General features: G+C 41.0%; 2 protein-coding genes and 1 pseudogene across 7 annotated transcripts; 1 reads left to right on the top strand and 2 right to left on the bottom strand.

Annotated features, from left to right (window-relative positions):
- Window positions 1–37,359: 37,359 nt before the first annotated feature.
- Window positions 37,360–42,224, bottom strand: LOC144705015 (N-acetylglucosaminyl transferase component family protein / Gpi1 family protein). Of its 5 annotated transcripts, none has more exons than XM_078577623.1 (10): window positions 41,979–42,224; window positions 40,139–40,362; window positions 39,613–40,050; window positions 39,387–39,527; window positions 39,205–39,308; window positions 38,897–39,118; window positions 38,332–38,826; window positions 37,808–38,163; window positions 37,633–37,715; window positions 37,360–37,572 (listed from the first exon to the last, which is right to left on the bottom strand). In XM_078577623.1, exons 2-10 carry the CDS (start codon window positions 40,304–40,306, stop codon window positions 37,516–37,518), a joined length of 2,064 nt encoding a protein of 687 aa, XP_078433749.1. In that variant the 5' UTR covers window positions 40,307–40,362; window positions 41,979–42,224; the 3' UTR covers window positions 37,360–37,515. The 5 variants fall into 5 exon arrangements, with proteins under 5 accessions (XP_078433749.1, XP_078433744.1, XP_078433748.1 ...); XM_078577618.1 differs by having other exon boundaries at window positions 37,633–37,720; window positions 40,139–40,343; window positions 41,979–42,221; XM_078577622.1 differs by having other exon boundaries at window positions 37,633–37,720; window positions 40,139–40,324; window positions 41,979–42,221.
- Window positions 42,225–43,507: 1,283 nt separating this feature from the next.
- Window positions 43,508–48,903, top strand: LOC144705002 (plasma membrane ATPase-like). Of its 2 annotated transcripts, XM_078577596.1 has the most exons (16): window positions 43,509–43,672; window positions 44,317–44,436; window positions 44,557–44,793; window positions 44,874–45,635; window positions 45,735–45,857; window positions 45,940–46,044; window positions 46,118–46,262; window positions 46,339–46,503; window positions 46,591–46,829; window positions 46,926–46,958; window positions 47,053–47,134; window positions 47,233–47,393; window positions 47,477–47,683; window positions 47,903–48,085; window positions 48,155–48,336; window positions 48,421–48,903. In XM_078577596.1, exons 1-16 carry the CDS (start codon window positions 43,619–43,621, stop codon window positions 48,515–48,517), a joined length of 2,895 nt encoding a protein of 964 aa, XP_078433722.1. In that variant the 5' UTR covers window positions 43,509–43,618; the 3' UTR covers window positions 48,518–48,903. The 2 variants fall into 2 exon arrangements, with proteins under 2 accessions (XP_078433714.1, XP_078433722.1); XM_078577588.1 differs by having other exon boundaries at window positions 43,508–43,672; window positions 46,339–46,829.
- A 12,515-nt stretch (window positions 48,904–61,418) lies between these two features.
- Window positions 61,419–67,038, bottom strand: LOC144715170 (photosystem II CP43 reaction center protein pseudogene; annotated as a pseudogene).
- Between the last annotated feature and the right edge of the window lie 5,051 nt (window positions 67,039–72,089).

Genomic DNA, 72,089 nt, shown 5'->3' with positions numbered 1-72,089 from the left:
CTTTGTATGTGTTGTCCGGAAAGAGGACTCAATGATTATTAGTTCGCCGGAACCAGAAGTTAAAATTTTGGTGTATAGGAATCCAGTAAAAACATCTTTTGAGCAATGACTGACGATGATCTGCTCCTTGACACCTCCGACAAATGACCGGCTCCCGGCACTCCCAAGTGAAATGCCCCTGCGACAGACATCGAAAGCATCTTAGTTCCCCTTCAATTTGTAGCCTGCCCTTGTCCGTCCTCGCACGTCCAGCTGTTGGATTAACGACCCTCCTTCCACCTCTCCTTGTGTCTGAATGTTGGTTTTGGGGTTCTCATGTAAATTGAGTGGTTCTGGAGCTAGGACCCTAGCCCATTTGGTTTGTTTCCCTGTTAAAGATCCTTTCATTGAGACCACTTGGCGTCTTGCCGTGCCCTCCCTGTGTGGATGCTTTGGTGTCGCGGCTGGAAAAAAACCTGCCTTTGGCCTGGAGTGCTCCAGTTTTCTCCTCTATCCTAGGTGGGGTACTGCACTATTCTCCGTTGTGGAGACACATATCGACGCTCTAGCTTGCTCGCACGTCCCCTCATGACTATCTGTGTGGGTCTTAGCCTAAGAGTAGGTCGGTCAAAACTCCAGGGGTTCGAAAAAGAACCGGAGTCTACAATCGTTTCCACGCACCCGCTTCAAATTGGGTGTTTAGCTTCTGCGAACACCCGCTTCAGATCCAGAACTGCCCTTTGACGTGACATGATAACACGTCGTTTACTTTATTTTATTTCTCGTATTTTCTCTTTCCTCCAAGGCCTATGTAGGCCAAATTGTAAGATACACTTAGTGAATTTTCTTTTGAATTGAAGTCTTCTTCTCCAAAAGAAAGTTTCCCCTAGTGGTCCCCTCCCGAGCCACTACTGCTGTCGCCTCTTGTAGTCACCACCACCACTGTCGAGGAAGGACCACTCCTGCCGCCCACCCATCGACTGACCACGATGCTTGTCCTGCGCCCCGGTCACCCGCGCCCTTTCCCCCCGGCCGCCTGCGCCCGCCACGCACTCGGCCGCCCACGCCCGCCGCGGCCCACGCCCGCCGCGCGCTCGGTCGCTCTTGCCCCTCAGCCGCCCATGCAAGCCGTGCCCCGGCCGCTCGTGCGTGTGTGCCCGGGCCGCCTGTGCCCGCCGAGACCCTGGCCGCCCGTACACGCCCGTCCTGCCCCAGACGCCCTTGCAGCCACTTGTCACCGCGCATACCGTTTAGGTTTTGTGGTGCTGCCCCGAACCCTGCAAGGGGGTGACTCCCTTAACCCCGCCAACCGCGCAGTTGGATCTGTGACACCCTGTCGAAGCGCACGTCAATCGTCCTGCCAACGATTGACGTCTGTGGGGTACTTCTACACTCTTTGGTGTCTGTGGTCTTCTTCTAGTGTTCTTTGAGTGTTCATCCACCACCGTCGGATTTGATTGGATTTTGAATCTTCTAGCGAACGCCATTTGGATTTATTGAACGTGTTGCTTTGTTTTCACCGCGGTGGTTGTAAGACAGTACTCCCGCCCTCGACAAGGAAAGGGGCTGCACCATCATTATTTTCACCGGATTTAAATCTTCGAATTCGATTGTGTGATTTGTGGTCTATTTTATCCCATCCTCCCCTAGTCATCCTAGTATCCGGTTCCCATTGTCACCCTATCCCCGTCTCCTCTAGCCACCCTACATCACCCCGTCATCCCCTAGTCATCCTGCATCACTTGTGCCCATGTAATGCATTTCCACCACACCTAGAAATTGGAGACTAGACCTGATTGTTCAAATGTTCCCCTTGATCAATCATTTGAATGATCAAATCTAAACTCGATCAGACCTTGATTATATTTGATTCATTCTCGATCTTTGCATTGGGTTCTGATCATGTTTTTTGATATGGCCCAAGAACGAGAAAGCGAGATAGAGACACAGAGAGACACACACAAAGAAAGAGAGAGAGAGAGAGAGAGGAGAGAGAGAGAGAGAGAGAGAGAGAGAGAGAGAGAGAGAGAGAGAGAGAGAGAGAGAGAGAGAGAGAGAGAGAGAGAGAGAGAGAGAAAGAGGGAAGAAGAGAGGGAGGAGAGAGAGAGAGAGAGGAGAGAGAGAGAGAGAGAGAGAAAGAGAGAGAGAGAGAGAGAGAGAGAGAGAGAGAGAGAGAGAGAGAGAGAGAGAGAGAGAGAGAGAGAGAGAGAGAGAGAGAGAGAGAGAGAGAGAGAGAGAGAGAGAGAGATAAATAAAGAGAGAGAGCGGGAGGGAGAGATAGGGAGCGAAAGGGAAATAAAATGAGGGATAGAGGAAGTCATTTGGGAGTCAATTTCAGAAGGGTCAAATTTTAAGATAGATCATGGCCCCAACTACCCTGATAACCTCGTGGATTTTCTCGTAACTTTCGCGTCCAATCTTGGAACGAGATGAAATTAGTCTCATTGGATTCGGAAGGCGGAAATCTATTGGAATCAACTCAAAAATCGCCTCAAACGGATCAGTATAGCTTGTTCTAGAGGGAATTCAAGATTGGAGGTAAGTTTTCATTTCCGAATTTTATTTCTCAAAGTTCGTGCGATATACAAAAGGAAATATTACGGAATTTCGACTTAAACTGTTCGTCTTGGCGAGGAGAATTCACAGGTACCATTTATTTTTAATTTTTACGTCTTTAGATCATGTAAATTTTGATTTTTAACTCGCCCTCGCCGAAAAACCACAAAAATACAAATCGCGGCCCGCAATCCAATGCGGGACGCTGACTCAGCCGTGGTCCCAAGCTGGCCACCTGACGTGTCCGACACGTCAGGCAGCCAGCGAGACCAGCGCAGCTGCCCATCCGATTTGCAGGACACGTCATCGATGGGCGAGCTGGAGGCGCCCCCGCATGGATCCATCCAGGCCGTCGGAATCAACAGCTTGGATGGATCTAAAGTTCCTAAAAAAATGAAATAAAAAAAACAAAAAAATAAAAAAAAACCAAAAAGAACTAGGTTTAGCGCAAATGCCCGCCATCATTACTGCTGGTGTCATTTGCCCACTCATCCGGACCATCGGTGACAACAGGTGTCACGCTTTAGACGGTCCGGATGGTGGACTCCCGATGGACCCCCCAAAAATTCAAAAAATCAAGCCGTTGGCGGTGAACTTACCGCCAGCGCCCGACTCTTTTGACCGTTCAACGCCGCCTGTGTCAGCAGCCACATTTATTGCACCTTCCACACCAGCGGCGCCCGTCATTTTTGACCAGTCCGACTCATCACTGCCGTTAGATCTTCCGGAGGACCACGGGATCGACGGCCACGACGTATCCACGTCATTCCGTCCGCACCGAACCGCCACAGATGCAGACACGTTGGCTGAGTCAATCTGAGTCGACATTGTCGACTCGGATGACTCAGCACATGGTGACTCAGCGGATACCGGCCGAGTCATTCTGATCGACTCGGCGCCTCCTGCCCGAGTCCATCGGGTCGCGAACGACCCAATCGACCCGGTCGACTCGGCGAATCACACACGAGTCGACCAGGTCTATAAGGCCCTAGTCGACCTGGTTGACTCGGTCAAGGCAGACCGAGTCGACCCGATCGACTCGGTCAATACTGACCGAGTTGACTCGATCAATATTGACCAATCTTATCAAGTTGACTCAGTCAATATTGGCCGAGTCAACCTGGTGGACCTGGTTGACCCGAACCATATTGACCCATTGGTCAACGTAGACCACGTTGACCAATTTGCCTTGGTCAACTCCATGGGTACTGCACACTTGGCGAGCGTTGACCGAGTCGACTCGATCAACTTGGCTCAAGTCAACCATGCCGACTCGGACATCTTGGGTCGTGAGGAGTTGGTACCCCTTGATACCTGGGTCAACGCTGACCGTATTGACTCTACGGTCAACGTTGACCGTGTTGAATCCACGGTCAACGTTGACCAAATAGACCACTTGGTCAACTCGATTGCAGAATTGACCTCTACGCCTCCCCTTGATGGCGCGGTCAAACCCGCACCGATTGATCATTTGGTCACTCCGACGCACCCCGACTTGATCGAGTCTACTCGAGTCACCCCTTGTGACTTGGTCAACCTTGACCAAGTCAACAAGAATGACTCCACTAACTCGCTCTAAGCCGAATTGGTTGCCTCGGTCACCACTGATTTAGATGCATAGACGGACGTTGTCATGACTGATTTGCATCACCCGGACACGGGAGCCCATGCCCACCCCACCCCGGCCACCGAGGACCCCCTCAAGCCGGCCACAGTAGCGTCTAACGGCACGGGATCACTCCCGAAGATGACTTGGGCAGCGAGAGTGGCGGGCGTCACCCATGCACCATCCACTACTTCACTCCCCAAACCTACCCTTCCCCCTATCTACGATGACACGATCCCGACTAGGGGCTTCATTGACTCTGAGGGTGTACGCTTAGTTACCTTCTCCAAGGAGGAGGTAACACGAATGGCAGCGCCATTCGCCCATACACTGATCGGGCGGTTCGCTATGAAGTGGCTGCTCATAGATGACATCACGAGAGTCTATGCAGCACCAGGGAATTTCCTTGGACCGGTGGTCATTGGAGCAAGGAATCACAGGAGTGTATTTATTCGATTCTAGCTTGAGGATGACTTTCGACGGGCATGGAGCCACACCACATGGACGATCAATGACTCCATGATGCATACATACCGCTGGACAGCCGAGCAGACAGGGAGCTCACGCGACCATTTTCCCCACTCCGTCCTAGTGTGGATAGGATTTCCTGGCCTACGACCGCATTTATTCACACCTACGGCTTTGGAATCTCTTTCTAGCACGGTCGGCACTTTCATACGAGCGGACAAAGATGTCTAACTTTTTAGCCGTCCCAGATATGCTCGAGTATGTGTTGAGGTGGACCTACTCGTCCCCCTACATCGCATGATACTCATTCGAAATGGCGATGAGATGATCCGTCAGACCGTGGTGTATGAAAACCTCCTGAGGTTTTGTACACACTGCACCGTACTAGGTCATACCATTCACACATGTCGCCAAAAGGCGACGCAGACTCCTACCACTGAGGAGGAATACCTCCCACCCTTGGCTTATGATGACTACATCGCCGCTACTATCTCCGTCACCCAAGGGCGACGACCTGTCGAGAAACCGTCACTCAGTTCGCGCCCTGTGGTTACATCGGTGCAACCCACCGTTGTATCATCTTCTCTCCCACGAGCCAATAGGGCAGCTAAGCCTCCAACGGCTAAGCCTGCCCCCTCTACTTCCCAGTGGGTGAGGAAGGGTGCTGAGAAGCGCCCCAAAACCCTACCACGGATTAGAGATGCCTCCTTCCGTAAGGGCAAGGAGGTCAGTGTCGCCCCACTGATTTCGAATACTTTTTCCCTACTAGCGGTACCTGAGGTTCCCGAGGATAGCATCCTCATTACGGACACACGTCCCATTCGGTCCATATCTCCCCCCACCCAATCTACCGCCTCTCCTAGACCACTCACCCGATCTACCGCCTCTCCTTGACCACCTACTCCGCTTCCCACGTCCTCTCCTATTGTACCGTCCCATGCTTCTCCTATCGCCCCATCCCACCATTCACCTTCCCCGCCCCTCTCCCCCTCCTCGCGTCACTCACCCGCTGCCCTTCCTCGACCCTCTCCACCCGCCCCATCGCCCCATTCATGCGATCCACCTACCCTCATCCCCTCGCACCCCCACCCAGCTTCCACACCCGGCCCCATCCCCTCATATCCTTCCCCCGCCTCTACACCCGCCCTCCACCCATCACATAGTTCGGAGGACATGGGCGACGGTACTAGTGGTCGGGATTCCACAGAAGAGGAGGACGATGTCTCATTCTCGGAGGACTCTGATATGGATACCTCTCCTTTTTTGAGACACCGTTCGGAGGCACCACCTCCACCTTCACGCCGTAAATACAACACCCGATCTCGGGTGCGTCACGCGAGCCAATAGATCTATGATTCCAACTCTCATTTGGAATTGTAGAGGGATCGGTAACCCTCTCACCCAAACACATCTCCTATCCCTTATCACTAGGCACAGATTAGGCATGGTGGGGCTCCTCGAACCGATGATCACATCGAACCAGTCCCACTCCATTGCGAGGAAACTCAGGATGGACCATGTTTACTGCCATCCCTCGAATAAGCTCTGGCTTCTTTGGAAGAGAGAATATTCGATCGCACTATTGGCCGAAGGGACACGGTACGCCACCTTTGATGTACCACACTTCCCAAAGCCCTATATACTTACTATCGTGTATGCCTTGCATAGACCCACCGAGCAGGAGGCCCTCTGGGCAGAACTCGCCCAACACATTCACTCCCACTCACAGCTAGTTGATCGACCTTGGCTTATAGCCGGAGATTTCAACTGCATACGGGACAGCAGCGAGCGCCAAGGGGGCCGCCCACCTCGGCTACGCTCTATGCACACCTTCAATGACTTTATCCACGCGACTTCATTAGTGGAACCGCCGACCATAGGGGAGAAGTGGACTTGGTGCAATGAACGTCAAGCGGACGCGCGTATATACGAACAACTTGATCGCTGTTTTACTAATAGTACCGCATTGATGCATTGCACCCTCACAGTAGAGAACCTTCCGAGACTTTACTCGGATCATACACCGATCCTTCTTCTCCTGGAATCGAGTCATCAGGTCCGACGTCCCCCCTTTCGCTTCCAAAACATGTGGTTAGAACATGGTGATTTTCATAGCTATGTACGTAGCCATTGGCATGGATTGATTTCTACATCCCCTATGGAGAACTTCAGTTATCGCCTGAGGAACCTCAAGGTCCACCTCAAATGGTGGAACCGTCACGTCTTTGGCGACGTCCATTCACCAGTCGAAGAACTTAAAAAGAAATTAGCTGATGTCAACCGCCACCTACAGGAGTGCTGGACAGATGACATGGGAGAGTGCCAGCTACGTCTCAGAGAGCAGCTTGAGGATACCATGCGACGACAGGAGATATTTTATCTCCAGAAATCGCGTATCCAATGGCTGCGAGAGGGTGATAGAAACACACGTTTCTTTCACGCCTCGATCCGTCACAGAGCGCGCCCGAACTATATGACCCTATTGGAGACGTATAGTCATGATCCTGACCAGTTGGCAGCCGCAGGAGTGGAGTACTATCACTCAGTCCTCTCTTCACAGCCTATTGTTATGAGCGAGGACCTTCTTTCCTCCATTCCTTCCTTGGTGACCAACCAAGACAATGCACTTTTACTAGCCCTTCCGACCCGAGCGGAGATCAAAGAGGTAGTTTTTTCCTTGGGCTGTAACAAAGCCCCAGGACCGGATGGATTCACCGCAGAATTTTATACAGCGTGCTGGGACATTGTAGGGACCGACTTGGTGCTAGCTATCAAGGAGGTGTTCAGGAGTAAAGTCGTCGCACGAAGTTGGAAATCCACTTTTTTAGCGCTCATTCCAAAAGTGGCAACTCCAACTTCCTTTCGAGACTTTCGCCCCATCAGTCTTTGTAATGCATGCTATAAAGTCGCATCTAAGATCATTACAAATCGACTAGGATGCTTCCTTGATAGACTTATCTCGCTAGAGTAGTGTGGTTTTGTCAAGGGTCGAATGATCCATGACAGTATCACACTAGTGCACGAGCTAGCCCATTCCATAGACACTCGTATCCGGGGCTCTAATGTCATCATCAAGCTTGATATGGAGAAGGCCTTTGATCGAGTTGAGTGGAATTTCCTCCTCGAAGTTTTACGACGCTTCGGATTCACGGAGGCATTCATTACACTTGTCGATGCTTGCATTAGGGAGAATCACTTCTCCCTCTTGATGGATGGAAATTCCACTGGCTTTTTCACGGCTACGAGGGGGCTCAGGCAGGGTGATCCTATTTCACCTACCCTCTTTATATTGATGGAGGAGGTCTTCAGCCGATCGGTCACGTGGGCGATCAACCAAGGCCTCATCCAGTCGTACTTTACGAAGAGGGGTTGCCCGATTCTCTCGCACTCACTATTTGCTGATGATGCCATCTTGTTCCTCAATGGATCTAAAGAATCCATTAAGGAATTTATGAGCGTCCTTACCGCGTACGAGCACATTTAGGGCCAGCTCGTTAACGCCTCGAAGAGTAGCTTTATGGTGGGACTCTCCACACTATAAGGCGCACTGAGATACTCCAGCACTATACACGATTCTCACGAGGATGCCTTCCGTTCGATTATCTTGGATGCCCTATCTTTCTTGGCCCCGCTCGTCATCACAATTTCAATGCCGTGCTGGGTAAGCTTAGAAAGGAGCTAGAGGGATGGAAACTTCATTTCCTCTCCCCAGGAGGCCGTATCCAACTTATTCGGCATGTCCTCATGAGTATCCCGTTACATACCCTTGCGGTCCATTCACTATCTCTTACCGTTCTCCGCTTTGTAGAATGCATATGTGCGCATTTTCTATGGTCTGGTCACCTCGAGGGAGAGATGCGCCATCACTGGGTTTCTTGGGAGAAAGCATGTCGGCCGACGGAAGGAGGTCTAGGGATCAGACGACTTTCGAACGTCCAGGACACGCTTCAAAAGAAGCTTGTATGGCGTATGCGTACCACATCCTCCCCATTGGGGAATTTTATCCACGCCAAATATGGCGAATGGGCACGTCGCGAGATAGATATTTGGGGATCTAGGAGGTGGCGAGCGTGGCAGTGCCATTGGCTCGAGATGGCTCAAGTCACACGCTGGCATATAGGCCGAGGTGACATCAATGCGTGGTATGATACCTGGCATGCTGATGAGCCCATCGCTTGCCACCCCCAGTTCGTTCCACACCGAGTGAGACTCACGGTGACTCAATAGCTCAGAGGCAATACGTCACACCTCTAGGAGCACCACGATCTACACCTGGACACACTTCCTGAGGTCCAGACTACACCACTGGACTTGAGTTCTGACTCTGCTATCTGGACACTCACATCTGATGGAGCCTACACGTGTCGCTCTTCTTGGGAACACTTTCGTCCAAAATCCCCTATACAGCATTGGGGTCGCCGTATCTGGCATCCGGCCATCCTTACGCGAGTCTCCTTTTTCCTTTGGCGATTATTACATCGAGGGCTCCTGACTGACGATCGAGTGATCCGTATAGGGCACTCGCTACCTTCCTGCTGCCATTGCTGTCCTTCACTTCCCCACACAGAGACCATGGATCACCTTTTCTTTTATACTGAGGTAGCATTGGCATGCTGGCGCCCAATCACAGATCATTGGCATCTACTGACCCCGTTTGAGTGTTTTGGCAAGCTCTTTCTCTCGCCAATACACTCTAAACGGTGCCCCATCCTATACATCACCATAGGTTATCTACTATGGGAGATATGGAAAGGGCGAAACTCTTGTCGTTTTTCAAGTACACCCATGCGCGCTGTGGATATCCTACGTCGGGTCAAGTTATGGCTACGCCGTATTCACCGCCTCATCCCCCCCCCCCAGACGGCAGCTCAGCATTCGCCTGCGAGTTCCTTGGATCCTTAGGGATGCCCGTGACCCATGCCCCTATCCGCATTCAGTACGGGATTGTTTATTGGCTCCCACCGCCAGTTGACATCCTCAAATTGAATGTGGATGGCGCGGCCAAAGGAAACCCGGGACCAGCTGGGGGAGGCGGTATCCTTCGGACTCATACAGGGAGTATACTCTTCGCTTTCTCTTCTTTTTATGGAGTACAGACTAATACAGTAGCCGAGGCTACGGCGATACGTGATGGTCTACTCCTCTGTGAGGAGCGGAACCTTAACAATATCGTCGTAGAGTCGGACTCACGGGTAGTAGTTGATATGCTTCGTACAGGTACATGTTCCCAATGGCGCCTCCACCACATATGGCAGGATATTATGCGGTGTCGTCATCGAATCAAGTGCTTTCGCCACCAGCTACGAGAGGGCAACCAGACCGCTGACGCCCTCGCCAATCACGCGGTACACGCACGGATCCCCTCCTCCGTCTTTATCTCTTGGCAGGCGCTTCCTTCTACAGCTAGGGGATGTTACCGAGTCGATTGTCTCGGCCTACCGACCCTCTGTACCCGGCAAACCCACGCGACGACAGGCCCGCGGGATTGGAGAATTGCGCGGAATGGTGGAGTTTGAGGAACAGATGTATCCGCCCCGACTAGCGCCCCCACGCACTTCAGCCCCTGCTTGATGACATGAAGGCAAGGATTTCTCCCGACCTACACCGATATCGCCGGGTGGCTCTGGAGGGACGATGACGACCACACTTCCCCAAGCGCTTGCAAGGTATCAGTTATGTATTTTTTCTTTTTCTAAACTATGGGCGTGGACGAGTGGGATCCGAGTGTAATTGGGATATATATACTCGCTCCACGCCTAAAAACATTGAAAAACACTTCACTTAATAAATAAAACCCTCCTGGGTGGCGTCCAGGACACGGATGGATCGGTCTACGGGCACAACCCTAGGGTTGGCCGTACCCGGCACCGTGTTTTTGCCAATTAAAAAAAAAAAGTTACTACAAGGTACATCTGATGTATGTCTTCAAAGAGCGATTTGGAATCGATTAACACACTTCCGCATCCATGGAATCGTGTTTTCATGGATGAACCAAGGCATATAACCCAAAATAGCCCCACATTGGGATCGTGTCAACATATATAGGGGGAAGTGTGCTCCTCGACAATCGATGGTTGGAGACTGTTTGTGGTTTGCAAGCTACACAAGCTACCCGTGATGTAGTCAAGGTTAAGGTGGAAGTTCCAGCCATGCCCCCTTTGCGATGGGGGTAAGGTCAAAAAAATGCTTGTGGTACAATCTAGAGGGCACTTAGACAAGTGTGTTACTATGTAGCCTAGATCCAACTCAGGTGAATGACAGTGAGATACCTCAATCATGACGATATCAATATAAGCAATGGGGGATGGTCATAGGATCGGAGATGTCCATCGATAACTATCCGGTCAAATGGATCATATCTTATCAAGCCGATCAAATGAATTTACATTTTCTGGATGGTAGGTGGAATGTCTGGACCAATTAAGTCAAGAACGGCCAGACTAATACAGTCAAGAATAATCAAACCAATCAGATCAAGAGTGTCTAGAGTGACCGAGAAAAAAGGTATCAATCATGTCTTGCATGACTGAGACAAGGGTATTGATCACGTCTGGCATGACTGGGATGGGGGTAACGATTGGATCGTGTATGAGTGGAGCTGTTCAATCTTGTCCATCTAGGTTTATCGGGTTGATCAGCTCTTGATTGACCCAACTAATCGGGTCCATTTTGGCCTCGTCAATTGAATTCATTAAAACTGCTTTGTCACTTCCCACAATATGATATTTTCAGATTATGATTAATGATCGCCATGAGCCACTCATTGGCTATGGAGAATAATTGGCTGAAGTCATGAATTAAAACATTTTCTCCAAGATGAATTTTGATTATGATTTTAACCTTACAAAACATCGAGACAATTGAAAACACCACAAACTTTTTCAGAATAAATGAATACCAATGCACAACACTTGGTGAGAGGAAAAAGTTCAAGAATTTTTTACATTAGCTGCACCTATATTTCTTAAAGGTGGAAGCATATGTGGCATCACAAGATTTAACCAAACAAAAATTTGCATTTAATGTGTTGAATTCCTTAATTTTTTTTACTTTTCTCAGGTACATGTGGCAGAATTTAATTGACACAATGATTTATACACATATTTTGATGAAAATAATTGACAACTTATCCAAGAATATTGGACATTTGGCAGCACATTATTTAAGAATAGTTTCAAGTGCAGATTTTGGTTTGGAATCTTAGCGAAATCCAATGATTTCATGTCACAATGGGAATCTTGATAAAGGCGAGAGTAGAAAATAAATGAGTCAAGTTGCCTCAACCTCAATTCATGATATCTAACGTTATAGAAGTTTGGCCTGAAATTCGAAGAATACTTTTTATATATTAGTAGACACCCATCCTAAAAGGAACCCTTGGATTTTGTTCCAAAATAAAATTAATGAAGTAATTTTCTCATTCAAAATATTCTTTGGTCTTTTCTTGAGTCTTGAGAGTTTTTATCAAGACTCATGAAGGGAAAGCACTTCTTGGCCCATTTGGCCCATGATGATGATGTTCATATGATCTTCATCTTTTTCTAACTCATGTCTTTTGTCTATTTTCTAGGTTATCATCATTGATAGTCTAGTTTTTCATAATTACTCATGCCACTACAATATCCACCACTCTTCGCATGTATCCAGCTCCATCTCCATCACCACTATGGATGTTAAAGTTGGCATCACTCGCCTTGCTCCTTCACTCATCAGTAAAGCCAACTCTGATATAATCCACATTGATAAAACTCATATGCTCACTCTATTCACACCACCGGTTTCAATCACTCTATTCACACCAACGGGCACTACGGAAGCTCTAGTGATGGAGCACACCCAAACGACATCGATGAAATGTCATTGGAGTCATCCTCGCCGTCATAAGCATCACCGCCAGTCCGTGTCCAGCCCGACCGGCATGCCAAAGCATCCGTGAAGACACTCGGGTTTAGATACCTCGGGTATAGCATGTTCGTGCACATGTTCGCATTTTAATTATCTGTTTTCATTCCTCCAATTCCATGTTTTGTGTTCGTCACGACGAGTTCACCGTACTCGTCATGATGCATTCGTATTGTCTTATTTTACCCGTCGTTTTATTTTGAATCATTTTAAGTTTTTCCCCTATGTTTTTTCATTTTAAGTGTTGTAAAAGGGATCCCTTATTGGGCCCCCTATGTGAACTCTGTAATGGATCCATCATGGCCCTATGTAAGGCCATGATGGACATGTTTTCTTTCAAATCTGGATTTTGCATTTTGGCAGTTACAAGCGTCGTTCAGATCTCACCCTAAGAGAGGAGAGGAGAAAGGAACAAGGGTGATAAGCCACAAATAGGGGTGAATTATATGCAATTTTTAAACCCTTGTCGTTGTCAATTTTAGCTTATAAAATAAAATTTATAAAACCTCACTTAAGATGCACAATGATGAGTAGAGGTATCGTCCAATGGAGGCTAGTAAGGAGTTCAATTCGATGATCTTTTTGATAATTAGGATTAATTGGATCTTCAATGAAGATCAAATCAACCTAATTAGACAAAGAATTTAGAGAGGGAGGTGGGAGAGATGAGAAGTGTAGAAGAAACAAGGAAGCTCTAAGTTGAATTAATTGATCCCAATGAAAGGATCAAGGAATTCAATTAGAGAGATTAAGAAGAACCTTTTGATTTGGTTGGTTGGTTTTTGTAAGTTCAATAATTCAGAATTTACTACACTTTTAGATAACAAATAAAAAAAGAAATTTTAATACCCTAGAAATTAAAGTTTTTAGAGTTTTCTTCTGAAATGCACTTGAATTCCAAGTTAAATCTCTCAATTTCTCCTCTCAATCCTAATCAGGGCTTGTACATGCCGCTCAAACCAAACAATTTAGAGGTTCTGACCAGAATCGATAAGAACAATCAAGAAATTGAACTAATTTCATTCAAAATGCACCAAAAATTCAAATACAATGAAGGGAAAGGTACCAAACAGGTTGATCCAGGCTGTGGCTCCTCTCTGTCTTACAGCTGTGATAGAGAACCATCAAGAATGAACCCCTCCTCTCGAAATTCGGTTTTTATACTTGGGTGAAATGGTAAAAATTACCATTTTACCCCTAATTAGCGATTAATTTTTATCTATCAATGTAGACTTGGTGTTGATGATCCAAGCATACAGATAGAAAGAGGGGATCAAGACGAGCAAATCCATAAAAAAACCGTCTCGATCGGACTTCTGGATCAAAAGTTATTAATAAATGAATTGAAACCAATTTTAAATATTGGATTTAAATCATTTATTTAAATATTTTCTTTTGAGACACGCAATGATGTGTCGAGCATCCATTGGCCGGCGACAGTTCAACTTCTAAGGGTGGCTTCAATCTTGTTGCGCCACGTACCCCCTTGGCAAAAATAAAACAAAAAAAACAATTCAAAAGTCGGGAATTTCATACATTTGATACGCACGTACGTGTCCGTTTGTATTCGACTTAATCGAATTAAGATGTGCCACGTCACCGCCCGTGCGTGCGCTTTGCATGTGCCACACGGGCGATAATCTTACTGCACAGTGGCCTCCATCACTGCCCGCCGTTGGATTCTCATCCGACGGCTGTGATGAGGCCACGTCGTCAACCCCAGATGTCGCCCTTACATTTACATATAAATCCTTTGTGAAACAAACATTTGCCACCCGACGCCGCCTAAAAATAATTATGTATATACCCCTTGCACATTTTCTCTCCTCAGGTTTTTTTCCTAAAACATTAAAACAAAATATAAAAGAATTGCAATAAAACCCTAGAACATTTTAAATCGTATCTTTATGCCGGCAACCACGACCGAGAGCTGTTTCGAGGGTATCATTACAACGAAACTTTACAAAAAGGCCCTTCAAAGTTCGAAAATAGTGTTAATACACATTTTTTTCTTATAAATATATCTTTTTTCTTTTTTTTTTCTTAAATAAAAATGCATTTCTTCTTCAAATAAATCTCAAAAAATCCTAGAAAATCCTAAAAAATTCTAGAAAATTTCCTGATTCATCCCCGTACTGATAAATCTCAAAATTAAATATTAAACTTGCCACTTTCATTCAAAAATAATTGTTTCAAGCTTAAATAAATCCCTTAAAATTCATAGAATTAACAGAAAATTAGGGCAAAAATCAGAAATCACTTGAAAACCACATTTTCCTATAAATAGATGATAACAACCCCATTTTAAGCTCTTGAAATGCATAAAAGTGTGCTAATAGCATGAGATAAAGACCAAATTAAGGGTGTTATCAAAGGGACATCGTCGGTTCCTCTTCTACTTACACTGACATCCTGGCCACGAAGTGCCGTAGGACGGATGCCAGATACACCGTCGATTGTACGTCCTTCACCGGTTGTCAACAGCCCGCTGGGTGTTCAAGTTGTACGGTTGGTTGCCCGTCGCATGCCACAAAATTACCCAGTCAGACCGGTCTTCATTGGACCGAGCCTGTTGATGGTTTGTCACCCTAGCAAGTTGCTTGTCAAGTGTCGTCGAACTGCACCATCTGTGGATGGTTTGTCACCCTTGCGGCGACCTCTCGCCCCTCAGGGCCAATACGTGACCTTTACAGTGTGGAATTGATGCTGGACGCAAGCTACCACAAACCTGACGCTTTGGTGTTGTTGCCATGCAACACCGAGCTCAAGACGCAGAACGATTGCCCAAGCGGAGGTGGTGGCCTCCCACCGCAAGTGACTCACATCTCTGTTTGGATGAATACGTGTGCCTCTGTTATAACAGCTCCGATGATAGGTACCTCGTCCAGCTGGTGCAACCCCCAGGCGATCCCGCAAAAATCATCCGTCACAGACACACCGCGAGCCGAGTCAACAAGGGCCTTTGACCATCCACAGTGGGCTCGTCAGATGTTCATCGCAGTTCATACCCACGCAAGACCGTGGATTATTTTGGTGCCGCATGCAACCTGGCATCTTGTCGCCGTATAGACATGTTGAAGGCCCACCTAACCGACGACCACTAGATCTCAACTCGAGAGACCCCGCACCTTGGACGAAGCCCTGTGTTGTGTCATCGTATGCGCTCTCCTGGTGAATCGAAGATGCCCACACGCCATTGCCACTTCTCCTCCTCACCTCCGGTCTGACTAGCGTTCTAGTGTCACGTCATTGCCGCCTATCGAGCCCAATCGTGGCCGACAACGGTGCACCGGCTCATGTACCGACGAAGACCCTGACGACAAATGCCACCACCAACAAGGTACATCATTCCCTCTTGGCCGCCAGTTTAATTACGTCTTACAGTATATTTTGCGCTGCACTTCACTGCGCTCAGGTTAGTTTAGGTGAGAGAATTATCAAGAAAACCACACCACGAGTAATTTCCTAGGTACAGACCGAGTCCGTCCATTATGTGCAAGCCCCTACGGAATTATTCCATTCGGTGTTGTAGTCACCGTCGTCACTCCGACGAGGGTCAAAAGGTCATCATCATCATCATCGGTTGCCCGCCCCAGAGCTCGGAGCTCGGCAGATTCCCACAAGTTGGTCCTGCACGTACCCTTGACTTAGGCCATTTGCACTCTCATTGTTACATCTCCGTTAGGAAATTACTCAGTGGATGATGTCTTTGATGTCATCCGATATCATCTAGGTATTGGAGCATTGTCTCGATACTCGTCCGGATGACGACACTGCCAACGTCCAACATCATCTAGTTAAGATTAAATTGCTACGAGTCCCTAGAAAATTTAAGAAAGTTCCCTACTTTCTTATATATGATAAATATTTTTTGCATTATCTTAGAATTATTTTTAATTTATCCGCACTCGTTTAATCTTAATGAGATTATATTTAATTCATAGCCATACATAGATATCCTAAAGAATTAAGTAAATTAAAATTTCACTTATTCAATATTTTCTCCATGTAGCTTTGACCCTTACTCACTCTATGATCTTAGAAAAATATGTCTATAACATTGTACAAATCAGATGCCTCTAACAACATAACCACAATTTCTGGTTTATCACTTTCTCGAGACTCTTACTTCATAGAGCTACCTACACATCACTATATATTTTTCAAAACCAATAAATCTCTTCTCATCCATCCTTCTACTATCTCATTCATCTTGATGATGTAATATATTTTTATGATTATATATTTTTATATCTCATTCATGACTATATATTTTTATTAATGATGTAACTTTTTACCTATCCAGCACATTGTTCTTACTTCTAGGCCCTCTAATTCTACCATATCTTCAAAATTCATACTTTCTCTCATCTCCTATTCATATACTATATAATATTTTTTTTTCATCCTTGTCAATCACTGGTTATTATATATTGTATGTTTTCATTATTCCTCGTGGATTATACCTCAATTGGCTAATATATTCAATTACATGACTTTGATAGCCATTTTGTGTTTAAACATTTAAATCAATTTATTAATCGGTTATTATGATACCCAATATTTTACTGATCTTCACCAGTATAGCTATCCTTAATGATCTGAAATACATACCATATATCTCACATTTAATATACACATTATTAATATAATCTTCATCCAGTTCCTTGATAGTCGACTATAATACTAGTGATATTTTGAGCTCCCATCCACATCTTTTTACATATGATAACAAATATTCTTATTTTAAATTTAATTATGATTCATATTTTTTATATTCTGGTCAAATAATGTATGCAATAATTTTTTCCATATAAACAGTATCTTTAAATAAACATAGTGTTAATTATGGTTATATAATTTAAAGAATTAAATACATTATATTCTTCCAGGAATGGTAAAAAATACAATTTGGATTTTCCCTAGTTATGATTACTCTAATTTGATAAAATTTTCATAAATTTGAACATTAATAAATGCAATTGTCAGAATATGTACTCTTTAGGGCATTTTGTAATTTTAAGCTTATTATTATATCAAATTTGTAGAGAAGGCCATGGCGGTCTGTGTAGTGGATCATATATCAGGAGCGTGGAACAAAGGACCATGAAATCAGGTTGATGAGTTATTTTTTGGAGTGAGCCCTAGTTTGAGGCTAGGAAAACAAATCCAATGATTTTAATTTAAGAATACAGGTATGTGGCACACAATGATGACCATTTAGGATTGCTTCCTTAATAACGTAAAGGACCATTCTGATCAGGGACCTAGATTAATTCCTATACCTTCAAAATGCTCCCTTCCACTCTTATTCTCCCACTCATAGATTACAACTAGCATAACTTAATGAAATATATGCATACTACTGAAGTGCGTTATTGATCTCATTGAAAAGCTAAGACTCAAAAAAATATAATGGATCCAAGAATGCATGAATTGATCAAATAATCCAGAATATATCACTTATGGAACCAAGGGTACTAGTAGTGGTCAAGCTGATGTTAATATCGTGTGAAACTCATTGAATTTATGAACCTTATTTATTTTAATGCATATGTAATCATAGATATTTTTAAATCTTAATTTCATGTTCAGATGAATTGCCTGACTTTCCTTAAGTTTTCATGTTTTCTCATTATATTTGATAATAAAAAATAATATGCTATTAATTTAACATATTTTATATGTTTATTACCATTACTATAATAATATATTCATGCTATTTTCTCTTAAAAAGTTAATTATATTTTTGATGACAGTCTAATTTTCTGTACTTTGATATTTTTGCACAATTCTCTGACATCAAGCACCGAAGCCCTTACTTTTATAAAGAAGTATATGTTTTATGGATTCATTTGAATATTTTTATGCTTTTAAATTTATTTTATTATGATTTAAACCCCTCCTTCACTTAAATGGTTGGCTGTGCCAAATGATTATTTTTCTATGAGAAAGTGCTAATAGTTGAAAATTTTCATCTTGTAAAATGCACATACAATGAAAAGGGAACTGATTTAAATTACATTAAATTTGGACATGCGTAATACATATGTCTAACACATACAAAGTCAGGTCTTATTTTTTAATAAATGAACCAAAGTCCTTTTATGTGCCCTTGACACTACATCAGATTCACACAAAAAAACTTAAAATTTATTATATGTCACTAAAATTTTCCATTTTCTAGTCCATTCGGTGAAGTGTGGTGTGAGGAAACATTTAAATATGATTTCTTGTGACAATGATTGACACTTTCAGGACACTTACGAGTAGTGTATTAAAACATAGTTAGAGTTAGGAATTTGGCCAATGGTTGACTCATTGAGGTAATTTCAAAGACTCATGGTCAATTGTGGATTAAAGAACATTTCAAATGTGGACTTTTATGCAAATATGTTTAAACACTTTGAGTATTCTGGCCCCACACTAAAATTCCATGATGTGGATACATGAGGAAAGAGAAATAATTAATGGAACAGAATTGTCCAACTTCAGAATGTGGTATCTGAACATAAAGAAAAAATTTTGATCTTAAATTTTGAGCGTAGCTTTCTTTATCTCCTTTATCGATCCATGGTCTTGGATTAATCCCCAGTCCATGTAAAAGTAAACTCGTAGATGTTGTTCCTAATTATGTTTGATGGAGTGATTAATATATTTTTTATTGGCAAAAAACACGGTACTGCCCACCCCAAGGTTTTGCTCGTAGACCGACCCAACCGTGCACAGGACACCACCAAGGGGGGTTTTTATTTATTAAGTGGATTGTTCATCAGTGTTTATTGGCATGGAGTGAGCGTAAATGCCCCACTTACACATGGACCCTCTCGCCCACGCCCAGGGAGCAGTAAAAGAAAAAAAATACATGAGTGATACCTAGGAAGTGCCCGGAGATGTTCGCTCATGCCACCAGCGTGCTGGCCCCTGGCCGCAGTAGTGATTTACTTATTCAAAGTGTTTGTTTGCTCTATGATGAGAACATCATGTGGTCATTTTAACACATGATTCTTAAATAAAAATAAATTCTAACTAACTAAATGTGTAAGCACAAGTATGGTGATGAGTGCTGGTCCAATCCACATAGAGCAAGGGTTGACTTTTTGAAAGTAATTGACTCAATCAAATTAGGTCGAGTAGGATGAAAAGTGAGGCAAGAATTAGTAAAATGTTTATCTAATTGAATTTATGAACCATTCAAATCTAATTAAGTCAAAACATATTAGAATAGGATTAAAAATCTGATGGAAATTAATGTTCAAGTCAATTCATGCCAACGCGTTGACCAAGTCAACTCATTAATTTTAAGGGATTTTTTATGATTTCTATATTTTCATTAAGAGGATAATTTATGGATCATTTGAAGCATTTTTTCATTTTATAATTGTAAATAATGACAAAATCAATGGACAATTCAACACATTGACTTTGACCCACCCATTGACTCTAGGTGAACTGGAGGTCAAAATGGTAATATAATTTAACAAAAAATATATTTTCAGGGACTAGATAAATAAAAGATAACTATCATATAAATTTGGAAATTGTTGCAAAGAAATAATAATAATATCGATTTGAACAATTGATATTACTAAATATGAATTGTTCAAATTATCCAAGATCATTCAATTTCATTAGAAATCTCCCATATTTTCTATGACATGTAGATGATGTTGTGGAACCATGTAGCTGTTCTAGCTGGTTGGAAGGCCTCCTTGTTAATGCATCATTGTTAGCTGCTGCCGTGGCCCCATGCATATATATTTTTTCCTTTTGTAGGCCCTAAAAAATCTCTAAAATTTTGAGATGGATTACTTATAAACTAGAAATTCATATCTTTTAATGTATAATGTATTTTTATTGAAATTTTATCCATTGGTTTCTGATTTTCTTATTTTGAAAACCCATGCCACCTGAAATAAATAATTAGAGAAAAATGTTTTGTTTACAGAATCTCTAGTTTGTTTTGGAAAGTCAAATAAGGAGAATTTTGATTCTTCTAATCTTCACCTTCACCTCTTTAATTTTTTTTTTGTGTAATTAAATACTGAAAGAAGTAAGCTCAGTAATTGTGGTTAATTAAAATGGTTTGACCTAGATGAACTTAATCTTAAAAACATAAACATTATGACTTAGTGGAATCGTATGACAGTGCTGAAAATATCATTAAATAACAATAATATGCATCATAATTATGAGAAATAAGCATTACATATAGAGAAGGATGATATAAATGAATTAACAAGATGCATGTTATCAGTCTATTATCAATTTCAGGAGAGAAGGGTTAGAGGAACAACATTTCTGATCAAGAGTCATGAGGTAAAAAGACAACTCAGCTTCATGGGCATGTGACAATGAATTTATAATGATATTTTTTATTTTTCACTCTGATTTATTAGGTTAAATATGATCAATGTTTTCTCACCTTATTATAAATATTTTAATTTTATCATAAATTTTCTTGCTTTAATTCCTAGAAAAGTAGAAAGTCCGAAACTAAAAATTCTTTATTTGGTACATGCTCTCTATGGATTCAATCCTTAATCTGTTCTGGTATCAAAATGCAGAAATAAGTTTTAATAAAACAGAAACCACAAATGATATTAAACAAAAACATCTGGTAAATTAATATCATACAAAAAACTCACAATGCAATGTATGTTTCAAACATGCAACAGTCATTCTTCTCCAGTCCAATGATTTGTGTCTTGGTGATTTAATATTTTTTTCTGATTGTACAAAGGTATAGGGAATGAAAATTAAGTAAATCTGTTGTCAGATGACGAGGAGAAGGAAATTGTTTCACCAATGGAGCTTGGCAATCACATTCACTAGACATGTAGAGCTTAAGGTAGATAAAATAATGATACGAAAGAGAAGATACATCATTTTATCCTAAATAAATCTGAAGGAGGTTAGATATTAATTTACCTAAATCTGTACATTTGGAGAGATGATGAAGTGTAAAATATACATCTATGAGTTTTTGTTCCAACAGGGGTTGGACACCAGGACAGAAGGTGGCTAGAGATAAATTATTTTTACTCTGATTAAACTAAGTTTTGTTCTCTTTATTTTAATTCACACTTGCCTGTTGGAAAATGCTTGGCTTGAACAAAATGCACAAGCCCTCAGCTGTGCCATTTATTCCAGAGGCCTTCTTGGTTGGATTTTATAATAGCAAACTCATTAAAATTAGCTAGTAGTTTTTATTAGAGAATTGGTCTTACAGAGGTTACCATCTCATCTACACATTTAAAATTTCCATTCATGATGTGATTGATTTGATCATCACAAGAATAATACAACCTTGATCATTCTGACATCCTCTATTCCTCATCTACTTTGCTCCTATTTCTACCATCTTCATCCCTCTTTTACTGAACATAGAATTCATATCAATTAAAAAAATTTGTTTTGGGTCAACTCCTTACTCGTCACAATACTCTGTATCCTCTGCTTAAGGAAATATATCAAATATATTTGGACATTGTTGATATTTTATTCCCTGATCATTTTTAAATCTCAAATTAGTCATAAGCAAGAGCTATTTTAATGCCTAAATGAACTTATCAGGAACTACCATTAGGGAGAAAATTTTAAAGTCTCAACTATTATGAGGATATATTTAGCCATTGATGATATTTTATTCATTGATTACTTGTAAATTTAAAATTAATCATTAACTATTTAGATTCACAAATTTATCTCAAAATTACCAGAATTTTCCTTTTCAATGTTTGAGGTTGGTATAAAATCAAAGATATTCAATTGCTTGAGTATGATTGATGTGAATTTTATTGCCTCCTTGAAAAATCCTGAAAGCACTATGTACTTTAAGAATTGGGTATGGATAAGAGTGGGGTATTATAACTAGGCATGAAAATTAGATCATCCCTCATGACTGCGTTCATTCCTGATGAATGGACCAGATATATAATGTAGTGTCAATTAACTGTGATAAATGGGTGATTCTCCTTATTATGACAGGAGCTATAGCATTGAAGGCACAAAGTTGTGCCATAACCATTCACTAGAGCTAGTCCTTTGGATAAAATTTTCATCGATAGTCTAGGCCTTGGATCTTGGATAATTTTATGATCTGACCTAAAATGATGCATGGCTATACATCTTACTGTTTCCACCAGCTTTGGTAGTAAGTATTTTAGTGCGATTAAAGGGTGATTTTGTTAAATTTAAATGAAATTTGAAGATAAGTAAACACTATATCTCAAAAGTGAGAACTGGATTTCATCACAGGTCCAAAATACAGTCAAGAATTCTAAGAAAAAATGATATAAACAATAAAATAAAATGATAGCAATGTAGATGGGAAGATGATAAAAACATGATTAGTAATGCATAGAAAACAATAACCTAAATAACAGGGGTTGGGAAGAGCATATGTGTAAGAAGATAGAATAAATTTATGATATACCTCAATCAATGATAGATTGAAATAATTATAGATGGTTGAATACGTCTTATATCTATTATTATTATCATTATTTAAGTAAAAAAAACAATGAATCAATATAGTTATTGATATAGTTAAATTATATCTGATATATAACAAGACTTATCTTTAATAAGTTATAATTATAAGATATACATCGTTATTGTGGCAACATATACTTGTATCATATTTCACACATTTCATTATAATTAAGCCATTATAAATCTGCTTATCAACTGATATAAACCAGTCTAATAATAATGCACATATTTTCTCTTGTGTTGATGAAAAATGGGGTTTTCCTCTTGTTCATCTTCACATCATCTTCATCCCTTATATATAGTCCATGAGATAGGTCACTTGTAATGGTATTAGAGCCCTGAAGGATCCTGGAAATGCATTGTGTGAATTGACCAAACTGGTTTTAAGGTCTGCGCTAAAACATAATGACATTCATGCCATCCTACGTCTTATCCTATATGGTATCCTCTGTCTGCTCTAAAAAATGATGACATTGGACCAATTTTCACCCGGCAGTAAGATTCAAATATTCCCAAATTTAGTCAGACATCTGAGGATTATGACCATGTTAAGGAAATACAAGATGCTATTCAGAAACAATATTCTATTCAGAAACAATAACAAAGTTTATATATTGATATATGTGTCATCTCCAAGAGTATCATACTTTCTTGGAGTATGCTAATTGATAACATGCAAATAAGAGCTGATAAACTGTTAATTTCATCATATTTTTGGACTTTTAATGCTTAAAACATTTATTTTTAATGCATGTTATCATGATTTAGGTTAAAAGAAGAATTTCCTTAAATTTCAAGTTAAATAATACGTTTGATAAATAATTAGGTCAATATATACATTTTAAACGTTTTTAAAATGAATTTTATAGAAATTAAACGTTTAATTGACCATTTCAATAAATAAAAAAAAATAAAGCAATAAAATTTATTTTAGAAGTAATAAAACATTTTTTTGCATTAATAAATGTTCTTTACAATTTACTCCAACTAATTTTGAATTAAAATTATTTTTTTTATTGAACCTGGCCCTTAATGGGCCAGTCTAAGCGCTAATCGGGCGCTAAATGTGCAGGAAACGCACCAAGAGTAGCAGGGGCCAATCAGAAGAGCTGTAGATGTCTTTGGTGCACGACACGCATGTACACATCAGCGTACGTGTCGCGCACCACACAAAGTGTTACGCGGGCCACTCAGAACAGCTCTTGGCATTTTTGGTGCGCGATACGCACATACATTGCTTCATACGTGTCGCGCACCACACGTAGCACCGTGGGGACCAATCCCGTGCAACTTAACTCGCTATGTGCGACGCAGCGAGTTGAGTCGCATTAGGCTTGTGTGGACCAATGAGATGGCAGATTTCCAGGTCCACACAAGCCGAGTTCATGCGAAGCGTGGGTGCACATAGCACCGTGCGTACGAGGGGCGACACATGCGTGGCACTAAGTGGCCCAATTGCATTGCGTCGCGCACCCTGCATACAACGCGCAAAGGACAGAAATCGCAACGGAGTCAGAAGAATATGTTCTTCCAATTCAGCGGCGATAAGAGGGGGAAACGAGAAATTGAGGGGGCATTCTTGATTTTTAAGCTCAAGGAGAGAACACCTATCTTCCTTGAATTTTCACCAAATTCAAGCCAAATTCGTGGAAAATTTTGGGTGTGCGTTGCTCGAAGTTTGCCCAGATCGACTCTCTGCCAATTCCTGGTACTTCTAGGTTTATTCTGAATGCATTTTACAATTAATTAAGGATCAATTTTCCCAATTGTATAGTTCATTTATGTTCGCTGTTTTTTTTTATAAATTCCAATTTTATTTCTGTTCATTCTCGAATTTCTATTATTTTGAAATTGTTTTAGCTTTAGTTGTCTTAGTTAAATAGTTTCGAATTTAAATTGATCATTAATCATTTCTTATTTGAGTTCAATTACCTTAATTAGAAAATCCTGTTCGCGATTTGCCAATCTACGATAGCTTTAAATTTGAAAAAAAATACTCTAAGTTCAATCCATTGAATTAAGACTCACCCTGTTAGGAAATTCTTAGCATGACATTCTACAAAGGAGTTAAGCTAAATTTGTCATCCACTGTATCAGCTTAATTCATCCCGAGTCAACAAATCGTAGTCAAGATTTGTGAGCTAGGGGGCACATTTGCAAATTCGACATCAATTGGGGTAGAACTGCAAAGCTCTATAAATCAATTTATTGGATTCCTAATCCGTTAGAACAGTGACCAGATTCTGAAAAATAATACCAGTAAATCGATTGGATTTTTCTAAGATTGCCTCAACTAAATCATATCAATTTCACTATCAATTTCAATTGGAGTTTACTAAAACATATCAATTCCACTAAATCTAATTAGTTAGCAATTCTGAGATTACTTAGCAATTCTTACCAAAAATTGCTAACTAATCATACATCCGAAGCTTATTGATAGAAGAATTTAGAAAATGAATTTCCGTAAATTGATATGTTTTGAGCTAAAAAAGTATAAGGTTGAATATATCTTACAAGCATAATTTTCATTTGGGTAAAAAGGATGTCATCTTAACCAAAATTAGAATTTAAACCCTACATTGCTAAAAAGTGAATTTTCCCTATCGCCTCCCATGGGTTCAACCCCTTACTTAAACACTAAGGGATAAAAAAATTTAATTGATTAAGTTCAGAAAACCCTTAAAATAACGACACATATAAACACATATTTTTGAACTTATCCCTAATGAATGTAAGTCAACTTTTACTGTCCACCCACTACTAACTCCATTTATCTGGAGTATGTTCTATGAGATTGTGAATAATATCTACCTCACAGGTTCACATCCAGAATGTGAAAGTCTTTGTGCCCAATTATTTAGCTGATAAAATAAAATCAAGTTTAAAGATACTATAATCCAGATTAATGAAAAAAGAGTTACCTTGGAGGTAAATTCTGATTGTTTTGTCTATCCAGCTCATAAGTCCATTTTAGGGGTAAAATATATTGTTTATATGTAAAATGTGCTTATGAAATGAAATTTATAAGATCACCTTAGTCATAAAAATATGTTTAAAGTAAGGGATACGACCACATGGATGAGGATAATCAATTATGAATTTTAATTTCATAAAAGAGGGAAGAATATAAGAAGTAGGATAGATATAGAGGGAAGAACTCAGAGAAAGTTGTGGGATGATATTGAAGCTCTTGATCGTCTTTCAAATATCAAGATATTAAATTTATGAGAAGATAATTATTCTAGTGGATTTATTAACAGAGATCCAGATATCTAAACCAAGAAAATAAAAACAAGAACTGTAACTAATTTCTATAGACTTTTTATGAGAAAAAAATGAACCTACAAGTGCTATTGATGAAGTGATCCAACATGGGCTTGTAAATTCCACCCTCGCTCGGTATTTTGGATCAATCAAGAGAAAAAAAAACAAAGGAGGAGACTTGGTATGGTCAAAGTTTGACCATCATAATTGATTTCTAGCTCCAACTTTCCTGCTGGATAACTAATGTTGGGGTGAAGCTCCAAAATGTATTTTTTGTGCTTTCAGTGTTCCACTAATAAGATCTAAGGGATGGTTACAAAGAGGAAAGATCTAAGGTATGGTGAGCTCAATCTACCATTTGGATCACCAGATATTGCTGTCTGAAGTTGAGTTAATCTAAGCCATTGATCTTCTTCTCTATCCATAAAACCAAAAGTTTAGTCTCAGATTCACTTACTAGATTACTCTTAATGGTGTGCCATGATTGGGCAAAACCATTCAATTTCTCTTTCTTATTAATTCTTCACTCACATACATCTGCACTGGATACAAATAAAAATATTTATTAACAATTTATTGTGCAACATATTTTTTGTCATATGGTTTTTTAAAATAAAAAAGTCATAGTTACATGTGTGAATATATTAAATCGAGATGAAATCATGAGAGAATCATAAAACTCCTTTACATATTAAATAAATATACATTCAAGTTTAATAAATTTATTTATGAACAGAAATAAAATGTCAAAAAATGTAAGAAATACCCAGAAATGAAGAAAAAACATAAAAAAATATGAGAAAATATTCATTTTAAGCCATGATAACATTGATTATATGATTATTTGAATGAAAAATACACATGGAATTCATAAAATGAATACACTGATTAGTGATGTAATACGAGAGTGCCGGGATCGACGGCTCGTATCACAGCACAATATAATGAGAATTCCTAAAGCTGTTAATTGTCATGCATGCAAATATTTTTTAAAGTAACTCCTTAATGAGCAGTAAGAGGCGTCGCTGATTAAGTGAAAAGTTCAGTAAATTCTCAAAAGAACAAGATAGTCACGATAGATTCTCAATGACCCTCGAAATCACAAGAATACCCAAGAGGAAAGGAGCATTTTATGGTTCAAGAGTGTCCACAATTTTATATCAGGAATCTAATCTTCTACCTCAAAGGATATTGTACCTCTCAACAAAGTGGCTATCATATTCAATCAGCTTTACTAATAACGTGACAGAGGAAATAATAGGGGAAGACGACACTACAATAGGTAATAATACTGAATATGAAGGAGTGACGAGGAAGTATCTGGCAGGAGTCAAAACTCGTGTGTCACAATTCCTCAATGATCATGTGGTTGTCGTTGTCCGGTGTGATTGGAAAGATGGATACAGAGCGGGCGCACGGGCTGAATGCCGGCGCGCCAGTAGGGAGCAGATATGCGAATGGGTAGGCGGTGCACACGGGCACCAGATAGGGGTGCACGGCAAGGCACATGCGTGGCAAGGTGTAGCGCTTGGCAGGAAGCAGGCGCGCGTGAGCAGAGCGCTGGCGCGAGTAAGGTGCGGCGCGCAGACGGCCACGGGGCGCATGAGCACCAGGCGGGGTGCGAAGCAGGGTAAGACGCTTTGCGGCTGGACGTGGTGCGAGCACAAAGTGCGACGCGCAAGAGGGGCATGGGTGCTCTCGGAGAGCGCTGGCATGCAGGTGGAGCATGGCCGTGCGTGTCGGGGTGTGGGTGCGCAGGCAGGTCACGGGCGCACGGCAGGTCCGAGACGACCACGACGGTGATTGCGCGACGGTGGGCGACGACGTCGTAGGCGGCGAGAGCGGTCTTGCTGACAACGGTCGGGGTGATAGCGAAAGCAGAGGTGGCAGAGACGTCGACCGAAGTCCTTCAAGGTATGGCCAGGATAGTCGATTCTTGCGGACCTTGGACAAAGCAACAAACCAAGAACCCAGTTCTTGAAAGATTTTCAAGAAAGCTGGGCATGAAGAAGACCAGTCGGTGGAGGGGCAATCCATGGAGTGATCTCGATGTGGGCGGTGTAGACGACAATGAGGGCTCACGTTCTCCACTCCCTCTATAGATCTAATTGCTATCTACTCTCTCTAAAGACAACAAGAAGAAAAGTTCAAACTTTCAATTTTGCAAAATCCTATATAGGGAGGATGAGTGCCATCCACTTATATAGGGAGGATGAGTGCCAAGTGGACGATCCTAGGGGAAGAAACCGTCGTGAGATGAAGTCCCCCCTAGACAAGCATTACAACGAAGAAAGAAAGATTAACCTATGAGACCCAACACATAATGGCCCAGTTCGACTGTCCAACGAAATTAAAAATACAACCAAATAATTTAGGAAACTTACAAACGATTTTAAGCCGAGTACTTGAAGTCGGGGTAGTGATCATCGGCACGAGCGGCTCGGTGCGGTTGGACTCGCCCCGTGTCGGTGTTGTCGCGATGGTCCCCCATCAATTAGCATGTTTCCACCTATGCATGGGGGGATGGCAGTAACAAAACCTCCAACATCTTACGAAGATGAATATGCACAACATAGTTATACTTCTGGGAATCAATGTAAGAATGAACCCTATCAGCCTAAGGACTCTTGAGGTGATGAAAGGACCCATTATTGTGACATCATTGTCACACCAATGAAACATGCTTGTAGGATCCACAGGTAACCTCCATGGGGATCAAACCCAATCCAAAGTAACAATATGATACAAATTTGTATAGGGAAAGATGATGAACATCATTTTGAATGTAGCAGGACCCCTAGTGACATGAAGAAAATAAATAACTGATAAAGCTTTTCTACATAGTAAAATAAATTCATTTTTAGGTTGTACATCCCGGGTCCATTTAGGCATTCCTTTTTATTTCTCAATTAATACTGAGCCTTGTCAGTATTATGGTCTTTCGATTTTAGACTCTAGTGCTACTGACTATATGAATTCCCTAAAAGTAATGTTTAAATATTTATCATACCAATTGTAGCACAAATGAAGTCCAAAACACTAATGGTATGTTAGTAAATACTACTGGTATTTGTAGAACTGAAGTTGAACTGATCACAATACCTACCCATGTGTTAAATGTTCTCAAGTTATGTGTGAGCTTGATTTCAGTCCAAATGTTCTCATGAGTTTGGTCTAATGAGCTAATTTTTTATTGGCCCATGCTTTTTTATGCGACAAGACTGCAGGCATGAATTATATACTAAATAGGATGAAAGAAGGGCTATACTAATAGACTTCTCCTGATCCAACATATGTTGATATCACATGGCCTCTACTACTTCATCATCAAACATGAAGAATCTCTAGTTACTTCACCAATATCTTGGCAATCCTTCATTTCATGATTTGAAATGAGGTTTTATTATATATCTCAGGGATTAAAATTTTTTTTTCCTAAATTGGCGCCAAAATAAATTGTGATATATGTTCTCCCACTCTATTGTTCAACTGGATACGAAACATGCGATAGATACTAAAAGGACAACTCTTCATGATAATAAATACGTGAAAATTAATGTCCCTTCCCCTAATGAAGGAGCCAAATGGATGCCAATGGGCATATATAAAGAACTACAAGGAAAATGGTCGAATGGAATGGTACAAGTGATTATTCGTCCTAGGTTATACCCAAAAATATGGAGTACAATATGTGGAAACTTTTTTCCAGTAACCTAGATAAATATTATCAAAATAAGTATCTCCTTGTTGGCTAATCAGAATTAGGAACTCAATTTGATGTAATAAATCATTTTTAAGTGGGAAATTAATGATTAGGTTTATATAAAACCACCAACAGGATAATTTTTATATGGTCTGAAATAATCGTCAAAACATAAGAACACTCAGTTATTGCTAGTGCAGTGATGCCTGATAATCCCAAATTTTTGGTGTTTTAAATAATGATTTTTAGACTTTGTTCATCTTATCAATGTATGAGGATCTGAGATTATTCAACAAATAAAATTACCTCACTAACCTAAGGTAAGTAAGGGTCGAACCACAAGGAGCAGGCATTTCAGTTTAATTTCTATTTCAATTCAATCGATAATTGTTTTATGATTTAATAGATTTAAGATTTCAATTTTTAGAGTAAGAATAAAGATTTAATTATCTTAAATTGGAGTTTAAAGATTTAATAATTCAAAATTTGAATTATTATCCCAGATAGATCTTGACTTAGTCTAAGTCCAGTTCTATCTGAGGTACGCGCCGTGCGCTGCACGTAGCGGCGCGCTGCTGTGCGCTGTGCGCGTAGCGGCGCCTCGCGCTGCTCGTGTCGCGGTGCACGGCCGTGCGCTGCGCGTGTCGCGGCGCGCGGCCGTGTGCTGCGCGTAGCGGCGTGCGGCTGTGCGCTGCACGCGTAGTGCCGCCCGGCGCTGCGCGTGTCGCAGCGCGCGGCTGTGCGCTGCGCGTGTAGCGGCGCTGCTGTGCGCTGCAATATAAAAAAATCTAATGCTTTGTCCAAATTTCGACAAAGTCTTAGATCTGCTTGTCTCACAATGATATTGAAATGATAAATATTGAACAGATTTGGTTGGATAAGTTAGAAAGTTACAATCCTGTACTTTCCAACCCAACTAAATCTGTCTTAAAAAAGAATGATTAAGCAATTACTGAATTCTAAGAAATCACATTTACCTTGTGTCACACCCCTGATCGGCTTGGAAATGATTCTCCTCAGAATCTTCTCAGCTTTGCTCCTTCACTCAACTCAAGTTCTATAGAGGGTCTATAGAACTTTGAGAACAAACAACACTCCACTCTCCCAATGAAATTTCTAGACAACCTACACATTGTTTTTGAGATAGTATTTATAATATTTCTTCTCTCTAACTGCTTGGAGCTTTGAATGGTCCATATTGATCTCCGTAACTGCCACTTGACTTGGTGTATGTTGCTCCATAACCGCCATTTTGACTTGGTCCAAGCCCCCTTCCTTGATTCATTTTTCGCCCATGTATACTATCTCCAAATCAATTTCCGTACTCATTTAAACCAAGATGAGATCTAATCCACTTGATTCATAGAATCAAGTGGGGTTAATCAAAAGAAACTTATAATGAGCAATAAAACATAATCTCTTGTCATTTCATGATAATATATATGCATAAATGATGGCATAATTTATGATAAAACTATGTTCATCAATGCCCATACCCTCTTTTACCAACATACATTGTCGAGAAATGTGGTTATTCTTATGGCCTCTGTAGACGATGTTACAATGTTATGATATTTAAATAAGACAATTAGGTTTGGTCTTAGTTTTCGATGAGGTAAGCCATTAGCTCTAGAAATTGATACTGATTCCGGTTATGATACATAGCAGGTAGACCATCGGTCCACTATTATGTATTTCTCACTTTTTTGTGTCAATCAGGTCACTTGGAGAAGAAAGAAGAAATTGTTTTCTGTGAATGGCATAATTGAGAAGAATTCACAGATTGGTATGAGAAATCTATGAAGCTCTATAGATTTGGGGATTCCTACATGAATTAGGAATCCGACTGACTGGCCTCAAAAATCTTTTTGATAATCATTCCATCATTAATATCACACATGGTCCTGATCAGCATGACTTGACTGAGCAGGTCAAGACTGACTGACATTTCCTCCAAGAAAAACTAAAGGTCTGGATTCTTTATATTTTGTAGATCAGTACGAACCATTGGTTGATCTCCTCAACAAATGCATTTCCAGATAACATCATCAGATTCTTGTATCCAAGCTGGGAATGAAGGACATTCATTCCTTACCTTGAGGGAAGGTTTTGTAAGATATGCATTGTTACTCTTGTAAAATATTATTTTCTTGTGTTGAAAATTAATCCATTATTCTTAAATTTTAATTGTCTACTCAATGACCACGATTAATTCCCATTAAACCTGGACGTATTATGTTTTAAAATTAAATTTGGTTCTTTATTTTTGTACATATTTGCATCTTCTTCCTTCTAGCTCAACTTTGTTACCTTTGTCACTTTTCAGGATCAAAAGGGATACAATATTTAATATATAAGTATTAATTATACTTAAAGAGGTGAAATTTTATTTATAATATTATTAAGAGAGATATGAGAAATAAAAATAATTATACAAGAGCCCTCCAAGTGTTTATACTTCACATACCTAAAAAAATGTAGACAAGACCCTTCCAAGTGTTTAACTAATGAGCCAGTTTAAGCTTCGAGTGTTTCTATCAAGAATTATTTCTTATTTCTTATTTATCAAGAAGTATTTAATATTTATCAAGAATTATTTCTTATTTCTTAATGTTTCTCATAATCCAGCACTCAAAATTTATCAAGATTGAAACTTTATTTTCCCAAAAACTGTCCTCGCATTTAAAAAATCTGGCCCAAATATGTGATATTATGATTTGACTTTCTCTCCCTCTATAGAAGACTAACTTATTCCACTATAAAACTATTCCTTATCAGTTTTTTTACCAGGTTATCGAAACGTAGACACTAATATCATTTAGTCAATATAAAATGATAGTTATTTATTTATCTCTTTCAACTGGTGAATTCAATTTGAGAATTTCTTACATATTTAATACAATGTTTTTTCGTTTACAGAAATTAAAGTTGAAAGTCTATATAAATATAAATCAAATCAATTAATTTAATATTAAATTCATATAATCTATAATTTCAGATATTGAATTTATCCCCCATAAAATTGATACACATTTACCTCTTAATTTCCTCTCGTTTCTGCTTCTATTTTGACCACGCTTGTTTTTTAAAAGAATAAGGTAGACTAATTCAGTTTATAGTTCAAATTCTCGTTTTAAATGCTTTACAATCAAAATATTATAATATAAAAATTAGGAATTTCCTAATGCAGGATTGTAGATGAGCGATTGAATAAAGTCCAAAACTTAAATCTATTGACTAGAACGAATTTGACCATGTACCTGAGTGTCATCCCGAAGTGGTATTAATTCCAAGGGTGTAGTAGACTGGTGTTTCAGTTCCATACCCTCTTCCAGGTGCTGGAAGCTCGGTAAGACAATCAGGAGCTCCAAATTCAGCTGTCACCTACTTGGAATGGTTAATATGTTTTCTACCTCTAGATCTAGCCAAGCACTCATAAGAGAGAAAATTCAAGGGGATGACACAAGATGATGAGAAGGTGAGAATACTTCTAGGGGTTTGAAGGATATGAGCAATTTCCCCCAAAAACATAATCGAAGGGAGAAGAGAACTAGGAATGAAGACCCTATGCACACGATGTGCATCTATGCCCAGTCAACGGATTTACGGTGACCATTGTAATTGACGATAAAATTGTAACACAAATATTGATGATTACCTAGATATATTTTCTTTCACTGCATTATCACAGAGGGAACAAGAAAAACTTATAAATAGCTATAAATTATTATAAAAGGGAAGCAAGTTACTTTTCTTTTCCGCTCTTTCTTTCTCTCAAACTCTCACTCAATGTCAATGTCCCCCCCCCCTCTCTTTCCTCGGGCCCCCCTACTGTTGCTCTCTCTCTTTTTGTCTCTCTCCCTCTTTTTCTCTCTCAAACTCTCACTCCCTGTCAATGTCCCCCCCCCCCCCTCTTTCCTCGGCCCCCCTACTGTTGGTCCCTTTTTTTTTTTTCTCTCCCTCTCTTTCTTTCTCTCAAAATCTCATTCCCTGTCAATCTCCCTCTCTCTATCTTTCCTCGGCCCCCCACTGTTTCTCTCTCTCTCTCTCTCTCTTTTTGTCTCTCCTTTTCTGTCTTTCCCTCAAACTCTCACTCCCCGTCTATCTCCCTCTCTCTCTTTCCTCGGCCCCCCCTACTGTTGCTCTCTCTCCTTTTTTTGTCTCTCTTCCTCTCTTTCTTTCTCTCAAACTCTCACTCCCTGTCAATCTCCCTCTCTCTCTCTCTCTCTCTCTCTCTCTTTCCTCGGCCCCCCCACTGTTTCTCTCTCTCTTTTTGTCTCTCTCCCTTTCTTTCTTTCTCTCAAACTCTCGCTCCCTGTCAATCTCCCTCTCTTTCTCTCTCTCCTTCCTCGGCCCCCCTACTGTTTCTCTTTCTCTCTTTCTTTCTCTCCAACTCTCACTCCCTGTCAATCTCCCTCTTTCTCTCTTTCCTCGGCCCCTCTAACTGTTGCTTTGTCTCTTTCTGTCTCCCTCCCTCTCTTTCCTCCGTCCTCCTCCTATCTCTCTCCTTCCTCTCTTTCTCTCTCTCTTCACACGGTCTCCCTCCCTATCTCTATCACTATCTGTCTTTCTTCACATGGTCTCCCTCTCTCTCTGTCTATCTCTATCACTATCGGTCCTTCTTCACATGGTCTCCCTCTCTCTCTCTATCTCTATCACTATCTGTCCTTCACATGGTCTCTCTCTCTCTCTCTCTATCTATCTATCTATCTCTCTCTCTCTCTCTCTCTCTCTCTCTCTCTCTCTCCATACAGTCCCTCTCTTGCTCTCGTGCAGTCGTTTCGTGCATGGGGCATCCACGAGAACGACGCCGAATTCTCGTGCACTTTGCGCGTTGCGCATGCACGAGGTTGTGCTCGTGCCGTGCCATCGCGCTCTGCAGTCGTGCCCCGCTTTGTACTGCATGAGGTTTACACAGGACCGCCTTTCTTGGCTTACGGACTGCTGGGCCTTCCCTCGTGGGCAGGCTTGCACCTAGAAAAGACAGAATAGAGAGAGACAGTGATAGGTTTGAAAGAGGGGATTGAGGATAGAGCGAGACAATGATAGGTATGAAAAAGAAGACAGAGGATAGAGAGAGATAGTGAGATGCTTCAAAGAGGAGACAGAGGATAGAGAGAGATGGTGAGATGTGTGGAAGAGGGGATAGAGGAAAGAGAGGATACAGAGAGAGAGCAGAGAGAAAACTAGGAAGAGAGAGAGACAAATTAGAGACCGTAGAAAGAGACAGAGGTGAGATTTATACACCAAGTGTAGTAGGAGAGTAGATTTCAATTTAATATTTTTTCAAACTAAGATGCATGATATTTTCAGAAGTGTCTTCTACTCACCATCCAAAATCTGGATGACAGCAATAATTTTGTCTTACGGCAGATATCCTACTCGGCATCTCTAAGTGAGAACACGTACCATCTACCGTCTTCTGTGAACTTCATGAAAATATACTGTTCTCTTACTCGTTTCAAGTGCTACAACATAAGTATGTTCTCTAAAGGTGATGTGAAGCACCATAAACTTAACTAAGTAACCTTCATTTTCCCTGCGATCTTTTTGGAAATGTTGAGAAATTTACATCTCGTGGTTAATGGAAACCTTAACTCTAGTATCTTGAGATTAAGTAATTTTATTTTTTCCAATGAACTCATGCATCCATTTTTCATATGTTCCGCTTAGCAAGCCTGATATAGAGTTTTTCCAGTAACTATGTAAGCAGCTCTTAGTGGAAGTTTGCATTTGTTTTGTTGGAATAGACAAGGCTCTCCTTGTCTCTGATCCAAGGAACAAGAGAGATAAGAGAGTACGAGAGATAGGACAAACTTCACTTCTATTATACAAGCACATTACACGCATATTTATAGTGCATAGGTAGTCTTTTCGAAGCAACTTTTCAAAGCAACTTTACAAAGAAACTTTTCAAAGAAATCCTAAAGACGGAATAAAAACCTTCAAATTACTGGAAGTGCTGTATCTCTTCACCATGACTTTACCGCCTTAATCATCCAAGTGTCAAAATTATTCCCCAACATGCTTTACTTCAACACAACTCTTCAGGACATTATCTTGTATCTTCTCTTACATTTATTTGATTTTATACTTGTGTCGTCAACTTTAGCTGACAATTATCTATCGTTTGAAAGAAAATAAAAATTTATCACAAAAGTCTGAAAAGCATCCCAGGATTTTACAAATATTTCTTTTGGAAACTTTTCCAAAGTTTATGATATTAGAGACTAGAGAGAGTGAAATGTCAACATTCTATTTTGCAATTACATCACCTTTTGATACTTGATTAAGGAGATAGGGTGCCCGAGAAAATCTTTTTTTTGCAAATTGTGCAAGACCAGTTGATACTCTGTCGCTTCGGACTGAGTTGAATGTGAACTTTAAATCATAAGAAGTTTGAGAAATTTAAAAAGAATAAAAAATGAAAATATTAGACAAGGAACGTAAAAGCATCAATTTCGTAGGTTATCCTCATCTGGGTTCATATCCAAGTGATGATATCATACCGAACTTATATATGCGAATTAATATGTTCTTTAGGTGAACGTGGCAAACAAGAAATCTAAAACAGACAAAAACAGATAAAAGTAACTAAAGAGCCGGAGAAATGAAACGTCGTCTGCATTTATGGGATAATCATCTATAATTAGACATGTGTTGTGGACCCAGTGAAGCATCACTTTGAAATTAAAGAAATAAGAATTAATCTCTCTCTATATGAATACAGGAAAATAAAGCTCACGGCGTACACACGGAGATGAACATAAGGATTTTTTTAACGTAAAAGAGAAGAGTCGTCATAAAATGGATAGTAAATATACAATTTTGAAGTTTTCATAAAACACATTACTGTATCGAATGAATGTAATCGTTTTCCATTAATACATGTCGACCAAAATGAGGAAATCTTATTCAACCCTTATACAATCAACGGTCACTTAACTGTACTTTGTAGATGCATGCCATGTAATATCCAATAATTGCGCATCGTATATTGTGGTATAGACGATTTGAATTACTGATGCAGAACTTGTTACTATTTTACAAATGAAACAGTTAGCTAGCAAACGATAGTGCCATGGCCGGGGACTTGGAGTGGTTTCCTTGTATAAGACTAACAAAACAGTAATTCATTTGAATAAAAAATTTGAGTAATTCATTTCTTTAAAAAACCATTTGAATAGACCCTTTACCCCATATGGATGTAGTACATAATCTTGGTAAGACGACGAAAATGGAGATTTCTTAAATTTGAAGAAATTATGAGAGTCAAAACCACATAACTCAGAAACTTCACAAGTTTGTTCTCCACTTCTGTCTGTGTCGCCATGCCACACATCAGTAGACAAAAAAACAACAGTCTCCATCACCAGAAATCTAACACGAATAACAATTTCATTAATGATTTCGGTTTTCAGAAGGAATATCCTCCCCAAAACTAAAGGGAACAAAAAATCAGAAGGGAATGTACGGTTGCCTTTCGGGAGCACAGGTCATGACAGCAAACCAGCAGAGACTGAGGTACCCACCCATTTTAACTTTCCTCCATTGCATGGCCATTGGAAGGCTCACTCCTGACGTTGATGGTATTCTGCAATTACACAGTCATTAAGACGGAAAGGTTTCTACAATTTGACGAGGGTTCACTAACCTTTGGCCCCTGAGAACTCCACGGATAGAGTAGCCAGATAAAGAAACCCCCCTGAAGATGTTCGCATAACAAGGTCCAAGGATCTGACCTGGGCAAAATTCATTGACAGATTTAATAAACTCACTTCATCTCTTTAAACTTTACTAACGTTTCCACAATGGCGAGCGACACTCACCAAGAGTTGCGTTGTTGCTCCGGAGGAATAAGACTGGCTTTTTTGCAGAGATTCCAACCTTCTGACGACATGGGTTTCTTAGCTCAAGCCACAAACCCGAGGGGAACCTCGACCGGGCAAATGCCCAGAGAAAAACCTCAGCATAGGGAGTCGCATGGAGGACAGCGATGCAAACCTCGAGTGCAATGCAGACAATGCTAATGCAGGAGCTGATGATAGTGAAGAAAATATAGAAAACAGAGGTTGTAGGAAGCAGCAGCAGGTTTGGCGTGAATAGCAGGGATCCCACTACGTGCTGATCCACAGTATAATCAAAGCTGTCTAGTCTCTGCCGAAGAGGATTCCACTTTTGACCCCTGCGTTGACCCAAGTACAAAATGAGGTACTTTAGAGTGAAGTTCAGTCTTGGGCCCTTCCAAGCTAAAAAAACAACTGAAAAGTTCACTATTCTACATGATGTGCGAAATGTGAAAGTGAAACTGCTCCTTGTGAATTGGAGGGTAATGGTTAAGCTGAGGTCTCACCTAAAAAGGCGCCATAGAGAGGTCAAAGCCCAGATCTGCCGGGAGTATAACAAGGCGATGAGCGTGTGGAGTGCCGTCACATGAAAAGTTGCCAACTTCAGCAAGTCAATGCACAGAGCTGCAGGGATTGTCGCGCCAAGAAACATTCCAGATAGAGCAAGAGCATTGACATAGTAGAGAAGCAGAGAGCCCACATAGAACCAAAGCGTTGACCATATCTGGATTGCGTTTAGTGAGACCAAGCCGAGGATTTCTGCCAGCTCAGTGTTCAGCTTGAAGCCAGCAGGCACGCCCATCAGCCATACGCAGCCTGACCTCAGAATGTCGTCAGTAACAAAGGAGGAGATCCGAAAGGCCCAAAAGCAGATGCCCTGAGAATGAGTCAGTAGAAGCAGTCCGAGGATGTTTCCCAAAAGGAGGTCAACGGCAATGGTTGACCAAAGAGCATGCCTCTTCATTGCAGCTCTGTGGGCATACTCAACATTTGGTTGAGACCTGAGTAAAACAAGTATGGAACATGTTTATACGTGGAGATAGGACAGTGAGTATTGAAGAATGATATTACCTGGAACTGTAACCTTGAAGCAAGAAAGGCCAGTAAAGAAGCTGGGAACCCCGAATCTGAATATTCTTTGATGTCTGAGCGAAAAAATTGACTAAAGTCATACTAAAAGAATAAATTAGACTGTGTGCGATGAAACTATGACCAAAGGACAGGGCCATGTATAGAATAGCGCTAAGAGAAGCCAGAAGAGCGGCCAATGTGTGCCAGACAACTATGATTAACCTGGCAAAGAAGAGAAAAAGAAAACATAAATGAACGCACCAAGAATAATCTTCATTGGCGTTAAGCGCTCACAAACTAGATGTTACCTTGATGTAACAGAGGGTTTTTGAAGGGAACTGTTGAGACCAAGGCATTTTTCAAGGTGCTTCTCAGCCGCATTTGCACAATTGATGGCCGTGACGACAAGATCCTGAGGACGGTTGGCTCTTTATTAAGATATTAATTTCATTCCGAAAAAGTAGGTAAAGCTTAGAAGTTACAGGCACACCAGGTCAAACGACGACTGCCCTTTCTGAAGCTCATTTACCCACTGAGGTTTCTTGGAAGGGACGGCGACTCGATTGAAAGAGGTCCAATTACTCATAGAAAAGTGATGCTTGCAAAATGAGGGTAACTGATACACGATAATCTGATTGCAGAGAGAAATTTAATTAAGAACAAAAAAGGGCTTGGAAGGAAAGGTTGGGTGGGTGAAGCGAATAAGACTTACATACGTGGGCATTATTGACAGGCAATAACTGGCCTCTTGAACGAAAATAACGAAACTCTGGTATCCATTTTGATTTAAAGGTCGTATAACAAGCATTATCTAGCTGTACCCAATCTTTAATTCTTGATGATGACACGCAATACATTTCAGAGAGGTCATTTAGTGCATCATAGCATTTCAAATTTCTGTCGCACGAGGAAAGAGACTTTTTCTCCTGCGATGATTTGTCTTCACAACGCGAAATCATACAGGGAGAAGCCTCAATTTCAAGGTTTTGAGAGTTGTTGTCCACGTGACCTGGGCCACTGTGGAGGCGCTCGAAACTCAAAACATTGGAGATTTTATCACATAATTTGGGAGATTCGTAACTTCCAAGAAGACAGAACGTGGATCGAGAATTCAAGGATTGAAGCATTCTTTTATTCACATGATCAAGGAAATCCTGCATTGGCCAAGAGAAAAAGCTGACGTATTATTATATGGTAATGAATACTTTCTGCTTTAATGAGAAAAACTAAAAAGATGCAGACCGTGACATCCAGCTGTCGAAGAAGCCCCTCAGACGCTCCGGTTGCAACGACAAAGTCCACTGAATCAGAAGCCAAAGAAATGCACCATCCAAAGAGTGCAATGTCTTTGATAGGCTTGCAAGATGTCAGATGCTCCGGCCACCAAACCCGACATTGTATTTGCTTCATGTCTCTTCACACGAATCCCTGCTTCATGACAGGAATCCTGTTTTGATCAATGATTCCTGTCAAATTCAGGAATGGTCAATACTAGCTAATCCATGACATGTAGAGAAGAGCAATCGATGAATTCATCGGAGATGATTAGAGGGGTCGGGAAAAACAGAAGTCGAAGATATTGGAGAGGGGCATCCGATTCAAATAGGAAAAGACAAGCACAACGTCCCCACGAGTACATTATATGCCATCTGGCCAAGGAAGGAAATTTCAGCTTTCTTCTCTTCTGAGAGAATAATGTGAGAAAGGCGAAAACTGAGTTGAAAATAAATCCACGGGTACATGAAAAACTTAACGAGCTCAAATTGCAGCTTCCTCCCTCGTGAGATAGGAAAGTGAGAGAAGGGGGAAAGAAGGAACTAAATAAATCCAACAGTACGTGAAAAACTTAACGAGCCAAAATTTAGCCGATGTTCCAGCGCCTCCCATCGAAAATGATAGAAATGCAAAAGGATTGAAAGGAAAGATAAATATGCAAATCCGGTTCACTACCAATAGAGGACAAAGAGTAGGGAAAAAAGGTACAGCCGTCCGATTGTGAAGAGGTGGAAGTAACATAGCCGCTCGATTGTCCGAGTGGGAATGCCGCGCCTATATCCAGCCCTACGTACAGAAGGTTCAGCACTAACCAAGAAGGAAATCCGACGTGAACGTTCTGTAACCTATTGTTTTCTGGTTTTTATGAATTCCTGGCCTAATCTAAAATTAGTTAGGTCAGCCTCGGTTATCAGTTTCGTTCTGACAAAGCGATCAATTTGGTTAAATAAAACTTAAAATTTTGGTAGGGAAAGGACGATCTAAGTTTAGGTTCGTTTTTTCCCAAAATCCTAAACCTGTCTTAAAGTTTGGTTGAGTCTTGGATAAAAAAAGCTACCTTACCGGTTGGATAAAACCCATAATTTTGGTCAAAATAAACTATCAACCAAGAATTATGATCATGCTTCTTGGTTCGTTGACAATTGGTAGTCCAGTCAACCTGACCCCAAGTTAACCGACCCAAGGGTCTTCGGTTCAGTCTGCTGAAACATGAGCCTACAATATTTGGATGAATAACACGCAATCCTCGGCACGAAATATTGATTGTAAGTTTGCACTATTTAAAGAGGAGATAAAAGGGTCTCAAGAGCAAAGGGAGGGTAAAATGGTTTAGAGCAGATATTAATGCATGATAAAGAGAATGTTGAGCTCATTTCCATATGCGATGAGCATAGACGATGGTGCAGCCTCGATGGAAAGCTGGTCACATATCATGAACACCACACATTTGCAAATGTTAGGCAGACAAGAGGTTCCAGAGCAAATAATTTTTGCAGATCGTTTATAATTTATAGACTATCTAAGAACACTCGATCAGAAAAACCCCCACGCAGAAAGACTTGAAAGGAAAATTTGAAAACTAGAGGACAATCCGGATCACTAGAGGAGGCACATCATGACGCGAAAAAAAAGGGGAAAAACGACGCAGAGAATCGAGTGACTCGAACTCGCCGCGCTTAGGAATAAAGAAAAGATAAATTCTTCAAAAATGCGAAGGATTGAGGATAAAATGGATGAATGCATCAAAGCCAGAATCACCAATCAAGCAACTAAACCAAGCATTCGACAAGCGATCTAAGAATCTTACCGGAGCCGATGCTTGAATTGATCTGCCGATCCCACTTCAGCCGGCAAATCGTTCGTTCGAGCGGCCAATCGCAGGAGGAGCAGCAACGGTGGCGGGTAGAGACTCGAGCGAAAGAGAGAGAACCTAGGTTTCTAATAAAAATAATAATTATTACTATTCATTCCGGTTCGGTTGGGCAAACCGGGTTTGGAATAAAGTCGAACCGGGAATCGGTTTTTGGATTTTGGGTAAACCGGAGGTTCGGTACGGCTAAAAAAAACTGAACCGTATCCAGCTCTCGTACGACAGGCAGTTGGACCCCAAATTATACAAAAATTAACAAAATACCCCTCAACTGCACCTGCTCAACGACAAAAGAGTTATCTGAATCCGGCTTCCTATTATTGTTACTATTTTAGTTTCGTTTTGGTGGGCTTCACCACGTGCATTGTTTACAGCGAGGAGAGAGAACGCACGGGCGGGGTGACGCCATGTTATAAGCCCAACTCCCATTAAAAAAATTAATATTATTTTGCAATTATTGAATACAAAATCGTGGACACGTAGTAGAAGTTGGGTTTTGGGCCCACAGAAAATGGACCGATCCATGTGGGTCCTTGCAAGAGGCCCAATGCACCTCCTATGGACGGGCTTCCGCCGAATCCCCGCATCGCTCCATCTTGGCGGCGGAATTCGTCGCCGTTACTAACATGGTCGATCTCGCGCTATCCACTGAACCAAATAATTTTATTTTTTAAATCGCAATTATTGGGGTTTTATTTAATCCCCGGTCGCCGCCACCGCTTATCGACGGAGATCGACATGATTTGACCGGGCTGAACGGGACCTTCGTTGGCCGCAAACGTCACTTTCGCGCATGAGAGGAGCAACCCCCCGGGCTTAATGCAGAGTTTGACTTTTTCGGAGATTCTCCTCTTAGTCAACGATAACAAACGAGCGGCTCTGACTGGCCTTATCTTCTTCTCTTTCACTTCTTCCCAAAAAACGGGTGGGCTTCTGTTACGCCTTTGACTGCGAAAGCCGTGGAACTTTGAAAGAGACAAAAAATTTCATATGACTTTGCTACGGAGCAGATGAATTCAATTTCGCTATCTTGCGTTTAATTTTTTGGGAGTTCAGGGTGGGCCGTTGGGGGGTGGGGGGGACTACCGATCTGGTGGCGCCGATGGAGTCCTTTTGGCGATCCGACGGTTCATTTCTCGTGTGGGCTCGGGAGACCCGTGACCGATTTTTCAAAGTCGTCATCGACGGCAGTCACGGGAAGGAGGTGTGATCCGACGGCCGAATCTCTGCCACGTGGATTCCCCTCCGCGCGGTCAAACCCGGAGGAGACGATTGCGTCATTGATTAGCGAGTAATTAGGATTAAGATGAGATTTCTTGGTTGTTGGCGATTTTTAAGGAAGGGTTACCGGCACGTCATCGGTAGTCTGCCCGGCGGCGAACCGGTAGTCGTCGGTAGTCTGGTTCGTCAATTTTTAATTAAGAAATTATTAGATTAATATACCCCTGGCCAGTGACGGGTTTTAGTAGCGTCCCCTGTTCTTCAGACGTGAAGACCGCCGAGGGGGGATCAGTTGGCTGCGTCGGGCGCTTGGCGAGATCGGCCGGCTGCGGCTGGGGGAGAGCGGATTAGGGAGCATGGCGAAGCAGGCGATCAGCCTCGAGGAGATTAAGAACGAGAACGTTGATTTGGTAATCCGAGTTCTTGTTCTTGTTCTATTTTCTCTAGAGAATTCAGTTCCGTTTGGTAATTCTTGCTGCGTTGACTTGCCGAGCAGCTCGGTGTTCGTCGAAATTTCGAATGTTTAGAAGCTTTCCGTCTTTTGTCCTGGAGTCTGTTCCGTGCGATCTGTTTTCCCGTGCAGATCTATTTCTTGTTTCCGGATTATTCTCCAAAGTTTTGCGTCCCCAGGGCATGAATTCTGCTGATGTTTACCGCGTTACTGCCCCCAACAGTTCAATCTCTTGATCTTGTACGCGACTCGAGAGAGTATGTCGTTGCGGTGTAGATCTGGTTCTCTGTCCTTTCTTTCTCTCATATCTGATCTCTGAGAATTTATCGCCGATCGTGTTGTTCCTGAATTCATCTCCATCTTTCTGAATGGACTTGATTTTTCTCAATTTTTGCGCTCAGATTTTTGTTCCTCATTAATTATCTCCGCCTCCGCAGATCTCATCTTTTAAAGTTTCTCATAAGCCGAGTTTTGTCCATGTCGGGTGGAGAGATTAAATCTGTGGGGCCTGGTCGGCCCTTCGTTTGTCTGGCACTGCTGGACAGCAGCGTTAAGGTACGGGCTGGAATAACAGCTTAATGGTTATGTTCTGTCCTCTACCAGGAAAGTATTCCGATCGAGGAGGTGTTCGAACAGCTGAAATGCACCAAAGAAGGTCTCACCGAGGAGGAGGGGCAGCAGCGGCTCCAGATTTTCGGTCCCAACAAGCTCGAGGAGAAGAAGGTCAACCATTTCTGGCCGATAATGATCTCTTTGTTTGTGGAATTCATCGTTATATTTAAAAAATTCCGTCTCTCCCGTTCTCTCTACCAGTCTTGATTTTTTCTCCGATGGACTTTACAGGAGAGCAAGTTCCTCAAATTCTTGGGTTTTATGTGGAACCCTCTTTCATGGGTCATGGAAATGGCTGCTCTGATGGCTATCGTCCTGGCCAACGGTGACGGCAGACCCCCGGACTGGCAGGACTTCGTGGGAATCGTCGTCCTGCTGGTGATCAACTCGACCATCAGTTTTATCGAAGAGAACAATGCCGGGAACGCCGCCGCCGCTCTGATGGCCAACCTCGCCCCCAAGACCAAGGTTGACCAAATTTGACCAGAACCCCCTCTCTCCTCTGATAAAAGTCAACGGTGGACCTCCGCTGATCATGATCATCACAGGTGCTGAGAGATGGGCGCTGGAGCGAGCAAGACGCGTCGATCCTCGTCCCCGGAGACATCATCAGTATCAAGCTGGGAGACATCGTCCCCGCCGATGCTCGTCTTCTCGAGGGCGATCCTCTGAAGATTGACCAGTCTGCTCTCACCGGTGAGTCAATCCCCGTGACCAAGAACCCGGGAGACGAGGTATTTTCTGGGTCAACCTGCAAGCAGGGAGAGATTGAGGCCGTCGTCATCGCCACCGGAGTGCACACCTTCTTCGGCAAGGCCGCCCATCTCGTGGACAGCACCAACCAAGTGGGTCACTTCCAGAAGGTTCTCACCTCCATTGGAAACTTCTGCATCTGCTCCATCGCCATCGGCATGGTCGTGGAGATCATCGTCATGTACCCAATCCAGAGGCGAAAGTACAGGGACGGAATCGACAATCTCCTCGTCTTGCTCATCGGTGGAATCCCCATCGCTATGCCCACTGTGTTATCAGTGACCATGGCTATTGGGTCGCATCGGCTCTCCCAGCAGGGTGCCATCACCAAGAGAATGACCGCCATTGAGGAGATGGCTGGCATGGACGTGCTTTGCAGCGACAAGACCGGAACTCTCACTCTCAACAAGCTCTCCGTGGACAAGAATCTGATCGAGGTCTTCACCAAGGGCGTGGAGAAGGACCATGTCATCTTGCTGGCCGCCAGAGCCTCCAGGACGGAGAACCAGGACGCCATTGACGCCGCCATGGTCGGGATGCTCGCAGATCCCAAGGAGGTACTTTGCCGATTATTTTATTCAGTTTAGTTTTGGAAAAATTACCCCCATTTTTTTGTGCTGCCTTCCTGATCTTTTTCTTCGGTCAAATTTGTTCAGGCGAGAGCTGGCATCAGGGAAGTGCACTTCTTCCCCTTCAACCCGGTGGACAAGAGGACGGCGCTCACGTACATCGACTCCGACGGTAACTGGCATCGCGTCAGTAAGGGAGCCCCTGAGCAGGTTGACTATCCCTCTCCTCTCTGCCTGTTCCCTTTGCCCAGCGCATTGCGTTGACTCTTTGGGGGCTTCCCTTCTGGAACAGATTATGACTCTCTGCAACTGCTCGGAGAGCGTCAAGAAGAAGGCCCACTCTGTCATCGACAAGTTCGCCGAGCGTGGGCTTCGGTCCTTGGCTGTTGGACGTCAGGTCCATTGACTCATGTTAACCGCTCTCTAGGGTGTTCACTCTTCGCTAATTCCTCTTTTATCATCTTTCTCAGGAAGTACCCGAGAAGTCAAAGGAGAGCGCAGGCGCACCCTGGCAATTCGTCGGGCTCCTGCCCCTCTTTGACCCTCCGCGTCACGACAGTGGGGAGACCATCCGCCGGGCTCTTAACCTTGGAGTCAACGTGAAGATGATCACCGGTACGTACATGATCAAAAGGGTCGATGGCTCTTCGCGTTTCCCGGATTATCCCGATTAGAAGCCCGTTTTCTCCAGGTGATCAGCTCGCCATTGCCAAGGAGACGGGAAGGAGGCTCGGCATGGGAACCAACATGTACCCCTCTTCTGCGTTACTCGGCCAAGACAAGGACGCCTCAATCGCCTCTCTCCCCGTTGACGAGCTGATCGAGAAGGCCGACGGGTTCGCCGGAGTTTTCCCAGGTTGGAAGCTTTGCTTTCATTGTCTTCTCCCTTGTCACTCTTCTTCTTTTGATTTTATGTTGCTCATTCGCTCTCAATCCGTAACAGAGCACAAGTACGAGATTGTTAGAAGGCTGCAAGAGAAGAAGCATATCTGTGGAATGACCGGAGACGGTGTGAACGATGCGCCTGCTTTGAAGAAGGCCGATATCGGTATCGCCGTGGCCGACGCCACCGATGCTGCAAGAAGTGCGTCCGACATTGTCCTCACAGAGCCTGGTCTCAGCGTCATCATCAGCGCCGTTCTCACCAGCCGAGCCATCTTCCAAAGGATGAAGAACTACACCGTTAAGTTGATCTGTCCCATCCGTCTTATATCGATTTCCTCTTAACTACTCTTTCTGCCGCTTCTCACTAGTTTTATTTCGATCAAATGCTCGCAGATCTATGCCGTGTCCATCACCATCCGTATAGTGGTATGTGCCTTATCTCTCTCTCTTTCTGCCTTTGAAAGTTGTAGTCTTTAGTCCATGGGCGATTCAATGATCAAACATTGCTCTGGTGGTGTAGCTGGGTTTCTTGCTCATTGCTCTGATCTGGAAGTTTGACTTCTCGCCGTTCATGGTTCTGATCATTGCCATCCTGAACGACGGTGAGCTCTCGTGCCATCTCATATGCTATCAGATTCAAGACCCATTCAGTGTTAAATGCCAGACGCTTAATTTTTCCTTTTTCCCGTTTCCACTCCAGGGACCATCATGACCATTTCAAAGGACAGAGTTAAACCATCTCCTCTCCCAGATAGTTGGAGGTTGAGAGAAATCTTCGCCACCGGAATCGTCTTGGGCAGCTACCTCGCCATAATGACTGTTATCTTCTTCTGGGTAATGAACGACACCGACTTTTTCACGGTAGACAAAAACTCTCTCTTTCTCTCCATTTATGTATATATATTTGTATAGGTATATTATATTGATCTGTATTGTTGGTACAGGATAAGTTTGGGGTGAGATCTCTAAGGGAACTCGACAATCTAGCGCCAGCGATAGCGACAAAGCGGAACCACGAACGGATGGCAGCGCTGTATCTGCAAGTGAGCATTATCAGCCAGGCCCTGATATTCATCACTCGCTCTCGCGGTCTCTTCTTCATTGAGCGCCCCGGATTTCTCCTCATGACCGCCTTCATCCTCGCCCAGCTGGTACCTCTCAAGCACAGAAACTTGCAACCGTTAATTCTGTTAAAATTTCAATCTCGTAGAAAGACCGCAACTTTTCCAGTTTAGGTAGGATGTTGTTTTTCAACAACGTGAGATTTTAACTTGCAACCTTGCCAGTGATAGATACCACGTTAACAATGAAGCGCTTAGAACTGTGATACCATGTAAATTGTTGAACAAATCTGACTCTCGCGCTATCAGGTGGCGACATTCATCGCCGTGTATGCGAACTGGGGCTTTGCCCGGATTCGCGGCGTCGGCTGGGGCTGGGCCGGAGTCATCTGGCTTTACAGCTTGGTGACCTTCGCCCCCCTCGACATAATCAAATTCGCCACCCGCTACGTCCTCAGCGGCAGAGCCTGGGACAACCTCCTCCAGAACAAGGTCCGTGCAAGCGCACTATTCTTCATCTGACACGTGTCACGATATAACACGCGGGTTCTTTCACCGCAGACGGCGTTCACCACGAAGAAAGACTACGGGAAAGAGGAGAGAGAAGCGCAATGGGCCATGGCCCAGCGGACTCTCCACGGCCTGCAGCCGCCCGAGTCGGTCAACCTCTTCTCCGACAAGAGCAGCTACAGAGAGCTCACGGAGATCGCCGAGCAGGCCAAGCGACGAGCCGAGATCGCCAGGTAACGGGCGACTCCCCCCGGGTTGAGTCGCGGCCGTCGATTACGGATCCGACGGCTGATTTTTGGATGTCTCTTCCTTGGCAGGCTGAGGGAGCTCAACACGCTGAAAGGCCACGTGGAGTCTGTGGTGAAGCTCAAGGGCCTGGACATCGACACCATCCAGCAGCACTACACGGTGTGAGTGGCTCGGGCCGGGAGGGGGATCGCCGAGCCGGACGGGTCCGTGGAGCGCGCGCGGTGGGGCGGGGGAGCAAGGAGAAGGAGATCAAGGTGGGGAGAGGGAGAGAGAGAGAGAGAAAGAGATAGAGATGGAGAGAGAGAGTAAGAGGAGGGTGGGTTGAGATCCCCAGCGTCGGGTCTCAATTCTCCTCTCTCTCTCTCTCTATCTCGCGTTCTCTGTGATGGCTGCTGCTGCGTCCTCCGCGGGTCGTCGTAATTTCCTTTGCTTTGGACTCTTTTTTTCCCCCTTTGTCCTTCTCTTGCCACTTGCCTCCTGGCCGGTGCTGGCCTGAATAACGGCGAACGATATGTTTTTTTTTCCTCGCATATTATCGTTTTTTTCTTGGATGACACGTTCTTGGCTTTTATTATGAAAGTAGCTGCGTGCTGAACTTCTGTTGTCTACTTATTCTCTCTCTCTATCTCTCTCTCTCTCTCTCTCTCTCTCTCTCTCTCTCTCTCTCTCTCTCTCTCTCTCTCTCTCTCTCTCTCTCTCTCTCTCTCCCTCTCCCTCTCCCTCTCTCTCTATCTCTTTGATAATGGCGAACGATATGTTTTTTCCTCGCATATTATCATGTTTTTTTCTTGGATGACATATTCTTGGCTTCTAATATGAAGGTAGCTGCGTGGTGAACTTCTATTGTCTTCTTATTCTCGCTCTCTCTATTTATCCATCTATCTAGTCAAACATAAAATTTGGGTTTCTTAAAGATATTCATTTTGCCCAGAACTTTTGCATGAACTTCAGATGTATTAACTTGGTGTATCCTCTATGGCAAGCCAAGTTGGCTATTTATATATCTAGATTTCTGACTGTAATTTCATGTAAATCATAATCTTCTCATGGAAATTCTCGCACATTTTTCCCCGGTAGAAGAAAGGGGAGGTAGTTCATATTAACAACCCATATTATGGTTACACTAGAGAGATATCAAGCCAATATCGATATTTTGTGGTATAGGGTGATGCAGGTATTATACAAAGGGAAGTTGATTTTGGATCCGTCCAAATTTTAATATAATATAATATAATTCTCTAAGTCAATATTTATATATTTTAAAAAATTATTTACTAAACCAAATAAATAAATAAGGAGACAGAGAGAAAATGATGTACTCATTGCTTTATGTTTGACTTGGTGCATAATCTAATCTCATGTGTTGATTACAGTATGTTACAAAAAATATGGGGAAGGGTGTGAATTGTGTTCTTAAAATGTTATATTACTAAAATCATTATTAACATTTAACTATTATTTGTCAAATATTTAATAATATAGAGCTCAAACTAAAGACAGAGGTAGAAGGTAATGAGGGACACTATTTTTGGTACAAGTTTTGGCTTTTTTTCTAATCATGTAATGGGAACTTTCTTTTCCCAGAGCATCAATGCACCTAGGGAGTGGCAAATGTCATCCAAAACTGTCACAAACACGTGTTGGATCACATGATGGTGACATATGATGTTTTTAGTTCCATGACGGTTATGAGGATGTGAAGAATACCTGTGACAGGTGACATGACGGTGACAGAGGGTCTTGGACAAGCGACATGATGGGACGGCTGTCACAGATGATGATGATGGTAACATAATTTTAAATAATAAAAGGGGAAAAAGCTGTTTTCAGTTTTAAAAATAAAAAATATTAAAATATTTATCATACAATATGCATATATTTCCTAGAGAGAGAGAGATAAATTCTGTGAGAGAGATGGGTATAGAGAGAGAGAGAGCGTCCGAGAGAGACAGAGGGGAGAGAGAGAGAAAAAGAGAGAGATGGAGATAGAGAGAGTCCAAAAGAGTCAAAGGGGAAATGGAGAAAAAATGAGAGAGAGAGATTCCAAGAGAGACAAGAGGGGAAAGAGAGAGAGAGAGAAAGAGAGAGGGAGACAGTCCAAGAGACAGAGGAAGACTAAGAGAGAGAAAGAGAAGGAGACCAAGAGTGAGAGGGAGAGGCCGAGAGAGAGAGGGCAATTAACAGACAGAGAGAGGGAGATTAATACAGAGAGAGAGAGAGAGAGTCTGAAAGATGGAGGGAGTGGGAGAAATAAAGAGAGGGAGTATGAGACAAAGTGTGAGTGTGAGATCAAGAGAGGGTGTTAGAGAGAGTATGAGAGAAAGTGTGAGATCAAGAGAGGGTGTCAGAGAGAGAGAGAGAGAGAGAGGAGTTTGAGAGAAAGTGTGAGATTAAGAGAGGGTGTTAGATGATGAATCAAATAGTGGGTGCTAAATGACATATTTGAGTCAAATATTTAATGACTATTCATATTTAAATTTATCATTTAAATATCATTTAGTATTTAATTCATGAAATTGGCCTAAATTAGTAATTGAGTATTCATAAGTATTTTTTTAGACTAATCCCACCTGACTCCATGAGTCAAGTGGAATGAATCTCACTTCTCTTTTAGAGTTTTTGACATTTTCAGGTTTAGGTGTCAATTGAGGGTTATTGAGGTAAGGGAAAGAGGTTCAGGAGGGCCCAACCATGTTCAGAGCTCCAGGAGTGGCCCAGAGTTGCAGCTTGCATGACTTTAATGAGCCCTTAATGAGCCTTTAATCTAATTAAGGCCCAATCTAAAAAAAAAGGCAAGTCATGTGAACGACCATAAGGAGGGGCAATCAGAGGACTCAAACTTGATTGGAGGACACCTCTTCACCAGGATTGAAGCTACAGAAAAGATCTGAACCATTCAAGACCTTGGGATATCCAAGGGTCATCATTTCCCTCTCTTCCCTATATAAACCCCTCACAATCCAATGTAATACTCACTCTTGTTTCAATCTAAATCCAAGATTTAGTGGCTTGTGTGCAATTGTTATTGAGTCCTCTTACCTTTAGTGAGAGTTGTGTAGAGTAGGGCCGTTTTAGAGTAAGAGCTACTAGAGAAGTGGAAGAGTCTTGATAACCTTGGGCCCCTTGGCTGGTGTGACAAAGATGTTCGATCACTGTGTCTTCCTCTCGTCCCTATAAGCTCACCTTTGTCTGCAGGTTAGTCTTGGAGCACCTAGCCAACATCTAGACAGTTCCAATGCCTCCAACATCTAGACGGCTAAATTTATTTTATTTTAAATTTAAAATAACTCCAAAAAAATCCAAAATCATACTTTTTCTAGTGTTTCCTTTTAGGATTAATTTTATTATAGATAAAATTTCTTGATTATAATTTTGGTAAATCTAGTTACTTTGCTTTATATAGGTATTAAATTATAAGTACAAATATACCAAAAATTATTTGAAGCTGAAAATTCACTATTACTTTGCTCTCTAAGGATAGACCCTTACTCTCCCTAGGTTAGTAAGGTTTATAAATATTGCTGTCTTAATTCATATTACCTAAATGACTATAATTAGTGATTATTTTATCACTAATACACCCCAAAATCTGAGTTATCATGACTGCATATCGAATGTTAAAGACCATCCCAAAATGCAACACTTTTTTCCTCAGCACCCTAAGTAGTGTTTGCCCATCCTGAGCACGATATAGGATGATGATTTCTGGATGAATGGTAATTCAGATATTGCAAATAGGCTATCTGATATGTCTGGACATCAGGACAACGGATGATGATATCAGATATCTGGCCACCATAATCTGAGAGCAGTATCCGTATTGATATCCGGATCCATATTTATCTCAAAGGCTAGATGACGATATCATATATTGGTGTCAGATATATGTTTTTTCAATATCCAGAATTTAAATAGAATTACATTTGACATAAATAAAATTCAGTATTTGTGGTTATTGGCAAGAAATTATTGAATATATTATTAGGGCATATAACAAATCACTCAGCCTAGAGCCTTTAGTATTAGACAAGGATGTGTTGTAGGAGTAACCCATTACCTTGTGGGCGGAATTGCCACAACATGGGCATTCTTTGTAGCAAGATTATTTCAGTAGGATAATTGCTATGATGATTTGGAAGGCGTTATGACAGTAATATTTCCAAGGTTTAGCCAAGGTTTAGCGTAGGACCCCACTACTTGTCATATTTGGTTTGGTATTGCTGTCGCACATGACTTCAAGAGTCATGATGATATAACTAAAGAACATCTTTATCAGAGCATTGTTTCTTCTCACTTTTTCAGTTAGAAATAATCTTTCTGTGGACATCTGGAAATTTTTTTCTGTAGTTTGGCAAGGAAACTTTAAGTTATGGGGAAAGGACCCTATACATGTCAAAACCATTGCTCATGTAATTCAGGATCCTCATTTTGGTCAACCGGCTATAGAAGTCTTTACAAGAGGAGGTGCTCTTTGATAACATGATAACTGCATGTATATTTGCACAGATTTTAGATGTTTTGGGTATTATTAATTTAGAATTTATCATGTTATCACTCTAATTAACTAAATATTTATGTACTAGCTATAAATTCTAATTTTTGCACATTATGGTTATTTTTTACTAAACTCCTTGACTTCTTTGAAGTCAAGCAACTGTAGTACTGATGAGTATTCTATGGTTTCACATGTGCAGAAATTTACAGGAATGAGAAGATGATAACTCTTAAAGAGTCGGAGAATTTATGTGAGCTTAGTGATTCTACAAAGAGGCTTGAAAGGATCAAGTGGAGTTGTGGATGTTCAAAAGAGAAATTTGAAGAAGAAGAAGGGCCACTACCTGACCTGTCCATTGGGGTCTCAAAAGCCTTATAAAGAAAGAAGCTAAAGATTACAAGGGGAAGCTCCTAACCAATGGAGAAAAAGAGGCATAATGGCAAGAAAAGATAATAGAAAATGCCCAAAAGGGTATTTTAGTAATTTTGCCACTGTATAAATAGACTTTTTCTCCCTCATTTCCCCTTGTTCTGGACATGCTCTAGCAAGTGGCTGGCCAGCAGGACAAGGCATTTTTCAGAATCCAGGTTGTTCAACCTGTTTAATGTAAGTTTATTGAAGTTTTCTCTTAATCTCATCTCTTGTTTGGATTAAAAAACGCCTAATCCTGGAAAAATATAAGGATACATACTTGAGAAGAAGCATTGAGGGCTCATTAAACTTGCATTGAGGCTTTAGGATCTTAGATTTCTACTTTCTCCATCATTTCCCATCCATTTACCCTTAAAATCCATCACTTTCCCACTCTAAATACTCATTTTCTCTACTTTCTCTCTCTAGAATAGGATTTTTTTGTCTCATTAGACCTTCATATATATCCCTAGTTACTCCCCCAAAAAGTTCATAAAAAATCGTCTTCATTTTCACATTCAAATTCTATCTCAAACTCCTTCTACACTCTCTCTTCATTTTCTCTCTCTATCTCCTCATTTCGGCCCTTTCTCTCTCTAGAATATGTTATTTCTCTCTCTAGACCTTCATCCATATCCACAGTTCATCCCCTCAAAATTTCATAAAAAATCTCCTTCATGTACACCTTCAAATTCCATTTCAAACTCTCTCTACACCATCTCTTCATTTTCTCTCTCTATCTCTTCATTTTCTCTCTCTATCCTCTCATTTCGACATTTCATCTCTCTAAAAATATTTATTTCTCCCTCTAAAATATCTCCCTATCTCTATCTAGATCCTCAAGCATTCCCTACTCCGAATTCCAAAAAAATCGCATTAAAATATCATTTTTATCCTTTCCAAAACTCAAATTTTCTTTCGTCTAGCCGCCACCATGCGGTGCTGTGCGGTGCCCGTGCGACAGGGACAGCCCTCTGCCCGCTGGTCCGCGCGCAGGCAGTGCACACGACTGCAGGGTGCAGGGTAGCCCTGTGCAGGACTTAGTTAAATCGGCTAAGTCCTGACCATTGGGTTAAGCCCACTAAGGCCAAGCCTATACGGGCCACACTAGGCCCGTCGACCCATCTGGCCTGCCGCCGCCGTCGCCGCTCCGTCACCACTGCCGCGCCGGTGATCGCTGGAGTAGGTAAATACCATATTTTTAGTATTTAAAAAATTATTAAAAATAAAAATAATCAGAAAAATCAGAAAATTTATTTTTCACATTTACAAATTCTGAAAAAACTAGGAAAAACCCATAAAATTCATATAATCAATTTACAGTCATTTTAACACCTAAAAAAATTCCTAAAAAATCTCTAACTCTCGTCTTTAATATTTATAGTGTTTTTTGTGTAAAGTTAATTCCAGAAAATTCTAAAAATATTTATTTCTGATTTATTTGGTATAATAAAATAGAAAAATTTGTGTAAAAGTATTATTTTGTGTTTTTCTTTGTATTTTGGCTTTAACTTAAATCATAAGGAATTATGAAAATTACCTAAAACCTAGAAAAATCGCAAAACTTGTATTGTTTTGCTTTTAAAATCATTGTCTTCACCCCAAGCTTGAGAAACAATTCTGAAATTAAATTTCTGCCTCTCTGTGGATCGACCCCTTACTTTCCCTATATTAATTATAGAGTATTTAAGTGGAAAAACTTCATAAATATTGTCGTTTAAGTCTGAATCAAAACAATGACATAAAATCCTAAATTTGGATTTATCAGCTGGCGCCATTGCCGGGGAGGCAATGCAAATTTGATTTCTGCTTTTTTTTTAGGTTTAGAATTTCTCCTATTTCGATTTGGTTTATGCTTGACTGAAGTTTGAAGTGCAGGGATATTTTTGTATAGTGGAAAGAGAAACGAGCATTCGGTGAACTCTAAACTTTTCTCTTTAGATATTTGTTGTAGTTATATTTATTTTTCTTCATATTAGTCATTTTATGCAAGGTAGAAGATCTCGGAACCCACATTTAATAGCTCTAGAATTTGTGGGAAAGACTAAGAATTTGGAAGACACTTGTGCAGAATTTGAGGAGACGTTTGTAGAAGAAATAAAGGATATGTCTATTCCTAATGATGTGAATAGAGTGATGAGATTGAGGGACTTTTATGAGCCAGCTGAGAGTAACTTCATCCTGGGGTCCATGGGACCATAGATGTGAATGTGAATTTTAAGATAGACCCTTGGTGGAGGTATACTCCAGGCGGCATGAGCATTGGGGACCAAACTATGATTGGTTATTGCAATTGGTTGCAAGTCCCATGAGATGGGTGCTCAATGATATGTATTATGATTGGTGGAGGTATGCTCCAGGTCGTAGTATGTGTCTTGAGATTCTAATCCCCACTAGGATAATGTCGGTTTCTCCACTCCCGTACATGTGAGGGTTGTATGGATTGATAAATTTTAGTGGGAGCCCTTATTGATGAATAGAACATCTGCTAAAAATTTATAGGTCTTTCATTGACCTAATCTCATATAAACACTCGTCGTCAAGTAGCCCATTAGATAGCATGTATGATGAAACTCATTGACAAGTCGATAATTATGATGTGATCATGGACTTGATGAGAGTCTTCAAGTCTAAAAGGTTAGTTTATGTCCTTACAAACAATGCCGATAACGGTGAAGGGATACGAGCAAAACGTTGAAGTGAAGAGTTCACTATGACATGGTTCAATGTTAACGCACCGTCAATGAGCTGTTAGCTTTTGAGGTAGCATGAACGAAGAACCTAAGGCCATGTAAGACTATATGATAGTTATTTGGATGTGCAATCCAAGAGTCAATTCAAGGGTCACATGGTCAAGGGATCTTCTGCATATGAGGATATGCTGAAGATGATTGAAATGACAAGATACTGATCTATTAGGAGAATGGTTCTCCGTTCAGTTTATTATTGATCTCGTCATTCAATTCCTTCATGACTCGAACTTAACTTGCTTCAAACGTCAAAGGTGGACCTTTAAAAGGTAATATCCTAACATACCTTATTTGGTATGACCAAACTGAAGGTGTTCCATGTGCTTGAGAAGGACAAAGGAACAAATCATGTTAAGGTTTCCCTATCACACAAGGATATAAGAAACAACAAATATTTACACTATGGTCTGAAAAATCACTAGAAGACGAACTATGCCTAGTAACTCGTTAAGATTGCTCAAAGCAAGTTGAAACATATGGATGTTTTAATTGCTTAACATTTGGAAGAAAGTGATGGAAATATATGTGGCCGGCAAGCCAATCACACATTCCGCATCTCATTCCATATTCATTAATAGAACATATTCATTATAGTGCACGTGTGATGCTCATAATGAAGTCCATGAATACATAATCGGATTTAGTGAATTATGATGAGATCATAATACGGAGATTACTAGTCTTTAAGCATGTGTTCTAAACATTCATATTCAAAGGATACGCGAGAAGGACATCAAAGTATACGGATAGAATAGCACTATCTAGCCTCACTCATATGATGAGTATGGCCGGTCCCGTAGCCATTAGTGTGGCGACACTAAGGATAGATACTGGGTGCTCTTTAGTGGAAAGAGTTCACTGAATTGATCCGTACGAATCCCTGAATGGTATTATACCGAACTGTCAATCAAGTTGATTCACGTCACGGTTGTGTAAGTGGTCCTTAGACCTGAGACACCAAAGACGTCTTGTGGACGGACGGTTGTACTTTGGCTATGGCCAACGAGTCTCTAATCATGGGATTCTAAACGGTCTTAGTTCGGCGAGTGCATCAAGAAGTACACGAAGGCGATTGAGTGGTCAAGATGGGATCGTCCACCCTCGGTATAAGAGGTGACAGCTCAAGGAAGACGATGCAATGAAGTCGTTGGCCAAGGTAGTGAAATATCGGAGAAGAGTTCTCCGATGATTTCCAAATGCATCAGTACTAACTCGGATGACCGATTAGGGTTTGACAGTTGACCATACCCTAAGTCGTCCAAGGAGCATCAAGTGGATGAGGGATTATACATACACGGTAACCGATGACGAACAGGTTCCATGAGTGAGTCGATACACACTCCTTTGTATCTTCTAGGACACGAGGTGTAGCTTGGCACCCCACGTGTCGGAGTCTCGACCTATCGATTGGGTTAAATCGATCCGATGTTAATTAATCTATATGATGATATAGTTAATTAAGTTGGAAGGCCAATAAAGGTTATTGGGCCATTGGAGTTGTTAACTAGACTGATACATGGGCCTAGAGGGTCACACGCAAATGGTCTTTTGGACGTCGGAAGATATACTTAAGTTTTGAGGGTTTTTATTAAAAATACTCACTTAGTATAAGTAGGGGAAGGCCCTGAATGAAATTCACTCAGGCCAGAATTTTTCACGCGCCTTTCCCCTTTTTCTCCACTCTCTCCACACCCCCTCTCCATCCCTGATGTGATCGGGACAACGTAACGACGCTGACGGAGAAAGAACGGGGCTCGTCAACAAGAAGGAGGAGATCCGACGTGCCGAGGACTGTGTGGATACGTCTAGAGGCTGCATACTTGAGCAGCTCGACTCGTCTCACTCTAGGATTGAAGAAATCATGAATGAGATTTGTGCGAAGGTACCTCGTTTCAATGATTTTGTTGATGTCGTTACGATTTCACAAAAGTCTTCCGCTGCGTATCGTTTGGTTTTGTTCATCCATGTCAAGGCCTTTAGAACCCAACACATGGGTGGCTGGGATGTAAGGCAGTGGCCAAGGGCGTAGGTATCCATGGCCACAGGGCACGGGCGGCTGGGGCGTAGGGCAGCGGCCAAGGGCGCGAGCAGTCAAGGGCATAGGGCGTGGGCGGCCAGGCACAGGGCAGCGGCCAAGGGCGCAGGTGACTAAGGGCGTGGGTGACTGAGGGCGTGGGCGGCCAAGGGTGCAAGGCGTGGGTGGCAGGGGCACAGGGCGTCGGCCAAGGGCGCGGGCGACCAAAGGCGTGGGTTGCGACAGCAACTAGCGGCGGTAGCGACCAGAACTAAGGAGAATAGGGCAAATTTTTCAAGAAGAAGGAAAAACTTCAGTTCTTGAAATATGATTCACCAAGTGTTCTTTTGCGACATTGGCCTACATACAAGCAGATAAGAAATAAAATAACCGTCAAAGACGAGGTGACGTGTTGACTTGTTACGTCATGGATGGTTCTACAATTGTCGCTGGCGACGTGTCATGACACCGGATATTTCATGTGTTAGTGGAGGTGCGTTGGTCGCCGGTGCGTTGATGTGGTCGCCATCATGGCGGTTCTCCATTTGACGTTGATGATGAGTCAGGCTGCGAGACGTCTCAGATGACGGTGGCGGCACGTCCGAAGATGGTGCGTTGACGTCGTCGCCACCAGAATAGCACTAGACGATCCTATTTATATGATAAGTATAGTTGATCATGTGGCTATTAGTGTGACGACACTAACAACAAATAGTGGGTGCTCTTTGGAGAAAGAGTTCACTGAATTGATCCGTACGACTCCTTGAATGGTATTATATTTAAATGTCACTCAGGTTGATTCATGTTATGGTTGTATAGTGACCATTGACCTAAGATACCAAGGAGATCTCATGAATGGATGACTACATTTTGACTACGATTTACGAGCCTCTAATCATGGGATTCAAACAAGTCTTAGATCAGATGTAGTAAGAAGCTTACCGAGATGATTGAGTGGTCAAGACGGGATCGTCTGCCCACGGTATAAGAGGAGATTGACTTAAGGAAGACGATGCAGAAAAATTCCTTCCCAGGGTAGTGAGGACATTGGAGAAAGCATTCTCCAATGATCCCCGCTACGCATCAGTATTAATTGAATGATGGATTAGGGTTTGAAGATAAACCATACCCTAGGTAGTTCGAGAATCTCGTGCGGATGATGGATTATACATATACAGTAATCAATGATGGTAAAAGTTCAATGAGAGAGTTTAACACTACTCGATATCTTTTAGAACGCGAGGTGTAGCTTGGCACCCAATGGGCTGGAAACTTATCCTACCAAACCTTATATATTGATATAGTTAATTAACAAGGTTTATAAATAATTGTTATTTGGCTACTAAAGTTATTAACTAGAATGATACATGGGCCTAAAGGGTCACACGCATAAGGTCATAAGAGCATTGGTGGATATATTTTACTTCAGGGTTTTTGAGAAAAAAGTGAAGTGAAATATAAAGAGGGAAAGGGATCTCATTTCAAGCACCCATGAAAACCATATTTGAGAGCCCCTCCCTTTCTTCATTCTTTGCATCACTACTCAACCAAGGAGAGAGTCTCATCACTACTCTACTTATGTGTTGATCTACATGAACAAGAAGGGATGTAGATCCAAGTGCCGAGTGATTGCGTGGATACTTCTAGAGGTCGGGCACATGAACGGCTTCAGAATGATCTCAAAGTGAGCATGCCAAGGGTGGAATAAGTTACCCAAAAAGGTACATTTGATGATGATTTTAAAGATTGATTGTGAATCGATCAACACACTTCTGCATCCATGGAAACATGTTTTGCATGGACAAATCAAGGCACCAAACCCAACAATTTGTTGCCAGGGCTACAAGCTCTATTTAGTAAGGATAAAAATACCATTCACTTTCATTTTTATGAATCTTTGTGACCCATGATAATGGAGTGACCCCTCTTTACCATTCTGCATAAATGGACTATTCTAAATATATAGATATGGTTAAATAGTGTGTATTTTTTTGTCCACTTAGTTCTTTAGCATGGATTAGAAAAATTTGGTAGCTTGCAATGTTCATAACCTTGAGGTCAAAATGGAGTAAATCGTGTCTCTGAAACATTGTTTTCTGATCAAATCAAATCAAAAGAGATGATAGAAATATACGTCTAGATAATTTCACTATTTTAATATTTTAGGTGTGGTGTCATTCTATTATCTAGTTCATAATAAGCCTTTTTTTTTTGGATGGTTGGTTTGTTTTCTGATTGGTGGGCAGATAAAGAAACAAAATCATCTAATGACGACACTTTAGTTGCAAACTATACTAATTTAGTAATCGTGGTAAATTACTTCCAAATAGGAAGATAAAGGGAATCAAACCCGCATCTTCTCCTACGAAAGGAAAACTTTTCCATGAAACCATATCCACTTTTTTGACAAAAAAACATATGTCCACACATTTATGATATATCATATAGATGTTTGGATCATATTTGTTCAGGACTCAATATTATTTCTTCTTCTTTCAGAAAGATTCCAATTCCAAAAAAATGATATGATAAAATAAATAATAAAAAATGATATAAAAAATATGGCTAAAAAAATTAAAACATTAAATAAAAAATAAATATCTTTCTTTTTTTTTCAAACTTTAATTCAAATATATCTGAAAAGGGGAATTTTACTAGAAGTAGCTGTGTTTTGGGTTGAATAAATGCAAAAGAAAAGTACAAGAGATGAGAGAATTGAGGATGACTACCCAAAAAAATTAATCCAATCCATAATGAAGTTCCATAAAATACATACTTTTTTACTTGACCAACCATCAGAAGAAGCAAATACACAATGTCCACTAATCAGTAAGACTGATGAAGTCAAAATTAAGCAAAAACAGCCAATTGGAAAGCAATAGTCATGCATGTAATCCTTCAAGCTACCAACAAATAAACTATACCATTTGATTCCTTGTTTAATTAAAATTATGAGAAAATGCATCATGGAAGTATTTAACCACGAATAAATTCATTCATTAAAAGTTATAGCCACTTTATTTAGCATTTGGTTTGGTTTACTATATATTTAACTAGCAAATAGATATACCTGATATTGTATATACCTATCACTATACAAATAGATGCATACAAATCATTACATATATAGATACTTTCTAGGATGCAACTTTAAGTAGGTAGTGTATCAATTCATATGACCATGTTCTATTCGCAGAAATAAAATAGAAATAGTCTTTTGGAGAGATGGCCGTGAGGACCGGTATAGTGCTAAACATTTATCAAGGGTTCAAATCCTTCTCTCTCTTTTTTCTTGTTGAATTTTTTTTTATTGGCGTAGTATACTGTTATAACTTTTTCTGCCTCAGGTAGACATAGGCTATCCAAGCCACAAAAAGGAGATATAAATAAAATCAATTAATTAAGAGGGGACACAATTAGAGCAGGTTATAATTCACGATTGATTCCCTTTTCACATCTTGATGCAGCTATATGGGCTCTTTCCACATGCCACGAATGACCCACTAAAAAGAAGAAGCCTAGAAGAAAATAAGAAGTATCTGACTAACTTCAAGGATATACATAATTGATTGCATTGATTTTGGTAGCTACACCTGTATATTTAAAGAACCTAGAAAAGCATGATTCATATATTCCACGAAATGGTGTTCTTGCCAAGGTTGTATGTTTTTTTTCAGCCTGCTCAAGTCAAACCCACTTGGATCTCTCAGATCTTCTAACCAAGGAGCTCGTAGATCCCAAAAATTCATAGTTCTCCTTCCAAAGATGATCTCTCTAGCTGCGGACACATTAGATATTTACCTAAAACAGTAGGTTCTTGAGCAGAGCCCACATTAGCCCAAAAGCATTGGTCTCTGGTAAACTCCAAATGCACCATGAAATCATGGATCTTCTAATGCCAATTTGAGATAATTTCTATGAATTTTTATCTCATGCCTTGGATGAAGCAATTTGTAATAATAACACTTTTAAATATGATATGTAGCATAATTTACCAAACTGCTATCTTATTGAAAATATGTTTAAAATTTTTAATGATTTTTATCTTCCTCTTGTATGTAAATTTATTTTTTAAAGGAAAAATAATAAAAAATATAACAATCAAAAAAAGGGGTTTTGGAGTGACCAACTAAGGAAAAGCCAGAGGCATTCAAGCCAGTCGCCAGCGAGCAAGCACAAAGCGCTCAAGCCAGTGAGCAGCCGATGAGCACCACCGCAAAAGGAGCCCGACTGCTGTCCCACTACGCACACAATCAGGACCCATAGAGGCCCATGGAGAAGCCAGTACACACCTCAAAGAGGGAAGTATTTTACTTATTTCATACCTCAACATTGGAAAAACATTTATATGCTATGTGTTATTCCTGATTTCTCTGAAATGGGATTATATTTCCCTACTTCTTTCAGCTCCCCATCGGGCCGGGCCAATGAGCAATAACAAAGTTTGTGGCCCAACTGGCCGCAACATGTGGAAAATTAAGAGGATTTGTGACTGGGCTTTAGACTAATCAAACCCGAAGCCTGTATTATAGCAGGCTGACCTAAGTATACGGATATAATCTCAATTGTCTGGTATTCTTAAGGAATATTGGACGACAAGATCTTACTAATATTTTTTCTTTATTTACGTTGTAGGCTTTTGATTGGTTGGCGAGGATGGAGGGCCCCATGACAAACGAATCATGATTGAGAAAAGCACTAACGGGGAGAGGACAAGGGTACACCATAAGAAGGGTTCCAAGGCTACAATTCAATCACAGCCATTGGACAAGTCATAAGGAGATCGGACGGTCAAGGGCAGATCTGTCCATCTCCCCCTTGGTTGTCGACGCCATCACTAGTGGGCCAGTTTTGGCTAGCGGTTGGGACCGCAAAGGCCATCAGATTACCTAAAAGGACCCCAAGGCTGCCCTAGTGCATCGACGTCCCTGCAAGGTTCTTCCCAAGACGTCAAAGGGGCCCGAAGGCCCTAACTTCAGTATCTTTTGATAGAGAATTAGAGTATTTGCAGGAGACCCATTCAATGGAACGACCAACCAGGGGAGAGGAGTGTGATGCCAGACTCTGTCGTCCGATCGGATATCAAGACGATGCTCTGATACCTAGATGATGTTGGACGTCATCAATGACGTCGTCCGACGGATAATTTCCTAACGGGATGTGACTACGTGATGCGATGACCCCTAGATGGACGTACTCACAGGCCTCGACTCTAGGGGATTCGTTGAGCTCCGAGCTCTGAGGTGGGTGACCGGTGATGGCAACAATGACCTTCTTACCCTCGTCCGAGAGACGATGGTGACTACTGCATCAAACAGAATAATTCCATTGACGCTTGCACGTAACGGACGGGCTCGATCTGTACCAGGGAATTCACTTGATACATAGTTTTCACGATATATTCTCTCACCTAATTCTAATTTGAGCGTGGTAGAGTGAAGCCAAAAATATGCTGGAAAATGTAACATAACTGACGAGCAAGGGGGAACAACATACCTTATCGGTGGCATCATTTGTCCTCGGGGTCTTTGCCAGTGCACAAGCCGGCATAGGCATGTAGGCGGAGCGTGCCGTAGATGGGCACGGCTTGACTCGACTTGCGACGGTGTCGCGGCGCAAGAGCATAATGTTGAAGATAGGAAGCAAGGAGAGAGATCAGGTAACAAGGAGGAATGTGCCACATGGCGTGGGCAGAGCAGCACGAAGGGGCGGCTCAGATGGTGCGACTGCCGCGATGGCGCGGTCTGGTTGCATGATGGTGCGGCTCAGCTGCGTGGATGACGCATCCCTTTGGCTAGCACGGCAGGGTGATATGGCAGCGTGGAGATGCGGTTTGGCAGCTCGGTCGGGTGACCTTTGGCTAGCATGGGAGCGCGGTCTGACGGTGCGGCTGTGGCTAGCGTAGCTGCACAGTCAGGCTGCGCGGTTGTGTGGGTCAACTGTGCAACGGGTACAATCGAGCTGCATGGCAGAGTGGCTCGGATGGCGCAACTTCGTGGTAGGAACCATGCTCGGCGTGACTCAGCTGCTCGATCGGCGCAATTCAGGCGGTGCGGTGGCATGGCTTGGGCATTGCGGCGGATGCGGCCTGGTTGCGGGCACGGTTGGGTTGCGTAGCATGCAGCGGAGCAGGGCGAATGCGATGCGTTCCTGGGAAACGATGCACCGTGAGGTTGGCGCGCACGTCTGTTGTTGACAGAACGATGGTGCCACACCATCGTGAAACGGTTAGCCCACGGTGGGGGCTAAGGGTCTGTTATCAATTGGCTATGAGCCCAGCACAGTAACGGGCAGTCGTGACGTCATCGTGATGAGCAACACCTGGTCAACTTGTGGTGGAGTTTCTCTTGCTTGCATCGCGATGTGCATAGGTCGTGTCACGCAGTGACCATGTGCATGGTGTAGTCTGCGAGCGAAGGACACCGCGATTGTATGCGCGAGGGTAGCCTCTGGCTGATCGTCCACTGGGCGACGACAGCCAATTGCGGGTTTGGATCAACATTGACAACTTTGGGTTGTCCAGTGCAAGGAGCCATAACAGTGATCAAAAACTCCCTTCCCAACCCCTTTTCCTTCTCTTCCTCCTCTTCCTCCCTCTCCTTCTTCTTAGTGTGAGATCTAGTCGAATGTAATTGCCGAACTGAAAATGCCAGATCTGGAATTGTTCAGTGCCCATCGTGGCCTTATGTAGAGCCATGATCCATTAACACAAGGACCCATTAACACACAAACAAATAAAAAAGAAATGATTCAATGATAGTTGGTGATGATGTAAACAAAAACGATGAAGGCGATGATGAAGATGAAAACAACAAAGGTGAGATGAAATTGAAACACGAGAAAGATATGGGTTTGCTTTTCACCTGGGGTATTTGAACCCAGGCACCTTTACTTGTGCCCTGGCGTGCCGGTCATGTGGGACGCGAGCCGGCGAGGTCAACGATGATGTTGCTGATGACTTCAAAGACGTATACGATGGAACGAGCTGGCACGCACCATCAGAGTGACACCACTCTCGCTGCTTGGAGTGCTTAGGACAGTGCGTTAGGAGCATTGGAGCTCCATGGATTCACACCAACACGGAGCAGAGTGGCAGCGACGCACGCTAAAGTCAAGGGGCAGTGAATGGAGCCCCTATCCACCACCACTCAAATCAGGGGAATTCAGGAGAGAAATATGAACTTCTTAGGTAGATTTCTACCTGGTTAACTGCATGGACACTCAAATTTTATTGAAATAAAAGTTGGATGTGTTTATTTTCATCACATTTAGTAGATTTTTTGCCGTTGAGGCATTTCTTCGAGCACCTAGTGTGCATTCATAGTTTCTCATCAATTGACATAAGTTCATGTAAATTCATACTTATAAAACATATAAAATTATATATCAAAAATAAAAAAATTACACCTCTTATTTTGGTCTCTTTCGGGCATTCTGTCGAATAACTATCAGATGTTTACAGAACTACCCTTATATCCCCCGATTTTCAGCCATGAAAATTATATAAAAATATATAATATATATTAATCATATAATAAATAATATACCTATATAAGTCATATTCTATTATTATAGGTGACATTATAATCATTTATATACTCTTCAACTACCCTTATTATCCCTTTTATTTTGTCTTAACCTGTCTTCCTATCTAGCTACTTAATTATATTGTAATTAGACAATTCCTTCTTCTCTCCCTAGCTCTCTTAATCTTAATCTGAAATTCTTATCTTTTATAAATACTTTTCTAGCTCACTTATCTACACCTAATTAAATAATCTTTCCCTATCAATAAAAAATATACTTCCCTTATTCTTCTTCTTCTTTCCTTTTATTAAGATAACTATTCCTATTAAGAAACTTCTTACTTCTTACTAAAAATAAAATTACTCTTCACTTTCCAAGTAAAACCTAATATCCATTCTTATTGTACATATCTCCTATCTAAGGTTTAACTTACTACTAATTAAATAAACATCCTATCTTCTATCAGTATTATCTTACTATTATTGATATATATTATTAGTCTTATCTACTTCTTCCACTGCCTATACTGTTATCATCTTTAACTCTAATGCCATTTATTCATCTCAATATCCTATTTCTTATTATCTTTAATATCTGTAAGAAATACAATTAATATCTGATATTCTCTCCCTCATATCTAGCCTTCTCATCCATTTAATATTTTCTTCCATTACTTAGTATCCCTTATCATCATATCTAAGCCTAACCTCTTCACTTCCCAATCTACATATATTTACTTACTATTTTTCACCTATTACTATTACTACATCTTCTTAACTAAAACTTAATTATTAAATACACCTATAAAGGCTAGTCCCTGTGGAGAAGGCCTTACTCTAACTATACGTTTGACTGAGTTCTTACATCTTTCATCAAATTTCTTACATTTTAAGCAAATTAAAATTACAACATTAAAATTACACATGTAATTTACCTCAATCAGTCTCTAACTAGAAAAGTAAAAGCTTGAGCATGAGAAGTTTCTAGTCTGGTTGGACCATAAAATTCACTAGGGTAAGCAGTATTATTGAATCAGACAAAACAACAAGCTATAAAACCAAACACAGAAAGAGAAGCTAAACTATAAGACAAGTAAACTTTTCTAGACCAGAAAAATGTACAACGAGCCAAATTCCACCAAGTATACAGGTGAAACCTAACCATACATGTCCACCAATTATATCTTCTAAATCGTCCACACTAAGAATCCAAACTTCTCCTCCAAAAGGAGATTTTAATAAATAACCAAATTTAACACTTGAGCTAAGGGTCAAGTCCGTAATTTTTTTACATATCCCCCTCCTAGTGCCCAGGTATCATATTCATCACCAAAATAAACAGCTTTGAACCGAAAGAAAAGCACCTAGAACTAAAGAAATTAAGTGAATACCTAAAATTTTGATCATTTTATTTATATATTTCCAAGCATAAGAGCAAATAATGGAAAAGTTTCTTCAAGAGTTTCAGGTTCCAAAAGGGTGAGAATCATTGACTGAGATATAATTGGCTCAAAAGATCTCTTTGGTCTTGTTCATCCCTTAGGTACTACAGATATCTCATATTGGCTAACTGTCCACTCTCAAATGAGAATTTAGGATGATAGAAGGATTCAGAAGATTCATTTAGAGGAATGTAAGAATTTGTTTTTATTATTTTAGGTTCATTTTTATCTTATAATAATTTAAATACAATATATACAGGTAGATATATTTAATAGGAACTTTAATATATTTTATAGAAGGAAAATAGGTGGAAAATATGATAAATTTGATGAAAAAGTTCAATGCCCAATAGGTGTTTGTCAAAATGCCTCAAAGAGGCCAAACTTGGAGAAAATATAGAAGATGAATTCTGAATTTTCTTTGAATCAAATATATACATCTAGAGAGGAAAAACACAAAAAAATCTACCTATGGAGTCCAAGGCGGTCTGCGAATGGGGGCCATGATGAAACCAAGGCATGAAATTATACATATTTTAAAAGCCATTTTGTAATCACTTTATTATTGTATGTTCATTTTTAAAGATCCTTATTTGATGTATTAAAGGAGCATTGAGTCAAAACAACATTTTTTCAATATTATTCTTACATGTTTCATGGCCCCCTTAATTTCAATTGAAAATACATGTAAATATTATTAAATTTAAGGACTTAAATTCCTCTTTCTATTATGTTACCATATATGCTACAGGGATGAAGTAAAATTTTGAGAAAGAAATCAAAAGTGAGATATTGAGGATGGAAACAAGAAAAAATGGTTTCTAACGAGTGCTAGCAACGGAGTACTTCAAGCACAGTGGTGATCAAGCCAGCCGCACACAAGCGAGCATAAAGTGCTCAAGCTTGCCCATGGGTGGAGACACCACTGCACAAGTGGACGTGCTACTGAAAGAAAATCACAAGGCCAAACACTTATGGGCTCAATCGTAGGCCCACGTCGAGGCCAGAGTGAAGGCCCACGCGTGAGCAAGGAAATGGATTATTTTATTCAATTCTTTGTTCCTCTCAATATTTATATTGAGTTTCTAGAATTTTTTAACATGGGATTCATGGTGGCCTTTCAAGTTTTAGGATTTCAGTGGCTAGGGCAAGGAAATAAGGAATGGATCACAACCCGACATGCCACAATCTTATGAAAATTAGAAGTAATACGAAGGATAAACTAAATAATGATTTATGATAGATGGATGATATGGACGAGATGTATATATGCAGTGGGCTAGATGTGGATAAATTTTAAGAACAATATGAGGATGTTAGCAGAAGGAGACTCACTATAGACCCTTATATTCTACCAATAACAAGACAATTTATGATAATAATTCAGCTCCACCACTTCTATTTTGCCTTTTTAATTTTCATTAATGATGGCCACTAGAAAACTTGATGGACGATAAACCCAAATTTTCATGTGTATTATCTTCAGCTTGGCACAAGATATTCATTTCACGCACTTAATGGATAAAATAATAAAACATTGCATTTGAATGTAATTTTTACATATTTTACAAGTCCAAGTATTTCTTAGTAAAAATGTGTTTAAAAAATTGTTAATTATAATGAGATTAAGGCTTCCTCTAATATGTCAATCTATATTGTTTGCAGGGAGGATGTCAAAGTTGAAGAAGGAAATAAAAGGGAGAAAGATAGAGGAATAATGACATGCATTTTTAGCACCTTACTGGAACCTATTTAAAATGATTAAATCTATTTTTAGAATGATGTTCTGAATTTTCTGCATTTTTAAGTATTTTTGGGGATTTTCTAACAATATATATCAAAAGAATATAATTTTTTGAGTCAGACTATGATTTTTATGAAATTTTTTGACATTAAATTTGGAATGGTATGATTTCTAAGTCTAAAGATATATTTATATGTATTCTTTGGACTTTAATTATATTAAATATGAATTTTTGAATTTTCTGGCGGCGTGGACCAACCATGAAAATCCTCTCCTTTGTTTTGCAATAAATGCTGCAGGCGCAAAAAGACCAAATTATTTTGTCTTCTTTCTCTCTCTCTTTCAGCGGACAAAGAAAAGAAAAAGACAAAATACTAATTTGTCTTCCTTCTCTCTTCTTTCTCTCTTTCTCTTTACACAGACAAGGAAAGGAAAAGGAAAAAATAGCATTTTCTCTTCTTCCTCTCTCCTTTCTCTCTCTTTATGTGGAAAAAGAAAGGAAAAGAACAAAATAACATTTTTTCTTCTTCCTCTCTTCTTTCTCTCTCTCTCTCTTTACTTTTTCCTCCAATAGGTGCACATGGCAGCTCTGAAAAGTGTGAGCACAGAAGATGAGAGGATGAGGAATCTAAAGGATTTGACAGTTCAATTGAAAACAGAAAAAGAGGAAGATTTTGAGAACATGACAAGGAGAGAGAAAAAATCAAGGGCTAGGATTGCTCCAACTTCAAATGATGATATCTGATGATCTACAGCTCTGATTGAGATGAAATTTTCAGCACTGCTTCCTCTCCTCCTCTTTCCATCCATACATTCTGATCTATAAATAGAGGCCTGGATCATTGTGAAATTCATCCTGAACTTGCCTCCTACTTGTGTGGGGTGATTGAAAGATAGTGAGTTTTGAGATCCATCAAGTGTGTTCTTGGCGTCCTGGGTGTGTGGGGAGAAGCATTGGAGAAGAGAGTGAGCTTACCAGCACTCACAAATTAGCGCGATCGTGGCGGAACATAAGGATCTAAGGTTGTTTATTTTCCCGACATCATAGTTAGCTTAATTAGGGTTTATCATTGTCTTTTCACTATCGTTTCACTTCCTTATATCCCCATATCTCATTTCTACCATATCATCATTCACGAACTCGATCATCATCATGTCCTTCATGTTCTCTATCTCACCACCATTTCGCTTCGCACAGTTCTATGTTCACTTACTCTTTTCTTTACTAATTTAAGTTAAAATTTAGTTATTTCATCCTTTTACTCGATATCACTAGCTCACATATTATATTCTCATCTTTTGATCTCTTCTCACGTTGATCATCACCATAATTAATGCCTTAATCATCGTTCCCTGTGGAGACGATCCGTACTCATCACAAGCTAAATATTCCTAAGTACGATTAAATGTATTTTTATTGAATAATCTGAATTACCAACGATGAATTAATCTTCTAAATTTGAGATTGTCAAGGAACAAAAAATTTACATATATAAAAAGAACCAAAAAAATTGACTCAGGTGGGAAGCTAGGGCTGAACCAAGGCACAATAGTACCCAAGCTAGCTACTAGCAGGCAAACACATGGCACTCATGCCCCCCGTAGCCAGCAAGGTGCAGCGCCAAGCGCAGCCCACAATGGAGTCACAACGAGCCCACGACGAATTATGCATATGCCCGAGGTAAGTCCTTGGTTATTTCAATCTATAATATCAGTCAATATTTTTATTATGTTCTATGTAAGAAAAATTTAAACTTTTATGATATGGGATTAGATTTAAATGTTTCTTTCAGCTTTGCATCGGGCCAGGCTCAAAAATAATAAAAAATTCACGACTTAACAGGTTGCGATCTTAAGAAATGAACAGAGAAATTGTAATCAGGTTTTGAGCTGACCCGGCCCAAAACCTGTGCAATTTTGGGTCGTTTTTAAGTAAATAGAGATGATCTCATCTGCCAAACCTTAAGGAAGATTGGAGAGTGGGATCTGCCTCCTTTTATTTGAACTATTTTCTTTCCTTTTTAGGCCCTCTAATTGGCTATGATGCCTAACGCGGACCGGGGGCCACCCGAACGAGTGAATCATAAGGAAGAACGGTGAAGGGGGGGCTAACGGGCATGCTGATGTGGCTCGAAGGGTGCACCAAACTCACAGGAGTCTACGGCTACAATTTAATCCCTGCCCCTGGCCATCGTCTCAACTCTGGTTAGTGGTTTTTGATCGGCGAGGGGGGGGGGTTCGCCAAGGCCATTTGACAGCCAGGGAGGAACCCCAGGCCCATCTCCCTCCATCAAAGACCAAGGGAAGTCCTTCCCAAGCCATTAAAGGGGCCCTAAGGCCCCTAATTTGACCATCTCCTAAAAGAGTTCTAGGGCGATGACAGGATAACCATCCTGCGGGGAAACAAACAAGGGAGAGGAGTGACACCTCTCCCGCTGCTTGAGACACCAGGACGGTGCCTTAGGAGGGTTAGGAATGCTTGGTTTTGCGCTAGCAGGGAGGAAAGTGGGAGGGAAAGCACACCAAGGTAAAGGGGCGACAATTGGGCGCCCCCAATCTCGGAACACCTGAATTAGGGCAATTTAGGTGAGTTCTTGAAAATTATTGGGTAGATCTTGAGCCCCTATTCCTGTTTGTTTTCATACGCTTAGATTGGTTCCATCCTGTTCGAGCATTGCGGCTTCGTTTAAACATTTCATCGAACACTTGGTGTGTATTCATGAGATACTCATCGGTTTATATAAGTCCCTTTCAATTTACCTTATAAAAATTATATATGTATATATATATATATATATATATATATATATATATATATATATATTTACATATATATCTAAATATAAGAATATACCTATGATTTTGATCTCTATTGAGCATTCTGTCGAACATCACTCAGGTGTTGACATAATTACCCTTAATTCTCTAGAAAATTCAGCCGTAAAAAAATATAAAAATATATAAACACAGGTGTATTCTTATAAACACATAGGTGTATTCTTAATTCTCTAGAAAATTCAGCCGTAAAAGAATATAAACACATCTATATAACTCTATAGTAACTACGACATCTATATATATGATATTCTACTATTATAATTGACCTATTAATTATATATGTCCATTCTGAATACTCCTATTAGTCTCTCTATCTTATCTCAATCTCTCTATATCTTTCTAGCTAACTAATTATAGTAAAAACTAGATAATCCCTATTCTTTTACCTAAATATATAATTAGCTAATTAATTATATCTTAATCTTAACTTTAAACTCTTACCTAAATATCGCTCTAGCACAGTAATCTGTCTATAACAATTCTACTCCCATTATTTTTATTCTTCTTTCCTCTTATT

This window comes from Wolffia australiana, chromosome 1 (genome assembly GCF_029677425.1).
Source record: "Wolffia australiana isolate 7733 chromosome 1, ASM2967742v1".
Classification (NCBI taxonomy): domain Eukaryota; kingdom Viridiplantae; phylum Streptophyta; class Magnoliopsida; order Alismatales; family Araceae; genus Wolffia; species Wolffia australiana.
This window is presented reverse-complemented; position numbering and strand designations above follow the sequence as displayed.

What these genes read in the sequence shown, in the direction of transcription:
- LOC144705015 (XM_078577618.1), bottom strand. Translation starts at nt 40,306, where the DNA reads ATGAAGCAAATACAATGTCGGGTTTGGTGGCCGGAGCATCTGACATCT. An exon ending in TTCGACAGCTGGATGTCACG is followed by an intron (nt 40,051 to 40,138) that starts GTCTGCATCTTT and finishes TGGCCAATGCAG; the next exon opens with GATTTCCTTGATCATGTGAA. An exon ending in CTTCAAGGTTACAGTTCCAG is followed by an intron (nt 38,827 to 38,896) that starts GTAATATCATTC and finishes TGTTTTACTCAG; the next exon opens with GTCTCAACCAAATGTTGAGT.
- LOC144705002 (XM_078577588.1), top strand. Translation starts at nt 43,619, where the DNA reads ATGGCGAAGCAGGCGATCAGCCTCGAGGAGATTAAGAACGAGAACGTT. An exon ending in ACAAGCTCGAGGAGAAGAAG is followed by an intron (nt 44,437 to 44,556) that starts GTCAACCATTTC and finishes TGGACTTTACAG; the next exon opens with GAGAGCAAGTTCCTCAAATT. An exon ending in CATTGCCATCCTGAACGACG is followed by an intron (nt 47,135 to 47,232) that starts GTGAGCTCTCGT and finishes TTTCCACTCCAG; the next exon opens with GGACCATCATGACCATTTCA.